Source organism: Mytilus edulis, chromosome 12, assembly GCF_963676685.1.
Source record: "Mytilus edulis chromosome 12, xbMytEdul2.2, whole genome shotgun sequence".
Classification (NCBI taxonomy): domain Eukaryota; kingdom Metazoa; phylum Mollusca; class Bivalvia; order Mytilida; family Mytilidae; genus Mytilus; species Mytilus edulis.
Genome location: NC_092355.1, coordinates 32,990,327 through 33,062,415, shown reverse-complemented (window position 1 = coordinate 33,062,415; position 72,089 = coordinate 32,990,327). Strand labels below are relative to the sequence as shown.

The window sequence follows — 72,089 nt, the reverse complement described above, 5'->3', positions numbered from 1 at the left end:
TGTTAAAATATACTTTTTCACTTTTTGGGTCTTTTGGAAAATGTTGTTTGTGCTGTATTTAGACCCTTCTACAACGAAATTTGTTTCACATTGCACACATATAAAAATTGTGGTTTTTATCCAAAACAATCATAGGTTTGAACGTAGTTGTCAATTAATATTTGTATATACATGTACATGTACATGTATTGTATTGTATATATATATGTCAAAATATTCACTTCAAACTATCCTGAACCAGTTATTTCAAGACAGGATTACATTTGTATATATAGTCATATAAATTACATTTGTATATATATAGTCATAATATGCATTAATTAGGGAATGATGAGTTACTGTTAAACTTCAAACCCACTGTTGTTGAACTTTTAAAGAAATATTTGATAGAGAATTGTTGACATTATCTTTTAATTTTATATTACTGTAACTAAACTTCAAAGTGAAATTAATTAACTTGCCATTTTCTTCTTTGAACTGTTTTCTTCCACTGCATGGGTTCTTCACAAAATTGCCACAAAAAACAATATTGTAATAAATTGAAGAGATATATGAGTAGCACAACTATGTGTGATTTTCAACATAAATTTATGTTGCTCTTCACATTTTATGATGTCCAGTAATGAGGTCATGACATCAATATAAATCCATATAGTAACCAATGAGATAAAAGAGAAATTTATTTAATGTCTTCCTAAAATCTTTGGATAAAAACAGGTCACATTTACTTGTACATGTTGTGTGTATTGTACTTAAATATAAAAACACAAGTAAATGTTATACATATATATATACTCTCACCACATTCAATGTCATTCATTCAATGGACTTAATTAAGTATAATGGGAATAGATCTATTAATGTGAATAAAAGTTAAATAATTAGAGAAGGATTATAATACACAGTATTGTATATGTGCACAATGATATGCATACAGGGATAGAATTTTGAAAAATTTATTGTAAGTAATAATTTCATACTTAGTGCCAATAATTGTTTATTTTTTTGTATTGTGTATGGTCTCCTTAAAGTTTTATTTTGAGGAGGATTAAGGGGGGTGGGGCTAATGGGCCTGGGCACCCCTTTTGATAAAATTTTGTTTGATTAATTTATTTAGGGATCAAATCATTAGGGATTTTTTGAGCGGGTCCTTTTTAAAAAAATTCTTGATCCGCCATAGACATACAGAAATTAAGTATGTTTAATTTTCTAAGAAATTCTATGATAGATATATAATATATATCAATTAAAAAATATTTATATTGATATAAGCATTAGTGATAAATTTAATAATCTGTCACCTAAGGATATTATGTCCTACCTTCAGGCATTATGCTTTCTGCTGAGTAATAAGTATGCGTCTGTTCCTATCTGTCTGTCCGGCTTCAAGTTTAAGTATTTTTGATGAAGTTGAAGTCCAATCAACTTGAAACTAAGACAATAATTATTGTTCCCTATATGATATGATCTTTCTTATTTTATTATCCAATTAGTTTTTTGCCCCCAATTTCATGGTCCACTTAACATACAAAAATGATAATGCTAGTGGGTCATCTGTTCACTTAAAGGACACATTATTGTTATTGATTTAAATGCAAAGTATTAAGAATAATAGTTTCTGAATTTCACCAGTTGATAATTGCCTACAATATAAAATTTAAGAATTTTGTACAAGTATGTCATTTGAAAGTATATTTGACATGGATGAGAGTTTAGATTGGGTTTACAAAATAGGGAATAAGAGGCAAAATGTACAGAATAAAGGGGGAAAAAAGGGGGAAAAGAAGAAAAACTAAAACTAAATAAATATTTAAGGAATGACTGTAATAGTTTTTCTGTCTATGAAGAAATAACATAAAAAATTTGGTGCACACTGAATAACGCGTGTAGCGGGTTATTTTGCAGTGTGCACCACTTCTTTTATGTTAATTATTTTGAATAAACAGAAAAAATATTACAGTCATTTAATTCTTATAATTTAATTCTAAATTCCATTTTAAACGGTAGAAATCCATTAAACAAGGTTGATGACATCTCAGTCACATGACTGAACTATGTCTATGGGCTGATAACAAAATAATGTCAGCCAATCAGAAGACGCGTTACATCCAAAATTAAATTATTACAGAATAACAGCTAGGGTGCTGAAATGAAATATAAAAAATAGAGATTTAAAAAAATAATTTAAAGAATAAAGATACATGTATACAGAACCCCTATCTAGACCTTAAATAAATCAAGCCATATAAACACATAAATTACAAATACATGTACTCTGATAATTGTGTTTAGGTCAGACAGGAGTTTGTCTGCAAAAGATTAGTAACTCTCCAATAAAAAAAGAAAAACTGAAAAAAACTGAGAAAGACATGATTCATACATAAATACAAAATTTAAAATCTCAAATCAAAAAATTATAACCAGTCAGGGGCGTTAAACGAGTAGTTTTTTTTCGAGTTACTTAAAAATATATTTATATATAAGTAATTTTTGTTTTTAAAAATGATAAAATTACTTAATAGAGTTCTTTTAAATTCTACAAGAATCATAGATTAAATGTAGTTTGAATGAGTTTTTTTTTATCATTTTATATCATGAAATAAAGATTTTATTAGATAAATTTGAGAAGAGTTTGGAGATAAAGGTTTAAGTTAAAAATCATGACAAAAATATTACTTGAATTTAAGTTATTTTATATATTTCTGAAAAAAATAGTAATAACACTTATTGAAGGAACACATGTAGTTGATTTGGGTTAGCAGTTATAAATAACTTGAAATCTTAATTAATTCACAAGTATGTTTCTATTTATATCAGTCTATCTTCAAGATTTAGGAGGAAAATGATAATTTTATAGTCCCTAGAGACCAATCTTTAACCCAGAAGCATCCTATGAAAGATAAGGGATAATTAAGTGCATCAGTAAGTTGATTAGTGTTACATTTCATGGGGAAAATAACCAGATGACTGTGAAAACTTGTTAAAGCTAGTAAAATCTGCATTATTTAGAATGATATTTAGAAAAGTAACCTATATAACATGTATAAGACTATTAAGATAATATTTAAAATAGCCTTGTTTTCAACATATCTTATATAGGATTAGGTAATTTCAAATGTGACTTGTTTAAATAATGCCCCTGACTTATGATTTTTTTTCTGTTTGTCAAAAGTTTTATTTTCTATTTAGCTCAGCTGACCTTAAAGGCCATGTGAGCTTTTGCCATCCCTTGGAACATCCATTGTCTGGTGTACACTTTTTCATAGATCTTCTCTTTTAAAACTACTGAATTAATTAATTTTAACCAAACTTAGGCTAAATGATCCTTAGGGTATCTAGTATATGTTTTGTAATTTTTATACGACTGCAAACATTTTTTGGTCGTATATTGGTATCCCGTTGGCGTCGTCGTGGGAAGACATTTGGTGTTCGCACTATAACTTTAGTAAAAGTAAATAGCAATCTATGAATTTAAACACAAGGTTTATGACCATAAAAGGAAGGTTGGGATTGATTTTGGGTGTTTTGGTTCCAATTGACAGTTAAGAATTAGGGGCCTAAAAGGCACAAATAAGCATTTTTCTTGGTTTTCGCACAATAACTTATAAGTAAACAGAAATCTATGAAATTTCAACATAAGGTCTATGACCACAAAAGGAAAATTAGGATTGATTTTGGGAGTTTAGGTCCCAACAGTTTAGAAATAAGGGGCAAAAAACAGGTCCCAAATAAGCATTTTTCTTGGTTTTTGCACAATAACTTTAGTATAAGTTAATAGAAGTCTATGAAATTTTAACACAAGGTTAATGACCACAAAAGGAAGGTTTGGATTGATTTTGGGAGTCTTGGTCCCAACGAATTAGGGGCCAAAAGGGTCCAAATTAAACTTTGTTTGATTTCATGAACATCAAAAAATGAATTATTGGGGTTCTTTGATATACCAAATCTAACCGTGTATTCAGATTCTTAATTTTAGGTCCTGTTTTCAAATTGGTCTACATTAAGGTTCAAAGGATACAAAATTAAACTTTGCTTGATTTTAACAAAAATTGAATTCTTGGGGTTCTTTGGTCTGCTGAATCTAAACATGTACTTACATTTTTGATTATGGGCCCAGTTTTTAAGTTGGTCCAAATTGCAATAGCAAGAAATTTTCAATTGCACAGTATTCAGCAATAGCAAGAAATTAATCTTCAATTGCACAGTATTGTGCAATAGCAAGAAATCTTCAATTGCACAGTATTGTGCAATAGCAAGAAATCTTCAATTGCACAGTATTGTGCAATAGCAAGAAATATCTAATTGCATAATAATGCGCAATAGCAAGAAATTTTCAATTGCACAGTTTTGCGCAATAGCAAGAAATATTTAATTGCACAGTATTGTCCGGTTTTCAAATTGGTCTTCATTAAGGTCCAAATTAAAGGGTCCAAAGTTTAATTTCAACAAAAATTGAATATATGGGGTTCTTCAATATGCTGAATCTAACCATGTATTTAGATTTTTAATATTTGAGCCCAGTTATCAAATTGGTCCACATTGAGGTCTAAAGGTTCTAAAATTGAACTTTATGTGATTTCATCAAAAATTGAATTCTTGGGGTTCTATGATATGCTGAATCTAACCATGTATTTAGATTTTTGATATATATTCATGATATTGGACCATAATAGGTAAATGTCCAATTTAATTTTTTTAAAGTTTTTAAGTTTAAGTTCTTATAGACCACATTCATTCTGTGTCAGAAACCTATGTTGTGTCAACTATTTAATCACAATCCAAATTCAGAGCTGTATCAAGCTTAAATGTTGTGTCCATACTTGCCCCAACTGTTCAGGGTTCGACCTCTGTGGTCATATAAAGCTGTGCCCTGCGGAGCATCTGGTTAGCTCATGGCGGCCCTAAAGGCCCTATGTGATCTTACGCCATCACATCGTAAACTATTTTTAAAATCTTCTCCTCTGAAACGACTGGGCCAAATACCTTCAAACTTTAACTAAATGTTCCTTAGGGTATCTTGTTTTTTGTTATTATTATAGATAGATATAAACTGTTACAAAATAAATAAAGCAGCAATAATGTTCGGCAAAGTAAGATCTACAAAAAAGTTAATGTGACCAAAATTGTTAATTGACATCTTAACGAGTTCTTGCCCTTTTAAGTCAATTTTACACAACATGCACAATGTGTTGATCAAGTTTGCTATAACATTTAAAAATCTTTTCCTCTAAAATACAGGTGAGCGATTCAGGCTCTTGAGAGCATCTTGTTATCTTGTCCTTTAATTAAGAAACACTGCATAGTTTGGTAAACAAACTTTAATATTTTAAGATTAATCTGCCTTAATTATTAAGACTAATCTTGACAACCCTTGGCTATTTGAAGTTATTGCCCCTGAAAAAGCAAGTTCCCACAAATTTTACATGCTATATATGTTTTTGTTAACAATGATTGTCATATTGAAAACAATTATAGATATCTTAAAGATAAATTTAAAACAGCAAAACGATAAAACAGTAGTGTGGATCCTTATATGAGTTATTGCCCTTGAAAGACGAAATTTTAGCAGAATTTCAAGTTTCATGCAGAAAATATGATAGATGTAGAGACACTTTATTTATGTTCAACTAAGTTAAAGATCTGCGAATAAGCTTACATTATGACCAAAATAGTTAATTGATCCTTTATAGTACATTGTAGTATTGGTTTGTCCTTTAGAAATTATTTTACCAAAAAATGTCTGTAATGATCACGATAGATAGAAAGAAATTTATTTTTAGCTCACCTGGCCCTAAGGGCCAAGTGAGCTTTTTCATCACTTGGCGTCCGGCGTCGGCGTTAGTGTCATTTGTCATCGTTAGCTTTTACAAAAATCTTTTCTCTGAAACTACTGGGCCAAATTAAACCAAACTTGGTTACAATCATCATTGGGGTATCTAGTTTCAAATATGTGTGGCGTGACCCAGCCAACCAACCAAGATGGTCGCCACAGCTAAAAATAGAACATAGGGGTAAAATGCAGTTTTTGGCTTATAACTCAAAACCAAAAGCATTTAGATCAAATCTGACAGAGTAAAATTGTTTATCAGGTCAAGATCTATCTGCCCTGAAATTTTCAGATGAATCAGACAACCTGTTGTTGGTTTGCTGCCCCGGAATCGGTAATTTTAGGGAAATTTTGCTGTTTTTGGTTATTTAATATCTTGAATATTATTATAGATAGAGAGAAACTGTAAACAGCAATAAATGTTCAGCACAGTAAGGTTTACAAATAAGTCAACAAGGCTGAAATGGTCAGTTGACCCCTTTAGGAGTTAATGCCCTTTATAGTCAATTTTTAACCATTTTTCCTAAATCTTAGTAATCTTTTACAAAAATCTTCTCCTCTGAAACTACTGGGCCAAATTAAGCCAAACTTAGCCACAATCATCTAGTTTTCTAACCAAGATGGCCGCCCCGGCTAAAAATAGAACATAGGGGTAAAATGCAGTTTTTGGCTTATAACTCAAAAACCAAAGCCTTTAGAGCAAATCTGACAAAAAGGGGGGGGGTAAATTGTTTATCAGGTCAAAATCTATCTGCCCTGAAATTTTCAGATTGATCGGACAACCGGTTGTTAGGTTTGCTGTCCCTAAATTGGTAATTTTAAGGAAATTGTGCCGCTTTTTGTTATTATTTTGAATATTATTATAGATAGAGATAAACTGTAAACAGCAATAGTGTACAGCAAAGTAAGACCTTAAAATAAGTCAACATGACCAAAATGATCAATTGGCCCCCTAAGGCGTTATTGTCTTCTAAAGTCAATTTTTATAATAATTTTCATAAAATTTGTAAATTTTTACTAACATTTGTAGAATCTATTTTGATATACGATTCCAGTATTTGCTGAATACTGTTTGAATTTTTCTGCTTAAGAATTCGATTGATTACTCGTAATGAATGATATATTATATATCTATTTTCAACTGTGTTCTTTTTCTAGACACAAATTCATAGAAATTGATCCAAGATCCACCTATGTAGGTGAAAATCATAACTCTATCCTAATTTCATAGACAGAATTTCATAGAAATTAATCTATTACTATCTATATCCATTAGTGCAAATCACAATTTTAATGATGTGCCTTCAAGCAGTTCATGTGTAAAAAAAATATACTAAGGATGATACTGTGGATTCATTTATTTTCGAGGGTATCAATTTTCGTAGATTAAAGAGATTTTATATATTTCACGGATATTTGTTTTATGGTTTTGTCAAAGTCTGTATACAACCTGATGGCACATTTGTAAATGGTTTAACATTTAAAATTATGGTTCATCTGTTTCAATGAAAACCAAGAAAATTGGTATCCCATGAATAATGATTCCACAGTAAACATTTTCAGCATGAATGATGAAGTTTTATGACATTCTGTTCTTTTTTCAGATTGACATATCCATAGAACATGCAGTTAGTCTAGACAGACAGGAAGAGAAAGGTCTCTGATTCAGTTCTCTTTGAAGTTCAAGGTCTTTTTTAATCTAAATTATAATGGGAAGATGTGAAAGGTAAGTTTTAAAGTTTGTAAGTGTTCAAAAATATGTTATTTCTAACAAAATGTGCTGTTTCACAAATAAAATACTCTGTCTCTTAGACACTTATGTAGCAATATGGCCACTATATTGGTGTATTAAATGATTGTAAGCTGTATTTGCCTGACCGGTTAAACTGACCATGCGGTCATTTTCATGGATCTTTTATGGATCTAGTTTATGTATTATTATTGAAAAAAGCATCAAACTTTCAATCATAAGTAAAGCAGGCTTGGTAGTTGTTAATTTCTGTGTCATTTTGGTTCTTGTGGAGAGTTGTCTCATTGGCAATTATACCACATCTTCTTTTTTATATGACATTTGAATGTTGCATTTTATATATATATATATATACGTATTTCAATCACACATTAGCTGGACAATTGTTTATTAGCATCCATGTTCACAAATAACTACATTTGTGCAATTAAGGGACATGCTAAGGACGACCTTTTAATGCCCCCGCAGTAGTTTTACCCTTGACCTTCTGTATGACTGTACATCCTTCCATACCTCCCAAAGTTGGTTACTGTTCTCAAACCTCAGTTTGCCTCAACCAAATGTTATGATACTGATACATAATGCTTATACCAAAAAACACAGATCAAGTTTGAATTTTGGTGGTGTCATGTACATTTGTACTTTAACCGTTCTAGAGTTATGGCCCTTTACAAACAAACAAAAATGCTGAAACTTTATTTCAATGTTCTCACTTTAGTTTGCCTTTAAACCAAATGCTGTGAAACTAATACACAGCAATGCTTATTACCACAAAATACAGATCAAGTATGAATTAAGGGGGTGGTGTCACTTAACTATTCTGCAGTTATGTCCCTTAACAAATGAAAAAGATGCTTATATTTATAGTTTCTGTTCTCTAACTTTAGTCTGCCTCAACTAAATGCAATGAAACTTATACACAATGCTTGTTACCACATAATACAGATCAAGTTTGAATTTTAAGGGCGTCACTTTAACTGTTCTAGAATTATGCCCCTTCACAAATTGAATGATTGCTGGAATTTTCATTTCAATTCACTAACTTTAGCTTGCCTCAACCAAATGCTATGATATTGTACACAATACTTATCACCACAAAATACAGATCAAGTTTGACTTTAAAGATTGTCACTAAATTTTCTAGAGTTATGCGCCTTTGAAAATGGAAAAATTACTGAATTTTTGTTTCCGTTCTCTAAATTAAGTTTGCATAAACCACATTTTATGGAACTTGTACACAATACCTATTACCACTAAATCAGATTAAGTGTTTTTGGTGGAGTCACTTGTACCGTTCTTCAGTTATGTCCTTTTATAATTTTATATGATATACAAGCAGGGGCATCATCTGTGATCCATTGATACATTCCCTATTTAATTTTTTGTTATTATTTTGATTTTTTTGGTGTCGGAGCCAATAAGTGCCCATTTGTTTGTAGGTAAAAACATGAAGAATCGGTAAAGTAACACACACATATATATATATATCAAAAAATTAAAACACCAGATTAGAAAAAAAAGATTCAGTATGATTGCTTTAAGGAAACAACCGCCATAATAAGAAACAAAATTTAAATATCATTAGTGTGGTAAGTCTTCAATTATTGAACAAAACAAATGACATACAGTAAGCCATGAAAGACATGTGTTAACAAATTCATTTATTATCATGATTATAAGACAGAACAAAATATGCTGGAAAAAAATCATGAATAATATGCCTGAAGGACTTTAAAATATTGAACTTGAATTGACTTTTCTTTGTAGGATGCATAGAATTCTTTGGAGGACAAATTGGCGTGAGTCTAAAAAGACACAGATTTAAAGATAGGCGAGAGAGAAAGAATGACAAACATAGTTTAAAGGACTGAAGACTTCCTGATATCTTTCAAACTGTTCTTTTGGTATAAATGTAATAATGCAATATCATCTTATTTGTATAGGCATACATCCTGTAAATCTTGTTGATGCATTTTAGCTCCTTAAATGCAACCACTATTTAGTAACATTGTTGTGATTGTAGTTCTATATGTGAGCATATTAGTTAACTAGACTGTCATTGACTGTAGTAATTGCATATATACATGCATTATTATATACCATACTTATCATCAATCTTAGTCTTTTTAATTCAGAAGAAATTTTTAAAACAAGTTATTCTAATCAGACTAACCTATTATATGCACTTTGTCAAATATAGCAAATATGTTGCAAATGTGGTGCAATAGAGAGCAACCTTTATATTTCTTAGAAAATACTTTTTTGAACTGTAATGAAAAGTATGGTTATAAAGTTAAAATACTTTTTTTGTAAGTGAGACTTATTTTCTATGAATCATAATATTTTAACAAATATTAGAAACAAATTTACATAAAAACTTTCTTTTGTATCAAAATTCTGTGTTGTATAAAAATCTTAAAGATTTTGTTTTTTCAGGATATTTCCCAATATGTTTAAGAAATCAAAATTCTAAACATGCTAAATTTTGGCTTGTAGATTTTATTTCGGGATTTTTCCCGAAATGGGAAAAACAAATCTATGCACCAAAATAAATAAAGTGTGTGCCTGATATTAGATTTATATTTTCGGGATTTTTCCCGAAATGTGAAAAGAAATTATTAGTCATGAGATCTAGCATATACATTGAATTTTTCGGGATAAATCCCGAAAATATTTGCAGACATCTGTATTATACATTTTGTACTTAGTTTATATTTTCGGGATTTTTCCCGGGATTTTTCCCAAAATGTGAAAAGAAATTATTAGTCATGAGATCGAGCATATACAATTATCTTTTCGGGATAAATCCCAAAAATATTTGCAGACATCTGTGTTATACATTTTGTACTTAGTTTATTTTTGTCGGGATATTTCCCGAAAATTGTTTCAGATTTTTTTTTAAAACGCTTTGCCAACATATATGTCCTAAAATTTAATGTTGAAAATGAGTTCGGGACATTTCCCGAATAAATAGTTGTCATATACATTTTTTTACCACAAATATTTCATTACTTTCATATATTTTGGGAAATTTCCCGAACATTTAATGTAAGTTTTATCAAATATAAGAATAAAAACATGGAATATTGTAAAATTTGTGTATTTCTTTATGAAATCTGCATTCATTTATAGTAAACATTGAAAAAGATTATAAAAAGGAATAAAATGGATTTTACTCTTTTAAAATAGAGTCTGTTCATAATATTTTTTTGACTTTTGTATTTCAATCAATTGCAGATTTTAAATGTCCTTTTATGAATGTTAAATGCAAGGATGACATGCAATGTATTCATTCCAACTGGCTTTGCAATGGAAAATAAGAATGTAACGATAAATCAGATGAAGATTCAGATTTCTGCGAAGGTAATGACTAAAAAGTAAAATCACAAAAATACTGAACTTAGAGGAAAATCTAATCGGAATGTCCATAATCACATTGCAAAAGGAAATAACAAAACACATCAAAAACGAATGGACAATAACTGTCATATTCCTCACTTGGTACAGGCATTTTCAAATTAGAAAATGGTGGATTAAACCTGGTTTTTTTTTAGCGCTAACCCTCTCACTTTGATGACAGTCTCATTTCAATTCTCTTAGAATCTAACTACTAATATAAATGTCAAAGCACAAAGCTTGCCCTTAAACTATATTTTCTAAATATAGTAAAACTGTTAATGTAATTTTAACATGCAAGAAATGTGGTAGATACCGAATGGACATACAAACTCATAAGTTAAAGACAAACAGAAACCCCAAAGCATTAAACGAAAGAAGAAAAATACAAATACAGTCTTAAACACAACATAAGAAACTTATGAACCTAACCAAAAGAGAGACGAAAGATATTAAAGGGACATTGAAACTCATCAGCCGAAAATAAACTGACAACGTTAAAAAAGAAAATTACCCATAACCACAACTCATAACACAACATAAAAAAATAAAGACTGAGCAACACTAAAAACTGAGGGTGATCTCAGGTGCTCCGGAAAGTTAAGTACATCCTGCTCCACATGTGACACCCGTCATATTGCTCATGTAAGTACAAACCCGGTAATAAGTCTAATTCGGGAAAAGGGAGTTGGATTATAGTTTCGACATATGAACATATCCGCTATTATCTGTGAAACGAATGTTTCATAATTGTCAACCACCTCGTGATGGCGTTTGTAATATTTACGAACGGAAATTCGGGGAGAACTCAGGTGGTCAACATCAGAAATTATTCAAAAGGGTCAATAAAGCCTGCCTCGAGTTTGCCATCCGTTAGAGTGGTCATTGCTAAATTTTAATGAGGATTCAGTATTGACAAAGTATTAAATACTAGATATTGTTGTAATATATTGGTGAATAATACTGAAATTCTATAGGACGACTCACCCATTTAATATTTTCCCAATGAGAATACTATTTTTTTTTTATATTAATTTTATCATGTTAAAACAGGAAAACCTCAGAAATATAATGGACTCAAGCTCTTTGCTAAATTATTAAGCCGATATGTGCAACGCACAAATAATCTACTTGATTTATCTGTTCATATGAAACTGTCCTATATAGCTTATGAACGTAATGAGTATTTTTATTTTTAATATTATTCAAAATAAATTACAAATTTGATATAAATGGAATAATGCAATAATATATTCTTAAATATACTCGCTATATTCCAAAATATAGTAATTACAATTACGCGTGAATGATGTGAGCCGATTACATTAAACAAAAAGTTCATATATGCTATGCTACTTCACTTACATTCGGCATGTTTTAATCAACTACTAGAAACAAGAAAAAATTCTGATCTGCATGATTTAATGTAATTGTCATATAGTAATGTTTATGGTATGAATGACTAATTTAATTTTTGATTAATACCTGCTGTTAGTTTTAGCTGCATCTTTTTTTTTAAATATAATGCACGCATTAATACAGACCTTTGCGAATTATCTTAACTTTATTCAGCGAGTCAAAACCCATGTAGTTAATATGTTAATACTAACAATGACCACTGCCCTTTTCTCGATCTTGATATCTATATCACTAATGGAAAGCTGAATACTAAAATTTATGATAAAAGGGATGATTTTTCATTTCCTATCGTTAATTATCCGTTTTTAGATGGTGACGTTCCCTTGTCACCATCTTACGGTGTTCATATATCTCAACTTGTACGATTCGCTCGTGTATGTAACAATGTTTTAGATTTTAACGTGAGAAATTTATGTATTACTGAAAAATTATTACACCAGGGTTTTCGATATCACAAACTAGTCAAAACATTTACTAAATTTTATCATCGGTATAAAGACATCATTCGTAAATATAGCTCAACATGCAGACTTCTAATACGTTCAGGTATTTCACATCCAATTTTTTATGGAAATATTCTTTATAAAGCACAAAGGTGTCAGTATTCACCTCAGAAACTTACAAAACCTTTGAATAGACTTATTAAGAAGGGATATAATTACGATACTGTTGTCAAGTCATTAAAGATTGCATATTTTGACGTTAATATTGAGTCACTGATAAGGTCTTTGCATCGGAACTAAACACATTTATTCTAAAAACAGTTGTTGGCATGACACGGGTTATGTTCTTCTCATATATGTTATGATGGTATGATACTAAACCCCTAACGGGAAGGATTGTGCCTGATGTTCATATGATGAAATCATAATCTTTCAGTCAGTTTAATTGACGTCTGGAGCTGGCATGTCAGTTAACTGCTAGTAGTCTGTTGTTATTTATGTATTATTGTCATTTTGTTTATTTTCTTTGGTTACATCTTCTGACATCAGACTCGGACTTCTCTTGAACTGAATTTTAATGTGCGTATTGTTATGCGTTTACTTTTCTACATTGGTTAGAGGTATAGGGGGAGGGTTGAGATCTCACAAACATGTTTAACCCCGCCGCATTTTTGCGCCTGTCCCAAGTCAGGAGCCTCTGGCCTTTGTTAGTCTTGTATTATTTTAATTTTAGTTTCTTGTGTACAATTTGGAAATTAGTATGGCGTTCATTATCACTGTACTAGTATATATTTGTTTAGGGGCAAGCTGAAGGACGCCTCCGGGTGCGGGAATTTGTCGCTACGTTGAAGACCTGTTGGTGACCTTCTGCTGTTGTTTTTTATTTGGTCGGGTTGTTGTCTTTTTGACACATTCCCCATTTCCATTCTGAATTTTAGTATAGACATTTTCAGTTTAACTTTTGCAATGACAGGACTTTTATTTATTATGACTACTTAAATTATACCAATGGCCAATCTTACAGCGACCATATGTAAATAGAACCAAGTAAAATGTCGGAATAGTATCCAATGTGTGACTCGTGGGTTCCTCTGTGGAGAAGGCTATGATTGTCCTGATCACTCTGACGAAGATCCAGAATTTTGCAAAGGTAAATCATAATTGTGCATAAGATATTCACGTTTTTGATCTTTTATACGTCCGGTTAGTTTTTTTGTTATGTCTTATGTTTGCTGTTGGAGACCACATGGTTCGGTATTTATTTTTCCCGGTTTCGGGCATTTTTTTTTACTTTCTTATACGTGTGAGTCGGATGAGTCATTGTGTCCTGAGTTGTCTGTTTATTTCGTTTGTGGTTTGAATTCTGTATTTTCGGTATATTTCACACATATCATTGTTATAAGTATAGTCGAGTTACTAGTGGTTCGTCTTCAGACTTTTTGTATGTAAGTTATACGTTTTATGTGTGTTTACTGTATGGTCTTTTATTACAGACATTTCATTTTTATTTTCTATATGTACGTACAAGTTAAGATAAAAAATCAGCTACTTCATTCATATGATTTTAAGTTTAAAGCAACTACATGAGCAGTATATGTTTTGTTTATACACTGTTTTAATTTAGATGGAAAACTGACATGGCTTAAAAAATACAGGTTATAGCATTATTACAAACACAATTTCATTTTTATATGTTTGTCATGGGTAGAAAAACATAAAATAACACCTTTACAAACTAAATTCCAATTAGATATTCTTGTACGTGTCTATAAATAAAACAAATCTATCTTATTTTTAGAAATTCGCCTTTGACAACATAACCGTCACAAAGATACGTCACTTTTTGTGACCAATTCCTTTGACGCGCGTTTGAGGTTTCCGGATGTGCTGTCAAAAATTCATTGGAGGTGTCCGTTCTATTTTACGGTTTGCATGTTGTAATGTACTTTTATTTTGTTTATCTATGTATTTTTCTCATTGTTCTTACATTTGTTTGTACTGTATTCCTGTCACAAAGTGTTGTCATTTTAATGGCATTTTTAACATTGCTATATAAGCGAGTGGTTTGGCTAACCATTAAACTATTTCAACACACAAATTTTTTGTCTAAAAATGTCCTGTACCAAGTAAGGAATATGGAAGTTGTTATTTTAATATATAAAAAAGAAGATGTGGTAAGTTGCCAATGAGACAACTGTCCACAAGAGACCAAAATGACACATACATTAACACTTATAGGTCCCTTTCCATGGATGTTGGCGTTTGCTTTTGTTTTAGTTCAACGTTTCTGTTGTTCCGTTGACTTCCTCTTATAGATGCATGGTGTGTTTTTATCGGATTTAGTTTGTTTTATTTTTTTCGCCTTATCGAATTATGACTATTTAACAGCGGTATACTACTGTTGTCTCTATTTGCAGACATGCAGTCCCAGATTATTAAGATATATTTGACATGTTTGATGCATCGTAACCGCATTGTAACAATCTGTATCAAATACGAAAGAACAAAAGCCAAAAACAACGTCAATACCAGCTAAACACTTGTTGATCTAATAAATTATCTAAGAGGCTGTATATTTGTATGGTTTTCAACAAACTGATTTTCCAAAGTATACGTATCAAAAAATAACAAGCCACGAAACGGATTAGCTGCAAGTCTACAAACCTGTTATTTGTTTTACAGAGATATTTCAAATATTGTGCCTGGTCTAAAATCTGTGTTCTTGAATTTCTCTGTACAAAACACCTTATAATCTACTAACACTAAGCAGTGAAAATAAAAACAAAATGAATAAGCATCTAGTCTGGTAATACTGTGGATTCATTATCATTTGTTGGATACCAATGTTCGTGGGATTGGTGGTTTCAGGTTAACCACGAAAATAAATGTTCAACGAATTGCATATTTGCCATTGGTTTGTATGCAGATTTTGGCAAAACCATGATTTGAATATCCATGAAAGTGAAGGTTTTTAGCAATCCACGAAAATTGGTACCAATGAAAATTAATGAAATCTCAGTAGTACAGATTATGTGACCATACTTTGTTTACAAGGATCTGAACACATTCCATTATATTTTATGTTCTTGTAATTATAACTTCAACCAATGAAATAAATGCCGTTATAAAACAAAGGAATCCCGAAAAGACTTTTAAACAAACATTAGAAAAAGGCGTGTGTCTGTCCTCGTAAGCGACCAGTGAAAACAGGATATGTCTTTCAATCAAATCGTTATAAAATCGGGTACATTTCCCTGATGAATGAACAGTGTGTCTCTCTAGGTTATAATAATTCAAATTTCCTTTCGCTGGACATTCACCAGTGAAAACGAATTAGGACCAAGATACACACTTTGTGTTTTGTATTGACATATTAAACATGCAATGTATTTTTTATTGACGTCCAAAATCAAATAGATGATCATTCCTTTAAAAAAATTTGTTTTCGTACAGCGACCAAATGTTTGATAGGATTCGTAACAAGTAGGGATCAGCTTGAGTGTGAGCCGACCACTGACCTGTACGATGAACAATTACAACTGGAACGATGAACAATTACAACTGGAACTGGGACGACATTGACTGGCTATACAGCCCTCGCACGGTCGGTTTGGTGCCCGAAGTCGTTTGGTGAGCATTTAAATATAATTTCTGCAGTGGGTCAGGAACAGGTGGAAGACGCCATTTTGGTAGGTCGCCATCTTGGTTTTGCTGAGTAGTTTTTGTTTGTCATGATATATCTGATGAAGATCAGTACTTTTGTTTTGGTAATCCACACTCATATATATTTGTGTACAATTTCAACTTTAGGTCAATTACAATATACATTTGTTTTATCCTTAATTATTATACATTTGTGTTGCACACAAAGTTACAGAATATCAACATTTGTTTAATGTGCCATGTTTACATTATTTACAAAATAGTGAAAAAGACATTAACAGAAGGGTCGATGAATAACCTAAGAGTATAATTTGTATATTTTGATGTTGTCGTAAGCTGAAAATTCTTCAAGTATCAGCATTAAGATATATTACGTCATTTAAAGAGGAAGACTTAAAGACTTATGTTTTTCGTTTAGTGCGAGTAGGAACGTTGATTTTGTCTAAATAATTGACCGCCTCGATGGTCTCATGGTAGCCTGTTCGCCTCCAGTGCAGGAGGTCGTGGGTTCGAACCCCGGCCGGCTCAAACGAAAAATTGTATTTGGTATTTGCTGCTTCTCCGTTAAGCACTCGGTATTAAGGAGTAAGGGCAAAGACTGGTCGGCTCGGAGTCAGAATAATGACTGTGTCCGGGTACGCTGACTGTCTTCCTGTAGGCTGTTATCTTGTACACTAGCATGTACAAAAAATCCGGCTCGCCGTGTCGGTCTAGTACAAAGTCTGGTTAATATTCATATTACATTAAAATGTTCTCGTCCTGAATATGCATATCAATTTGCCACTGGACGTTAATCATCATCAGCATCATCTAAATAATTGTTTCATACGTTGTCACTAATAGATCTTTTATAAATAACTATACTGTATCCGTTTTAATCTTTGTAGAAGAAAGCGATAGCGATTAAAATTGAATATTGAAATAGTAAAATTAATCTCTTCGAAAAGTAATATTCCTTAAATGCGATTCAACTAATCAATGTGATCTGTATTTTTGCAAGCCTATATTTTCTTTCATTTCATCATTTATCAAAAACGCAAATATCAAGATAACAAGTGTAGAACCCTTGCTTTATTACTCATCATAGAGAAATGGCAATGCTTCTCTCCTAAATCTTTGTCCATAAATGGCATTTGATCTTATTCTACGCATTTTGATCACGCAAAAGTTTAATGATCATAGTTTTTTTTCAGGGTGGCGAGTGTTGTGAAGAATTAACCCTAAAACAAAACCATTCTTCTTACAGGAAACGTGAAGTACCGTATGTAAAATGCAAAGATGGATATCAATGTGTGCATGACCGGTTCTTTTGTGATGAAAAAAGTGATTGTCGTGATGGATCTGATGAAGCTTGGGATGCTTGCCAATGTAATTGTTGAACCACTATAATGTTTTAATTGTTTATCATTGTATTATCATGATCATACCTTTTTGGCTCACCTGGCCTAAAAGTTCAAGTGAGCTTTTCTCATCACTTGGTGTCCGTCGTCCATCGTCTATCGTCCTCCGTAGTCCGTCTCTTCCGTCGTCGTCGTCGGTCAAGTTTTATAAAAAAAAATCTGCTCCTCTGAAACTACTGGGTCAAATTTAACCAAACTTGGCCACAATCACCATTGGAGTATCTAGTTTAATAAATGTGTCTAATGACCTGGCCCACCAACAGTTTTTGGTTATTATCTTGAATATTATTGTAGATAAAGATAAACTGTAAACAGCAATAATGTTCACCACATAACAGATCTACAAATAAGTCAACATGACCAAAATGGTCAGTTGAACCTTAAGGAGTTATTACCCTTTATATAGTCATTTTTTAATAATTTTTTGTAATTTTTTGTAATCTTTTACAAAAGTCTTCTCCTCTGAAGCTACTTAGACAAATTTAACAAAACTTGGCCACAATGACAGGGTATTTAGTTTAACAAATGTGTCCGATGACCCCGCCTGCCAATCAACATGGCCAGTATGGCTAAAAAAAGAACATAGGGGTAAAATTCAAGTTTTGTCTATTATTTTTTTTAACCGTTATAAATACAGAAAATCTGAAAGGAGCAAAAATGTTAAGAATAATGACTCTACCAATTGTCCACATACGTCAAAACTGTAAGACAAATTTTTATAGGAGTTATTGCCCATAAATGACAAATTTTACCTTTTTTTCATTTTTACTTATTATCATGAAAATTATGATATTTGGAGAGAAACATTTTTTTTCCTTTATGCCTTGTATGATTTAAATTATAATAGATAAATAAACACTTTTAATCACAAAAATTATTAGCAAGGCAAGATCTATTAAAAAGTAAGATTTTACCAATAGTATAGTTAAGATAGGAGTGATTGCCCTTAATTGAGGATTTTTTTTACCCTCTTTTGTGTTTTGGGCAAAACCTGAAGAAGATAGAGAGAAACTAAACAGACTAAAATATCAGTAATAGAAGATCAACAAAATAGAGATTTTTGTCATGATGTCTATTCTCAATGTTGGAGAGTATCCTTTGTTTGATATGCACATAAACCAAGGTGAGCGACACAGGCTCTTTATAACCTCTAGTTTAATTACACAAGACAGCACAATTCAAAAATGTGTTTCATTGACCGTAACTGCATAAGGACAATCTGTATAACAAATTGATTACTAAAATCCAAGAATAACGTCCAATACAGCTTTCACTGGTGGATCGGGTATACATAGAATCACTTGTTGCCACTTAATAGATCTGACACTTGTATATGATCAATTATACTCCTTGAACATTAAAACAAAACTATTCTCGAGGAATTATATTTCATGGGCAGAAGTTGTATTATCCGCCTAGTGTTAGTAATTAAGATTACAAGACACTGTTAGCTTGAATTAAAAAAATAATCGAAAAAAAAACATATTTCATTTCTATTTACTTCTCAGTACTTGTACGTCATTGGTTTCCATTTGTTATTATCGGTTTTGAAGTCTCTATATATTGAAGATAAATACAGAAAAATCTCCACGTACGTGCACCAAACTAAGTAGGTGTCATTTTTTTTTTTCATATAATGACTTAAGGTCATATGAAACTTCAAATTTAAAAAAAAAATTATGCATATGGTTTTTTTTAACTAAATGGTTAGCTGTTATTATAAAACATATTTACATTGCCGATATGATTCTTGTCCCAGCCACTTTTAAAAAATGTGTTTGATCTTTACAAGTAATTTTTTTTGCAGTCAGTACATTGAATTAGATTTTACATTTTTAAGCATAGAAACAGTCTATTTTTAGAGGGATTGATAAGATATTGATTCCTGAATGGTCCAAAACAACCAAAATGGCATGTCCCTAGATCGCCTGTTCAATATTCATACTCTAAAATATCGTAAAAAAAATGTAGAAACAAATGTTATTTTTACTTAATATAAGTTCTTTAATAAATCAAATGTATGTTTAGAGCCAACATAGTTTAATAAACAGTTTTTAACATAGGATTTTTAATTTCAGAAGGTGTGTCCCTGACAAAATGTCCACTACGAAACGAAGTCATTAAATTTGCTAATAAACAGTTTAATTAAATGAATGTAATTTTGTTTGCAAGAGATATAAACATTAGGGTCTTACAAAAGAAGTGATGCTTTTGTAACGGCAGTTAAATTGTTGGTAAGAAAAATTGAGCACATCAAATGGACCATAGTGATACCGTTTTTTTGTTAATGTCCACTACGAAACGGGTCAAATCTCCTACAGTATCTGGTTTAAAAATTACGAAAAAATATCAGTGTACAGCTGAATACATGCTTTGATGAATACAATCAGTCTTGTTACTATTTTAATATATGGATTGTGGGGAAAAAATAAAACATGTGAATATGTCCCCTACGAAACGGTCACCTACGAAACAAGTTTAGGAGAAAAACGTTTCGTAGTGGACACTACCACTACCATGCAGTCTTATTTTTACTCTTTTTTCAATTACATTCGTGCAAAACAAATAACAAGGATTAGTTTCATGTAATTTTTAGTATGTTTTTATTAACATAGAATAGGGTTGATGTCAACTACAAAACTTTTGTCCACTACGAAACGGTTTTGTCAATTACGGAACATGAGTTGTACCTTCATATGTGAAGTACTGTCTAATCTTAATCGATAAAAAAATGGTTCTCCAATTCAGAAAAAAATTAGATCTTTCTAGTATATAAAGTAAACAAACTGGAATGTCTATAGGAGACATTTAGAATTGCAATACGATGTGTGTTTAGAAGCAGTTTCCTACGAAATAGTACACAAATTATGAAAATAATATCATTTTAAAGAGTATTTAAGATTGCACTTTTTGTTTACAAACAGGTCTAAAATATCTCTTGAAATAAAATTTTAGACAATATAAAAAAGAAGATGTGGTATGATTGCCAATGAGACAACTATCCACAAAAACCAAAATGACACAGACATTAACAACTATAGGTCACCGTACGGCCTTCAACAATGAGCAAAGCCCATACCGCATAGATAGCTATAATAGGCCCCGAGAAGAAAATGTAAAACAATTCAAACGAAAAAACTAACGGCCTTATTTATGTAAAAAAATGAAGTTGATTTTCCATTTTTTTTAGGTCTGAAAGTAACGCTTTTATTGAAAAACGCCCATATACATGCATTGGTTCAAGAATTTAATAAATATTATTTTTCACCAGTCAGTGTTGCTTTCCATTTCAGATCGTAGAAGATCTATTTCTAATTGCAAGGATTATCACCAATCAGAGCGAAGATAACAAAAATAAAGGGCTGCGCTTTAGCGCATGATACACCCGTTGTTTGAAAGACAACGGGCGTATAAAAATGGCAAAAAAGACTACAATGACAATGAGGAGCAGCAAGAAGATAACAGGGAAAGTGAAGGTGATGAAAGTGACTCTTCTGAAAGTTATGATCTAAATGAGGAAGTAGGTGATGAAAGTAAGGATTTCATTGATGATGAAGATAAAGATTTCATTGATGATGGAGATGAGGATTTCATTGATGATGAAGATGAGGATTTCCTTGATGATGAGGAGGCTTCTTCTGAGAATGAAAATGAGGATTTTTCTGATTTTGAGGACAGTGATTACAGTGAAGAAGACACTGATGATTAAACCTAGTTCAGCTTTTCAATATTTAGCATAAACAAATATCATTAACATTGGCATATAACATAGAAGTCTTCAATGCAATATAAGGAAAGTGATATATGATTATGGGTTTTAGTAATAATATGGCTGATTTCCAAATTTTATAGTAGTTTGAAAGAAGGTAATTTTCTTGGGGTATATTGCTCATAGTTAGATTCTGTTGAACACAGTAAGGAATCCATACTAAATTATACAAAGATGTATGCAAAAGTTGTTCAAATGGTGCTTAATATGGTGGATAATGATTATTACCTTTTTATTGTTTAGAATATTCACAAGATGATCATATTGATAAATGTTTAGGAGACTCAATTTCCTTATTTTTTTCATAAAATGACACCCTTTAACATTTAAGGAATATTTAGTCACATGTTAGGATTTTCATGTTGTCACTTGTTCACTTATTATGTGCTATTGTAGACTAGTTATGTTTTATAACATTTTTTATTGCGCTCAACCCTTCCACCGAAACCGAACTCTATAAAAAAGCTGCAATGATAGGAATATTTAGTCACATGTTAGGATTTTCATGTTATCACTTGTTCACTTATTATGTGCTATTGAAGACTAGTTATGTTTTATAACATTTTTTATTGCGCCCAACCCTTCCACCGAAACCGAACTCTATAAAAAAAAAGCTGCAATGCTAAGGTATCATTTGTGATTTCAATTGCAACCAATTTTAACAAGAGTAAAACATCCTATTTGATTTTTATCCATAGCTTAGATAGTAAAAATGTTATCATAAAATGATATATGCCTCAGGGAACAGTTAGTATCTCGAGGGACTGCTAATGTGCTTTCATCCTTGCAACCATTCAATAATAGTACAAACGTATGACATTCATGGAACCTATTTTTTACAAGAAATTTAATGTTTTAAATTGAACTAAAGATTTTACAAATTCTATGTTTTCATCAGATTTTATTAAGTATTATTTGTTACATCAATAGATATAAACAATTCACCAAAGTTTCATGGACATTGGTGAAAGCCTTTTTGAGTTATTGTCCGAAGTGTTAAAAATCCCCCTTTTTTATGAATAAAGCCCCATCAATCCAAAACTTAAAATCTGAAATTTATAAAAATTGAAAGGGAGCTTACATCAATAGATATAAACAATTCACCAAAGTTTCATGGACATTGGTGAAAGCCTTTTTGAGTTATTGTCCGAAGTGTTGAAAATCCCCCCTTTTTTATGAATAAAGCCCCATAAATCCAAAACTTAAAATCTGAAATTAAAAAAAACGAAAGGGAGCTTACGTCAATAGATATAAACAATTCACCAAAGTTTCATGGACATTGGTGAAAGCCTTTTTGAGTTATTGTCCGAAGTGTTGAAAATCCCCCCTTTTTTATGAATAAAGCCCCATAAATCCAAAACTTAAAATCTGAAATAAAAAAAAAACAAAAGGGAGCTTACGTCAATAGATATAAACAATTCACCAAAGTTTCATGGACATTGGTGAAAGCCTTTTTGAGTTATTGTCCGAAGTGTTGAAAATCCCCCCTTTTTTATGAATAAAGCCCCATAAATCCAAAACTTAAAATCTGAAATTAAAAAAAACAAAAGGGAGCTTACGTCAATAGATATAAACAATTCACCAAAGTTTCATGGACATTGGTGAAAGCCTTTTTGAGTTATTGTCCGAAGTGTTGAATATCCCCCCTTTTTTATGAATGAAGCCCCATAAATCCAAAACTTAAAATCTGAAATTAAAAAAAACGAAAGGGAGCTTACGTCAATAGATATAAACAATTCACCAAAGTTTCATGGACATTGGTGAAAGCCTTTTTGAGTTATTGTCCGAAGTGTTGAAAATCCCCCCTTTTTTATGAATAAAGCCCCATAAATCCAAAACTTAAAATCTGAAATTAAAAAAAAACAAAAGGGAGCTTACGTCAATAGATATAAACAATTCACCAAAGTTTCATGGACATTGGTGAAAGCCTTTTTGAGTTATTGTTGGAAGTGTTGAAAATCCCCCCTTTTTTATGAATAAAGCCCCATAAATCCAAAACTTAAAATCTGAAATTAAAAAAAAACGAAAGGGAGCTTACGTCAATAGATATAAACAATTCACTTAAGTTTCACGGAAATTGGTGAAAGTGTTTTTGAGTTATTGTCCGAAGTGTAGACGACGGACGGACGGACAGACAACGGTATACCATAATACGTCCCGTCTAAAAGACGGGCGTATAAAAACGAAGACATTTTTATTATACTACTTGAATTTACGCATTGTTTCTCTTTTATTTCAATTGCTAATGACATACTATAGATGCAATATCACTTAATAAAATAGTTACACATACAATATAACATAAAGTTTTGTATTGGAATAGAATGTTTTGTCTGATTTGTACATTTCAATGACACTTCAGAACAAAGTTTTACTGATGCATGTAAGACTGGTTCCCATTTCTAGTCATTGAATATGTCGCCTATATTTATTTCTATATTACAATAACAGTTCCATTGTCGTCTGTTGGTAACGTCGATAAACAACATCAGCTGATCGTATCATGGCTCGCATATGGAACAGAGGATGGTTTATCAAAAAGGATAATTGTATGCGTTCTTTAAAAACAAAGAATATAAATAGCTTCAGCCTGGAAGTTCATACTTATAACATAGTCTCAAATGTTTCTCAAAATATAAGTTTTTGTGAGTTGGACGTTAGAGAATCGGTGTCCGTTCACAGTGACCTTTCTTTGGACGAAACCTATATATAAAAATAAGAAAAAATTATTTTGATTTGGCATAAGTTAAATATACAACACAAGCTGTAAGGAGCTTTTGGTCGGATATAAAAACATACATATTAACATAAAAACAGATATAAAACAACCTGTAATACAAAGTTGAATCTCACACATAACATGCATTAAAAAAATAAGAACAAATTTGGAATGAAGTAAAACATTGTTAACCTATATAAAAGTTTTAAATTTAGATTAAAATATATGGTAACTATTTGAATAAATAGATTACTTTTATATAAATCAAATAAAAGAGTTTATAACAGTTACTATTATAGTATATGCTTTGAGATTTAGATATTTTAAAAAACAGAATATTTTCAACACGCATTGATTACCAATCTCTGGAAATATGTGTCAGAAATTAAAATTTGAGTAAATACAAATTTGAAGAAATACATCAATACTAATCCAAAGCAACATAAATAATAAACAGCTCAGGAGTTATCTGAAAGCAGGACAGCGACTTTCCAAACCGTTCCAGGATTGAACAAGACCTTTAAAATGTGAAAAAACTATTTCCGTTCTAAAATGGCTTGAAATAAAATTGAGAATGGAAATGGGGAATATGTCACAGAGACAACAACCCGACCAAATAAAAAACAACAGCAGAGGGTCACCAACAGGTCTTCAATGTAGCGAGAAATTCCCGCATCCGGAGGCTATTCCAAAAAGTTTCGGCTGCAAATTTGAAAGATTTGTTTACCGAAACGGGTTGACTTTACCTTTGAAACATGCCTGAAGGAATACTTAAGATGTTTTGACACTTACCAACTGATTTGTATAGTGAGTTCTTATGTTGTACCGTTACACCATTGTCCCCGGCTAATGAGAATGGTTGGAGCCAGCAAAACCTTTTAACCACTCCTCAGTTTTTGTGCCTGCACCACGTCACAAGCCTGTAATTCAGTGGTTGTCGTTTGTTGCATATAAATTTTGTTTTTCCTTTATAGTTTTCTGGGTAAATCAGGCGTTAGTTTTCTCATTCGAGTTGTTTGCATTTGTCATTTCGATGTCTTTTATAGCTGAATGTGTGGAATAGGTTTAGCATATTGTTGGAGACAGAACCGTGACCTATAGCTATTATCTTCTATGTCATTTGGTCTCTGATGAAGAATTGTCTCAATGGCAATCATACCATATATTTTCATTTTTATGAGGTCGAAAGTGACCAGATTTTGGTATTGGACCTATTCTGATCCTGTGATGCTTCTGCATACAAAGTGTAAGCACTATAAGTTCTACTGTTCAAAAATTATACACCGATCACAAGTCAAACAATGTTTTACGGTCATAGAGGAGGGGGGGCAAGGGGTTTAACTGTTATGCTGTTATGGGGCAATTTAATTCTTTGTTATCTGTTATTTTGAAAATATATTTGCTGTTAGCTGTTATTGTCTTATTCTTTGTTAGCTGTTATTGGGCTTTTAGTTTTTTTGTTATCTGTTATTGTGATAATGTATTTGCTGTTAACTGTTATTGAAAATTGGAATTTTAGCATTTTTTTTTGACAGTCAATATTCGGTATAAATTGAAGATCATAGGCCATTGGGGTTTACCACTACTAATATGTTTGTCCCGTATTCAGAGAAGGATTCCATTAACATATACCCATCACAGAAGTGAGGTCCAGGACAATTCAAGTATATCTTATGATTATCCTTTGTAATAAATTCCATTTTTTTTATGAATGTGTATTTAGAATTATCTTAATTTTTTGTATGAGAATAATGTTCCTTGTTTTCCGTACGAACATATTAAATTAAAACAATTCTTAATATGACAAAAAGGAAAACATATGGCCAGGAATATCTGACAAGGATCTCAATTAAGGACTAGGTACTAACAACCACTTAACCTTTTATATAATATGGTACATAGACTCAGCTCTGTGATTCTTTTAAAAGCAGAACCAAATGCATTGTACAATGAAAGTTCCAACCATGTACTTGGGTCCGAAGCTGCACATAACTCGTTACAAACAAAGATTTATTTCGTTTCAAGCCATTGTTTCCCTACTAAACTATGTATTCTACTTACTAGTACACTTGGTACAATCAAAAACCTCAGCTGATAAAAAAATTGTTCAAATAAGGCCTTTGAAAATAGTGGAATAAATTGCTTTTAGAGTGTCAAAATTCGTTCGAAGTACTTGATAAATTGCATGCTTATAATTGGTGCTTTTGATTTTTCTACCCTATATACCACTTTGCCTCAAAGTTTTATTAAGAAAAATTCACACACCTCATTAAATGGTCATTTAGAAAAAGTCAGAATATTCAAACTTAGGTCACTTTTTTTATTAGCAACAAAGCTTCAGAGCTTCAGTCAATATATATAAACACTGATACACCAACGTTTCATGAGAACTGCTGAAAACATTTTTGTGTTAATGTCTGAAAACTGGAAAATCACGCCTTTTTAATTAATTCGTTAACTCGGAAACGTAAAATCTAAAATTTATAAAAATTGAAAGTTGCCTTATGTTAATAGATATAAACAATTCACCAAAATTCCTTGCTTTGTGAAGGCATTTTTGAGATATTATCAGAAAACTGAAAAAAAAACACCAATTTTATTGAATAAAAACGCATTACCCAGGGGCCGGTTTCACGAAGCTATCCTAAGACATGTCATAAGACATATCTTAGGACATGTCTGATGATCCTCTTATGACTATCCTAGGACATATCTCAGACCTCGTCTCGAAGCTGTCTTAGGATCATCTTAGCTAAGACATCCTAAACCTGTCGCAAGTTCTTTAAATTTTCAAATATAAATATGATCTACGGAAAAAATCATGTAAATGTAGTATGTCTTACCATAAATTATTCTAAATGTATTGAGTAATATAATGACATAATTTGCAAAATAAATATAGAAAAGTAAAAGTAATTTATATATAAATTATCTTTAAACAATACATCAATATAAATATGAAATTTTCAATGCAAAATTAAGAAAAAAGAATATAAAATTATGACATTGTTTTGGTACAAGTGAGTTGAATTCAATTTCGGCTTTATTGTTTATAAAAGGTTAAGAGATAAAATCGTGCAATTTTTATATCAATACATCGAATTTTCATTGTTGACAAATCCTGATGATCCGTCAATGTATATATGTTTTAAGCAGGAGCAGGAGAATAGATATTAATTAGATAATAATAAGATATTTTTTTTCAAAATTAATATAAAAAATGAGTGTAATTTATATAAAAAAACGTATAACTATCCTAAGACCATCTTAAAACACCTCTCGCGTTGTCCTAACTTTATGACCAACTTTAAGAGATGTCCTAATTTAGGACCGCTTTGTGAAACCCACTTAGGACTAAGATATGTCGTAAGACCATCCTAAGACATGTCTTAGTCCTAATACAGCTTCGTGAAACTGGGCACAGAAACTTAAAATCTAAAATTTATAAAAAAAAAAAAAAAAAAAAAAAAAAAAGGGAGCTCACGTCAATAGATAAAACCAAAAGTTTCATGCAAATGTTTTTTTTTTTTTTTTTTTTTTTTTAATAATTATTCAGTTTATTGCACTATTGGTTGTTAACAAATACCCTAAAAGGTACAACTATCCCAGATAGGTTTATCCCTGTGTGTGAATTATCAAATGAACCAGGGGATTCACAAGATAAACTTATTATAAGTGGTTAATATATTATTACAATCTATATAGTTTACAAAAACTGCATAGCAATAAAATCCGGAAAACATACGTTCTCTCTGTTTACGTTTTTCTACTTATTTTAATTGTATATCACGTGGTATAGATGTTTATTATGTATCTTGAACACGTGCGTTTTATTCATTCTTGTATGTTGGAATATTCTTAATTAATTTGGTAAGTTTTAAATTTAATGAAATAACTGTTTTGTATTCTTTAACGATTACTTGAATGCGCTACAGAATACCGAGAAACTTGATGCATTAGCCTATTATGAGTATCAAACATTGATGACATTCTGATGGTATAAAGTTAACATGGTCAAAACATGGACATGATGTTAAAGAGTTTTTGAGTTAATGTCCGACATGTTGACAACAGACGGACAACAGTATACCATAATACGTTCCGTAAACGAGCGTATAAAAAATATTATAATATATTCAGTAGTAATTTAAACACATTCTAGATACATAAATTAATACTAAAAACATAGTCATAAAAAATGGAATGCATTACAAAGGATTATATCCGTAATAACAAGGACGTATAACTAACAATATACGTCCTTGGTAATAAGAAATACTGATTTGTCAAAGACCGAATTATTTTAATATTTCATTTATTGTTATCTGTTTTTGTCCATTTTAATTCCTTGTTATCTGTTATGAGCCAAATCAATTTGCTGTTATTGGGACCCCCCTTGCCCCCCCTCATAGAGGTCAAAGTCAAGGTCAGTATGTTGCTTCTCTGTACAAAGTTCTATCAAACTATGTACTACCGTACAAAAGTTATGCCCCAAACACAAATCACGCGCTGTTTAACTATCATCATAGGGTCAAAGACAAAGTTAGAGTCAACAAGAAAACAATTATTTAATAAATGAGTAAATCAAAAGATTCAAGAAAGTCTAATAACTAGAGGCTCTAAAGAGCCTGTGTCGCTCACCTTGGTCTATGTGCATATTAAACAAAGGACACAAATGGATTCATGACAAAATTGTATTTTGGTGATGGTGATGTGTTTGAAGTTCTTACTTTACTGAACGATTTTGCTTCTTACAATTATATCTATAATGAACTTTGCCCATTAGTAACAGAGAACTATATTTGGTAAAAATTTACATAAATTTACCAAATTAATGAAAATTGTTAAAAATTGACTATAAAGGGCAATAACTCCTTAAGGGGTCAATTGACCATTTAGGTCATTTGACTTATTTGTAGATCTTACTTTGCTGAACATTATTGCTGTTTACAGTTTATCGCTATCTATAATAGTATTCAAGATAACCAAAAACGGCAAAATTTCTTTAAAAATTACCAATTGGAGGGCAGCAACCCAACAACCAGTTGTCCAATTCATCTGAAAAATTCAGGGCAGATAGATATTGACTTGATTAACAATTTAACTTCTTGTCAGATTTGCTCTAGATGCTTTGGTTTCATAGTTATAAGCCAAAAACTGCATTTTACCCCTATGTTCTATTTTTAGCCGTGGCGGCCATCTTGGTTGAATGGCCAGGTCATCGGACACATTTTTCAAACTAGATACCCCAAAGATGATTGTGGCCTAGTAGTTTCAGTGGAGATTTTGTAAAAGATTACTTAGATTTATGAAAAATGGTTAAAGATTGACTATAAAGGGCAATAACTCCTAAAGGGGTCAACTGACCATTTTGGTCATGTTGACTTATTTGTAGATCTTACTTTGCTGAACATTATTGCTGTTTACAGTTTATCTCTATCTATAATAATATTCAAGATAATAACCAAAAACAGCAAAATTTCCTCAAAATTACCAATTCAGGGGCAGCAACCCAACAACCGATTGACCGATTCATCTGAAAATTTCAGGGCAGATAGATCTTGACCTGATAAACATTTTTATCCCATGTCAGATTTCCTCAAAATGCTTTGGTTTTTGAGTTATAAGCCAAAAACTGCATTTTACCCCTATGTTCTATTTGTAGCGGTGGCGACCATCTTGGTTGGTTGACCAGGTCACAACACACATTTTTTAAACTAGATACCCCAAAGATGATTGTGGCCAAGTTTGGATTAATTTGGCCCAGTAGTTTCAGAGGAGAAGATTTTTGTAAAAGATAACTTTAATTTACGAAAAATGGTTAAAAATTGACTATAAAGGGCAATAACTCCTAAACGGGTCAACTGACCATTTTGGTCATGTTGACTTATTTGTAGATCTTACTTTGTTGAACATTATTGCTGTTTACAGTTTATCTCTATCTATAATAATATTCAAGATAATAACCAAAAACAGCAAAATTTCCTCAAAATTACCAATTCAGGGGCAGCAACCCAACAACCGATTGACCGATTCATCTGAAAATTTCAGGGCAGATAGATCTTGACCTGATAAACATTTTTATCCCATGTCAGATTTCCTCAAAATGCTTTGGTTTTTGAGTTATAAGCCAAAAACTGCATTTTACCCCTTTGTTCTATTTTTAGCCGTGGCGGCCATCTTGGTTGGTTGACCAGGTCACGCCACACATTTTTTAAACTAGATACCCCAAAGATGATTGTGGCCAAGTTTGGATTAATTTGGCCCAGTAGTTTCAGAGGAGAAGATTTTTGTAAAAGATTACTTTAATTAACGAAAAATGGTTAAAAATTGACTATAAAGGGCAATAACTCCTAAACGGGTCAACTGACCATTTTGGTCATGTTGACTTATTTGTAGATCTTACTTTGCTGAACATTATTGCTGTTTACAATTTATCTCTATCTACAATAATATTCAAGATAATAACCAAAAACAGCAAAATTTCCTCAAAATTACCAATTCAGGGGCAGCAACCCAACAACCGATTGACCGATTCATCTGAAAATTTCAGGGCAGATAGATCTTGACCTGATAAACATTTTTACCCCATGTCAGATTTGCTCTAAATGCTTTGGTTTTTGAGTTATAAGCCAAAAACTGCATTTTACCCCTATGTTCTATTTTTAGCCGTGGCGGCCATCTTGGTTGGTTGACCGGGTCACGCCACACATTTTTTAAACTAGATACCCCAAAGATGATTGTGGCCAAGTTTGGTTTGATTTGGCCCAGTAGTTTCAGAGGAGAAGATTTTTGTAAAAGTTAACGACGACGGACGACGACGGACGACGGACGACGACGACGACGACGGACGCCGGACGCCAAGTGATGAGAAAAGCTCACTTGGCCCTTCGGGCCAGGTGAGCTAAAAAGTAAAATAACAAACAAAAAAACGACTCCGAGGAAATATATAAACGGAAAGTCCTTAATCTAACTGCAAAATCAAACAAATGGATAACCCCCCATGTCCAGCCCCTCACTGAGGCATCAGCATATCAAGTTTTGTCAACATTAGTATTCTGGTATAAAAGTAATGCGCAAGATACGAATCAGACGAGTTTTTTTACTATTATATGGGTAAAAGATCAAAGTCAAGGTCAGAGTGACCTGACTTAAGTATGATCAACCTACGTTCTATGGTACATGAATAATGCCCAGAACAAAAGTCAGACCAGGTTTAACTATCATAGGAGTCAAAGGTCATGCGCAGGACACAAAGATTTTACATAAAAAACATCTATTTCATGAAAGGAATTGCATGGAAAGCAAACATTGTTTTTACTCAATGTTCAAGGGTTGTTCAGCTTAAAGAATAAAGAACAGAAATTAAATCACTGATCCTTAAAGTTTCCTTTTTTCATGTGCGAGTAGTTATTAAGTGTCCTATGCCATTACTTCTAGGTACGCACATAAATCCAGCACAGACTGTAGACTCCAGACCAAGACTTTGGTCAGAAACCCGGAAACATAAGGAAACTTCAAATATCCTGCAAATCATTTAGCACTTAAAACAAATTCATATGTCTTCAAAAGTTGGTCATAACTAAAAAGATCAGAATCTACCTCAAATGGATTAACAGTATTCTTTATGTGTTTGTCCAAAGTTGGTAGCCTGTAATTGGTTGTTTTTTGTATTTTTTTATAATTCAACATTTTGTCTTCTTGGGCCCCTTAAAACTGACTATAGGGTATGGGGTTTGCTCATTGTTGAGGACCATATTGCTTACATTCACATTATATGGACTCTGTTGGATGGTTTTCTCATTTGGCAACCATACCAAAGCTCCTTATGTTAGTTATACTGTTTACTTCAAATTTCCAATTCCTGAAACAACATATATATATACAATTCATAAATATGTGACTTAATTGTGACATTTTAAAGCGTGTGGTACTATATAGATATAGATGTAGGTTTTATGTTGATAGTGGAATAGTTATGTTCAAATGTTAGTTTTGATAAATTCATCGTGTAGAACGCCACATGCGGGGTGTCTGCTATGTTTGACACGGGGTGGCAATTTCGAAGCGGACATAAACTATCAAAGTAAGTTCAAGTATCAAAATTTGTTTTTTTTTTGGAATTCTAAGTACCATATAATGTATTGCACTGAAGGAACTGAAACATAATCTATTGCCTGCAAGCAGTCGTTTTCAGTGCTCTGTTTCCTCAAACACCTCTCCCTAGTTTTCCCTGTTGCAGTTTTTTAGGCTTCATATGCAAATTTCTGGATAAAAAATTACTTTAGACGACTTCCTCCCATATCATTTCTATAGAATTGTATTCCTATCATGAAATTTTACCAAGTACCAGCTTCTTACTTAAAATTAATTGGTTTGAAACTAGTTTTTCATCAAAATATAAAGTGTGGCTCGGGATGTCAGATTTTGCGTCTCAAGGGGAAGAGGCTTTTAATAAAAAAAAAAATAGAATAAATTTGCATATAAATCGGTTTTTATCTGATACTTTTAAGTTCAAACACATCTACTATATTGTGATAGCACATTATAAACTAAAGGTACTTCATTTTGCCTGTTATTTAGTCTTGAAACATGTATAAGGCATGTGCTATTTCATAAAAAGTAAAAATATTTTGTTTTAAAGCTGAACCAGGTGCTCCGCAGGGCGCAGCTTTATACGACCCCAGTGGTTTAACCCTGAACAGTTAGGGCAAATTTGGTCACAATATTCAAGCTTGATTCTGTCTGAATTTGGATTGTGATCAAATTTTTGACATAATATAGGTTTTTGTCACAAAATTAATGTGGTCAAGATCAAACAAATCTATTGCACAATACTGTGCAATTGAAGATTTCTTCTTGAAACTTTTCAAAATTCGAAATTTGAAAAATTTTGAAAAAAAAAGGAAGCCCTTCAAAAAATGGTAAACAAAAAATCCCCCCCACTTTTTGAAACCCCCTTGGAGCAATAACCCTTAAACCCAATCCTATGCTTTCCATTGCAGTATTGAACCTTGTAGTACAATTTCAGAGAGATCCATACACTTAAACACAAGTTATTGTCATGATTGTTTGTAAACTAGAAACATGCTTCTTTTTGGCCCTTTTTTGGCCCCTAATTCCTACATATTTTGGGCAATTAACCCAAAACTTAATCCCAGCCTCCCCTTTGTTATATGGTACATTGTGGTACAATTTCAGAGTGATCCATACAATTACACATAAGTTATTGTCTTGAAACTAGAAAAATGCTTGTTTTTACCCCTTTTTGGCCCTTAATTCCTAAACTTTGGCCCCATAACCCCTAAAATGAATCCAAACCTTCTACTTGTGGTTTTAAACATTGCGGTAGGATTTCAGAGCAATTGAAATACTTCTACACAAGTTATTATCCTGAAACTAGAAAAATGCTTGTTTTGGGCCCCTTTTGGGTCCCTTATTCCTAATCGGTTGGGACCATCATCCCAAAAATCAATCCCAACCTTCCTTTTGTGGTTTTGAACCTTCCGAAAAAATTTCATGAAGATCTATTCACTTAAATTAAAGTTATTATCCGGAAACCAATGTGTCTTCAGACGACGACGCAGACAACGACATCATACCATTATACGATCCCAAAATTTTTTTAGGGTCGTATAAAAATGATTTATTTTCCTTTTCAGTTACCATCATGGTCGGGAAAAGTCACGGCTGTGGCTCAATGCACCTAAACATGGGGAAAACATCATAGAGAATACCTCCATTAAAGATTTTCCCCGAAGCCGCCAACTGTCAAACTGCATCAAAGTTTATCACCAAGTTCCTTTCAAAAGCACCCATTTATGGAGGTATTATCTGTGATTTGCCTCCATATTTCGGTGCATTAAACCACAGCCGTGAATATTATCTGACCATGATGGTAACAACTGAAATTAGGAAAAGAAATCATTTTGCAGCTTTAAAACAAAATATTTTGAGTCGTCATTTTTTACTTTTTATGAAATCAAAAGCAGTCTTATCAGACTAAAAAACAGGCAAAAGTACCTTCAGTTTGTTATATGTTATCACAATATAAAAGATGTGTTTGAACTAAAAAGTAACAGATACAGACCGATTTATATGCAAATTTATTCTATTTTTTATTAAAATATAAAAAAGATGTGGTATGATTGCCAATGAGACAACTATCCACAAAAGACCAAAATGACACAGAAATTAACAACTATAGGTCACCGTACGGCCTTCAACAATGAGCAAAGCCCATACCGCATAGTCAGCTATAATAGGCCTCGATAAGACAATGTAAAACAATTCAAACGAGAAAACTAACGGCCTTATTTATGTAAAAATATAAAAGCCTATACCCCTGGAGGCAAAGTCTGACACCCCGAACCACACTTTATATATTTGAGGAAAAACTAGTTTAAAACCAATTGATTTTTAGTAAGAAGTTGGTACTTGGTAAAATTCCATGATAGGAATTCAATTCTATATAAATGATATGGGAGGAAGTCGTCTAAAGTAATTTTTTATCCAGAAATTTGCATATGAAGCCTAAAAAACTGCAACAGGGAAAACTAGGGAGAGGTGTTTGAGGAAACAGAGCACTGAAAACGACTGCTTGCAGGCAATAGATTATGTTTCAGTTCCTTCAGTGCAATACATTATATGGTACTTAGAATTCTAAAAAAAAACAAATTTTGATACTTGAACTCACTTTGATAGTTTTTCTCCGCTTCGAAACTGCCACCCTGTGTCAAACAAAGCAGACACACCGCATGTGGCGTTCTACACGGTGAAATTGCTATTGATAGGTTAATGTGTAAGGTATGTTGAAAAAATTAGAAACAGGTTTGAATATTCTTTATAGTGTTCTTAAGATTTTTAAGCACTACCTGAAAATCGTAAACAAAATATAAAATACTTATATACATGTATATAATATTTATTCATACACTCAAAAGTGTAGAAAAATAGTTTGCTAAGCAAAAAATTCAAATTCAAAAAATTATCAATAAACCATCATATCTCTAATCATCGAACACAACATCCATTACACCAATTTAAAATATTTTACTAAGTTTTAAAATACCATTTAATTCGAACCCTGAACAGTTGGGGCAATTTGACACAATATTCAAGCTTGATACTATCTGAATTTGGCTTGTGATCAAATTTTTGACATGATATAGGTTTCTGACACAAAATAAATGTAGTCAAAGATCCTACAAACATAATGTGCAATACTGTGCAATTGAATATTTCTTCTTGAAACTTTTCAAAAATTAGAAATTCGAAATATTTGTAAAAAAAATATGTACCCCTTAAAAAAATTTGGAACCCCCCCCCCCCAAACTTTTCAAAATCCCCTTGGAGTATTAACCATCAAACTCAATCCCAGTCTTTCCTAGTATAGAACTACTGTAAGGGAGGTAACTCTAATGCTAAAAACCAGATGCTCCGTAGGGCCCATCTTTATACGACCACAGAGTTCGAACCCTAGTATGGACACAACATTCAAGCTTGATACAGCTCTGAATTTGGATTGTGATTAAATGGTTGATACAACACAGGTTTCTGACACATAATGAATGCGGTCTAAGAACTTAAACTTAAAAACTTTAAATTTTAAATTGGACATTACCTATTATGGTCCAATATCCAAAATCTAAATACATGGTTAGATTCAGCATATATAAAAGAACCCCATATATACAATTGTGTTGAAATCAAACAAAGTTTAATTTTGGACCCCAATTTGGACCAATTTGAAAACTGGGCCAATAATCAAAAATCTAAGTACATGTTTAGATTCAGCATATCAAAGAACCCCAAGAATTCAATTTTTGTTGAAATCAAACTAAGTTTAATTTTTGACCCTTTGGACCTTAATGTAGACCAATTTGAAAATGGGACCAAAAATTAAGAATCTACATAAACAGTTAGATTCAGCATATCAAAGATTCCAAATTATTCAATTGTTGATGAATTCAAACAAAGTTTAATTTTGGACCCTTTTGGCCCCTTATTCCTAAACTGTTGGGACCAAAACTCCCAAAATCAATCCCAACCTTCCTTTTATGGTCATAAACCTTGTGTTTAAATTTCATAGATTTCTATTTACTTAAACTTCAGTTATGGTGCGAAAACCAAGAAAAATACTTATTTGGGCCCCTTTTTGGCCCCTAATTCCTAAACTGTTGGGACCTCAACTTTCAAAATCAATCCCAACCTTCCTTTTGTGTTCATAAACCTTGTGTTTAAATTTCATTGATTTCTATTTACTTATACTAAAGTTATTGTGCGAAAACCAAGAATAATGCTTATTTGGGCCCTTTTTTGGCCCCTCATTCCTAAACTGTTGGAACAAAAACTCCCAAAATCAATCCCAACCTTTCTCTAGTGGTCATAAACCTTGTGTCAAAATTTCATAGATTTCTATTTACTTAAACTAAAGTTATAGTGCGAAAACCAAGAAAATGCTTATTTGGGCCCTTTTTGGCCCCTAATTCCAAAACTGTTGGGACCAAAACTTATAAAATTAATCCCAACCTTCCTTTAATGGTCATAAACCTTGTGTTTAAATTTCGTGGATTTGTATTCACTTATACTAAAGTTATTGTGCGAAAAACCAAGTCTTCGGAAGCCGACGACGACGCCAACGTGATACCAATATATGACCAAAAAATTTTCAATTTTTGCAGTGGTATAAAAAACCCAAACAAATAATAATCAATTCTTGAGTATAAAAATTTATTACACTGAACCCTTTGATATACACTATCATAATATTATATGTATATAATTACATTAGAGGTTTTTTTTCATTATAATACGTTATTCTGATTGGCTAACTGCACATTATGTGTTATTCCTTAAGCAGTTGTATCACACAATGAAACTTATCATTCATGATGACACGAGGTCCCATAATAAAGTGCACAGGTAAATTAAATAAATACTTGATGTAAATCGTGTTTTCATGATCCTAGCTAAAAAATGTAATTATAAGTATTGAATGCTTCTTTTTGTAACTTCATAGGGTTGTAAAAGCGTTGACCGTGCGCACATTTTTAGAATGAAGCGCTTCCGCGCTTCATACAAAATGTACTTCGGTCAACGCTTTTACACCCCAATAAAGTTACAAAAAGAAGCATTCATTAAATCACAGTATTTGATGTTTCTAGAAACAGCTAAAAAATATTACATATTAGAACTAGCAAACAAATAGCAAAAAGTACCAACATATAGAAACAAAGCTAAAGTAATTGTTTATTAACCAGGAAACCCTTCTTTTTCCCTCTTTTTGTCCCTAATTTCTAAACAGATTGAGCCATAAACAACCCCCCACCCCCCCATCCTAATCATCCTTACGTGGTGTGGAAACTTGTGGTACAATTTCAAACAATTCAATACACTGTTCCCCAATTTATTGTCTGGACACTAGAAAAATGCTTATCTGGGCCCCTTTTTGACCCCTAATTCCTAAACAATAGGGACCATAACCCCCAAAATCAATCCCAACCTTTCTTTTGTGGTTTCAGTCCTTGTGTTTAAATTTCATAGATCTATATTTACTTATACTAAAGTTATTGACAAATTTCAGATGGAGTTGTATTATACTTAAGTTATTGGCAAATTTCCAATGGAGTTTATTAATACTAATTTAAAGTTATTGGCAAAGGAGTAGGGGTAATAAGGCCCTTATTTGGCCCAAAAATTACTGCAAATTTAAAAGTTATTACACATAATTTTTAATTACTGAAAACTTGACTAAGGTATAAGGTACTAAGAAAAACAAAACAAATTTGACATCGAACAAGTTACCATGGCAACAAATCATGACCTAATTTGCATATTTTGTAAAATTTCGTGATTTTCCTTGTTTTTTCATCAAATTTTGAGTATATTTCAGATGGAAAAAGTAAGTGCGCACCCAAGAAACAACTTTATATTTGGGTAGATTATGCCAACAGATATAATAAAGCTTCTGTTAAATTATTTTGTTGTTTCACGGGTGCGCAGGATGTTTCCACAACGGAAATAAAGACAGAAAACTGCATAAATTCTGTATTTTTCATCGTTTTTGTGAAAACAGTACATATCATGACGTAATTGTGACGTCATCAGATAAAATCTTTATGTTTTTCATTTATATTTCTTGACCCTATGCATTTCTAAACATTATGTGCCAATTTGAAATGGTTATCAAACATTTTATTTTCTTTGGCCAAAACTAGGCCTTAATGCCCCTACTCCTTTCCAATATACATAATTTAAAAGCAGTGTAAGTGAGACACATTTGATTTACCTCCCTTACACTGCTTTTAAATTATGTTTTGTACTTAAGTAATTGTCCATTAACCTGGAAACCCTTGTTTTTTCCCCTTATTTGCCCCCTTTTCCTTAACGGTTTGAGCCATAACCCCCCATCGCCAATCCCAACCTTTCTTTTGTGGTATTGAACCTTATGGTAAAATTTCATAGAGATCCATTCACTTAACTAAAGTCATTGTCTGGAAACCAATGTGTCTTCGGATGAGGACGACGATGACAAAAAATGATACCAATATACAACCACAAAAAAAAATTTGGCGGTCGTATTACAATAGGACTTTTTCTTGTAATATCATATTTTGTCATCTGTTATCCCTGCTTATGTATTACCCCAAAACTATTTTAATTCATAGAACATTTTAATCTTCAAAACAAGTGAAACAAGAATGTGTCCCAAGTATACAGATGCCCCACTTGCATTATCATTTTCTATGTTCAATAGACCGTGAAATTGGGGTAAAATCTCTAATTTGGCATAAAAATTAGAAAGATCATATCATAAGGAACATGTGTACTAAGTTTCAAGTGGATTGGACTTCAACTTCATCAAAAACTACCTTGACCAAAAACTTTAAACTGAAGCGGGACGAACGGACGAACGGACAGACGAACGAACGGACAGACAGATGAACGAACAGACCCAAAGACCAGAAAACATAATGACCCTCTACTATCGTAGGTGGGTCATAAAAACTACAACCATACATGATACTCTGTTATCAGATACATCAATATGAATTCATAATGGAAAATAAAATGGAAACAGGGAACTTTTAAAAAAATACAACAACACAACCAAAGAGCAGAAAACAGTCCAAGGCCACCAATGGTTCTTATTGTCAATTGTATTTTTAAAGATGGAGTATCAGTACTTTTGAATCATATCAACAGTTTAGATATAATTGATGACTGTTAGACACGCATTCATACCCATACTATCAAATCACATTAACAAACAATAATATTAGCCTGAAGGTCATTTATAATATTGTAAATTTAGAAATAATTGGGTACATTTATTATAGCAATTTTTGAAAAATGGACAATAATGTGAGATTGATTATTGCGATTTCAGAAAATTCTGTGTACATATACATGTATCAGATATCAGAATGTGAGTTCTTATTATTGTGATTTTCACAGCTGCATTATGTGCATTTTAAAGTGCCAGTCTTTGTAAGAATCAGGCAATTTTGAAAAAAATCAAAACATGGCTGTAATAAAAAACCCATCTACCTAGCCATCCTATTTTGAAGTAACACTCATCCTGAGTTAGAAATGGTAGGTCTTTAGTGTATGCGTGTCTGGTAACTTGAGAAATCTTTAGACAAACTATGGTTAGAATGATAGAAAATAACAGAGTTATCTCTCCTTAATTGTTAATTTCTAGTGCATTGTAACCAAATTTTATCTCCAATTACCAGAACAGGACAATGAAACGAATGGTAGATTTTTGCATCATTATACATTTTGAACATAAATTAATGTCAACCTGAGTGGGGTTTTGTTTGTCATGTGTTCACCACTACCTGATTCTTAGGTAGACTAGCACTTAATTAAAACCTCAATAATTTCTAAATTTACAGTATATTGCATCAACAAAAGTAGAACAATTTAAATAATTGAGCAAAAATCAAAAACCATCAGACAATCTTATTTTGTTAAAAACAGAATATAAATATGATAAATGAACACATTATTATATAAAAGGCTGTGCAGAGATTGAAATAAGTAACACAGTACTTACCAAACTTTTAAATAAACATGCTTAAGGACCTTTAACATTTTACAATAAATTGCCATAATTTAAGTTATTTAGTACAAGCATCCTCAGGTCTTTCACTTGTTTTGGCTTATGTTCTCTCTGCATACTAAACCCCTAAAGAGAAAGGGGTATTAAACACCAGCAATTAATCAATCTATGATGATGATTTGACTTAAAGGGAGATAACTTGTACAAATTAAAACAAGGCAGTTTGAGACCTTCATAAAAATTGAACACAAGCTGTGCACCATCATATGAAATATAATATCAAATAAATAAAATGTTTGCTGCATTGTTAGCTGGTACATGATCAGTAGTAATTTACATTAATATCATGTCCCTTCTGTATCTTTCTCATGATACTGTGCTCTAGTCTCTTCTAATTCCTTCACCCATTCTTGAACTTGTGGAGTCTTAAATTTACCTTAAACAAAAAATAAATTCATTATACACATTATCAGCTTTTTAATATGTTTATATACAAGATTTACAGTAGTGTCAATGTTGTAGTAAACTTTGAAATCTTCCACATCAAACTAAAGGTTCTTCTGAAATAGACTCTCTCTAACATTGTGGGCTACATATATCTAGAGACTGAGTGTTGATAGATCACAAAATCTGTTTTAAACCCAGTCTCATTTTTCTGCCTGTACAAAGTCAGGAACCTCTGGCTATTTCTTAGCCTTGTATGATTTTTAATTTTAGTTCATTTATTTTTTGGAGTCTAGTATGACGTCCAATTTTACTGACCTAGTACAACATTTTTATTAGCTCATCTGGCACGGACCGATGGGCCAAGTGAGCTTTTCTCATCACTTGGCATCCGTCTTCATTGTCATCGTCTGTCGTTGTTAACTTTTACAAAAATCCTCTCCTCTGATACTACTGGGCCAAATTACACCAACTTAGCCACAATTATCATTGGGGTATCTAGTTTAAAATATGTCTGGTGACCCAGCCAACCAACCAGTAGGATGCCATGGCTTAAAATAGAACATAGGGGTAAAATGCAGTTTTTGGCTTATATCTCAAAAAACAAAGCATTTAGAGCAAATCTGACAGGGGTAAAATCGTTATCATGTCAAGATCTATCTGCCCTGGAATTTTCAGATGAATTGGACAACCCATTGTTAGGTTGCTGCCCCTGAATTGGTATAAGCCAAAAACTGCATTTTAACCCTATGTTCTATTTTCAGCCGTGGCGGCCATCTTGGTTGGTTGAACGGGTCACCAGACACATTTTTTAAACTAAATACCCCAAAGATAATTGTGGCCAAGTTTGGATAAATTTGGCCCAGTAGTTTCAGAGGAGAAGATTTTTGTAAAAGATTACTAAGATTTACGAAAAATGGTTAAAAATTTACTATAAAGGGCAATAACTCCTATATGGGTCAACTGACCATTTCGGTCATGTTGACTTATTTGTAGATCTTACTTTGCTGAACATTATTGCTGTTTACAGTTTATTTTTATCTATAATAATTTTCAAGATAATAACCAAAAACAGTAAAATTTCCTTAAAATTACCAATTCAGGGGCAGGAACCCATCAACAAGTTATCCGATTCATCTGAAAAATTTCAGGGCAGATAGATCTTGACCTGATAAACAATTTTACCACATGTCAGATTTGCTCTAAATGCTTTGGTTTTTGAGTTATAAGCCAAAAACTGCATTTTACCCCTATGTTCTATTTTTAGCCATGGCGGCCATTTTGGTTGGTTGGTCGGTTCACTGGACATATTTTTTAAACTAGATACCCCAATGATGATTGTGGCCAAGTTTGGTTTAATTTGGCCCAGTAGTTTCAGAGTAGAAGATTTTTGTAAAAGTTAACGCAGGACGACGACGGACAACGACAACGGACGACGGAGGCCGGACGCCAAGTGATGGGAAAAGCTCACTCGGCCCTTTGAGCCCGGTGAGCTAAAAAGCAATAATGTTCAGCAAGGTAAGATTTACAAATAATTCAACATGACCAAAATGGTCAGTTGACCCCTTAAGGAGTTATTGACCTTTATATTTGATTTTTAACCATTTTTCTAAATCTTAGTAATCTTTTACAAAATCTTCTCCTCTGAAACTGCCGGGCAATATTAAACCAAACTTGGCCACAATCATTATTGGGGTATATAGTTTTAAAAATGTGTCCAGTGACCCTGCCAACCAACCAAGATTGCCACCATGTCTAAAAATAGAACATAGGGGTAAAATGCAGTTTTTGGCTAATATCTAAAAAAAAAACCAAAGCATTTAGAGCAAATCTGACATGGTTTAAATTGTTTATCAGGTGAAAATCTATCTGCCCTGATATTGTCAGATAAATCGGACAACTCGTTGTTAGGTTACTGCCCCTGAATTGGTAATTTTAAGGAAATTTTGTCATTTTTGGTTATTATCTCGAATATCATTATAGATAGAGATAAACTGTAAACAGCAATAATGTTCAGCAAAGTAATACCTAACTAGAGGCTCTCAAGAGCCTGTGTCGCTCACCTTGGTCTATGTGCATAGTAAACAATGGGCCCAGTAATTACAGTGGAAAATATATTCTAAAAATTTACAAAAATTAACAAAAATTTATGAAAATTGTTAAAAAATGACTATAAAGGGCAATTACTCCTTAAGGGGTAAACTGACAATTTTGGTCATGTTGACTTATTTGTAGATCTTACTTTGCTGAACATTATTGCTGTTTAGTTTATCTCTATCTATTATAATATTCAAGATAATAACCAAAAACTGCAAAATTTCCTTCGGGCCAGGTGAGCTAAAAATAAATCAACATGACCAAAATGGTCAATTGACCCCCTAAGGAGTTGTTGCCCTTTATAGTCAATTTTTAACAATTTTCATAAAATTTGTTAATTTTTACTAACATTTTCCACTGTAACTACTGGGGCAAGTTCATTATAGATAGAGACAATTGTAAGCAGCAAGAATGTTCAGTAAAGTAAGATCTACAAACACATCACCATCACCAAAACACAATTTTGTCTTGAATCCATCTGTGTCCTTTGTTTAATTTGCACATAGACCAAGGTGAGTGGCACCGGCTCTTTAGAGCCTCTAGTTTAGTGGCCAGCTGAAGCCGACCTCTAGATGCTGGAATTTCTTGCTGCGTTGACAACCCATTGGTGGCCTTCGGCTGTTATCTGCTCTTTTGGCGGGTTGTTGTCTTTTTGACATATTCCCCATTGCCATTCTCAATTTGATAGAATATTTATATATCTCATGACAAAAATCTCTTTTTGTGATTATCCTTTTTTTATTTATGGCAAAATTCACATTTTTCATATATTTTATTAAGTAGAAATTCTGAAAACAGTATTCCAAATTCAGCAATCAATTATTTTTCATCAAACCAAGTACATTAGATGCCTTCTTACTATGGATTCATTATTACTTGTTTGGATAAAATTGAGAATGGAAATCAGGAATGTGTCTGATACTGAAACCAATTTTCATGGATTTCAACGGTAAACATGATCCGCGAAATTAACTGTTCAACGAATGACAAATTTTCTATAAGATTGTATGCAAAACTTCGGTAAAACCACAAAATTAAATATCCACCAACATGCAAGTTTCCTTAATCCATGAAAAATGGGAATCCACGAAAATAAGTGAATCCACAGTAACTATATACATACCTTTTGTACTATCAAAAAATTCTTGTAAAGATCCTGGTTTCTTGGCTAATTGTTCATACTCATGTGCTTGGAATATCATCTCAAACTTGTCTAGATCCTTCACGAACACTGCTTCTGGTGTAGTCTGGTGCTCATATTCCTATAAAAATAAACAGTCAAACTTTCATTTTAAGATGGTACCTAACACTACAGGGAGATAACTCTGTAAAATCAACTAAACAAATAATCACATTGTATTGTTAAAGGGGCACTAGCTGTCAAATTCATTGTAACCGATTTGACTCAAATTCTCATATTTGGTTTATAACAATGTAAAACATTTATCCAAACTATCAAAAGTCTAAAATAAACAGTTTACAGAGCTTGGGGTAGATAATATATAGGTTCGTTTCGTGTGTATTTTAGTCCAGACGCCATCTAATTAACTATCGATTTGACCTCAGATGACCATATAAGCCATGTAAACAAAAATAAAGATACGAATAGATTAAACCAACACGTGCAATTGGATTTTTATAGGTCTGTTTGATTTTATTTATAGATTAAAAATAGATGTTTCTCATTGTTTTTAACCATATAAGAATGATTTTATGTGCATCGAATTAGTAATCAAATGATTTACCGTAGTTTCACTTTCATTGTTGACATTCTTTTTCTTTAAATAACCAGTACACGTACAATGCATGCGTTGTCAATCTCTAGCTAGGGGTTAACTTGAAGTTCACATGAATACCGGTTAGAATGATGATGACGTTTTCACTTGCAAGTGAATCAGTCAAAAATTATGTTTAATCGCTTATTTCAACAAAATTAAAGGAAATTGATCGCTAAAATCAAATTATTATTTCATTATTCCAATTTGATTAATGATTGATCTAAAAAAAAATCATACTTTATTTTTTTTTATATATCGTAGCTAGTGCCCCTTTAAGGAAATATTAAGCTTCTCAATGATTAAAATTAGTTTTTGTCAAACTGCTATCTATTCAACCATTTTTATTCCGAGAAAGTGATTGGTTCAGGTTTTCTGAAATTTTTATATCTTTTTCAAAAGGTCAAAGCAAGGAGGTTATATTAGTAGGAGAGTGAACACTCTGCTTAATACAAAATTAGCATCCCCAGGATAGCAGTTCGATCAGAGAAAAATGATAAAATTATAAAGAAACCGACATGTTTATCACCCACTTGACATGGCCCTCTGATGTACTGGGCTGTTAACGCAAGCAGTTCGGGCTATTAGATAAATCGCACGTGTCACATGATTGTTATCAGTGACTGGGTTATTAAGGTTCAGGTGTATTTTTGGTAACAATGCAGTGTATAGATGTTTATGATATGGAAAAAGATTTGACGCGCAATTTCAAAATCAATCGTCTGTCTACGGTGAAAAAAGATAAAGAAATGACAAAGTTATGTGGGTTTAAAGGAAAGTTAGTGTGCTATTTTTATTCAACACTTCATGGGCTTTAAACAAAGATTTTCGCTTCACCTTTCAATTTCTGTTTATGAGAATTGGCAGGTAATAATCATAGAAAATATACGAATATGCAAAGTACTTTAGTTAGGTGACCGGTAACAACTGAAAGGAATATTTCCAATTGAAACATAGAAAAATTTATCGGGAACAACGTAAAAGTGACTTCAACCATGTCAACTTCGTACTTTATTTGGCCTTTTTAACTTTTTTGGATTCAAGTGTCACTGATGAGTCTTTTGTAGACAAAACGCACATCTGGCGTATAGAAAAAATTTAGTCCTGGTATCTATGATCGAGTTTATTGATATTAACATTGACAGCAATTAGACGGATATTTGTTTCATTTCTATTGGTAATAAGTTTACTTTTAACATAAAATTTTATTTTTAATTACTTAATAAAAAAATATCACAAAAAATCTTTTTAACATGTCAATAATTGTATATCCAGTCAGTTTATGACACCTCAGGTGTTTCCGTTCTTACTCGGGTATGTAATTATGACAAAATCTCCCTCTGTTACAAGAGTCGATCTCAACTAATTAACACCCACTTACAGAAAAGTCGGTAACATTTTATGTGTAATTATTGTCTTTTGTCCTCTCTCCTTCTCATATAACCTCCTTGGTCAAAGTAAATATTTTGTCAAAATTTTATGAAAATTAAACGAGCCATATTAATTTTAGTCAAGGTGTTGAGTACCACCTTAACAATGTTTGATGATTCTTTGTCATTTTTAATACATTTCTGTACTTAATATCTGTCGAAATATCTATATCATTTAGGGGCCATTTGATGAAGATGAGAAGTACAACATATTTGCCAGCTTGGGGTGTATGGTCATCATAATAGGACAGTTGCATTTTTTCTAAATGGACATTTGTACTCTAAAAAAAGAAAGTTTGCACTTTTTTTATGACATAGAGCAGGGCTCACACTACTTCAGAATTATAGGGAGAAGTGACTTCTCTTTTTGAAACTGATAGGGAGAAGTGGTGAGATTTGAAAGAGAAGTGCTCATTGGCGCGGTGCGATACAATGTTTGGATTTTACGTACAATAGTATAAAGGGCCATATGTAAATAATGTTCTTTTTATATTGTTCAATTCATATCTGAGTAAAAAAAATACAATTAAAGTAACATTTGAAATTAAAAGTTGTTTAAGTTTTACTAAGGTTCTTGTGAGAAACTACCAACTAAATATCTAGCAATAAAAAAATAAAATTATTTTAAAAAATGTAAAGAAATTATAATATATCAATTACAATTTAATTAAAAATTATCTTGTGTATGACATTCAGTGTTTCTCATAAAAAAAATATAAAAGTTATTAAGCTGGGCCATAATATATTGATATTAGTATAATAGTCTCAGAGTTGAGCAACTTTAATCAATAGTTTGAAACAATCCATAAAAAATATAGGGAATTATATACACCGATCAATTAGATGTCACCAAAAGTCTCTTAATGCGTGTGGAATGCGTAATTTTTCCCTTTGGGATCAATATTCTTCTGTCAGCTGTTCCATCCGTGCATCCGTAGTAATTATTGTAAAAGTACGGATTTCGGTCATAGCTGGTCCAGTTCAGATCCAGAGTTTAGAAATCGGTCAATGGCGGACGAATGCAAGAAAATTTACAAAAATAAACGATGTTTGACAAGTTATTTGGAAAGGAACATGACGTTTTTAATGCAATAAATGGATAAAAAATTTACTGGAGGCAACTTTTATCACGTTTAAATGAAGTAACAAACTTATTTTGCCGCCGAAATTGAGGTTGATGTATGTTTTCGAGTAACACTAACAAGCACCGAAACTGACTTGCGGAAAAATTATGCACGAAGTGATAAAAAGTTGTATTTTTATCAAATAACCTGCTACACACTGCGAAGACAATGCTTCAACCTTTTTTCTAAAGATTATGAATCGTTTATGTCTGAATTTCTTTAATTTTCAATAAAAAAATTGATGTTTCATCAACTTGGTAAAAATTGAAAATGTCCGATGACGGAAGTGACTGGTAGCGTGAGCCCTGATTGAGCTTAGTTAACATCACATTTAATTTATCAAAAAAATTAATAAATATCCAACACACAGCATAAATTTATGTAAAATTGAGAATGGAAAGGAAAAGAATCAAAGAGACAACAACCCAACTGATGTACGGTAGATGTATTTATATACAGGTACAAGACTGAATCTTTTGTCAGATAAACTAGAGGCTCTTTAGAGCCTGTGTCGCTCACCTTGGTCTATGTGAATATTAAACAATGGACACAGATGGATTCATGACAAAATTGTGTTTTGGTGATGGTGATGTGTTTGTAGATCTTACTTTACTAAACATTCTTGCTGCTTACAATTATCTCTATCTATAACAGTACTTTCTGTGGAAAATGTTATTGAAAATCTTCAAATTTTAAGAAAATTGTTAAAAATTGACTATGAAGGGCAATAACTCCTTAGGGGGTCAATTGACTATTTTGGTCATACTGACTTATTTTTAGTTCTTACTTTGCTGTTCATTATTGCTGTTTACAGTTTATCTCTATCTATAATAATATTCAAGATAATAACAAAAAAAACAGCAAAATTTCCTCAAAATTACCAATTCAGGGGCAGCAACCTAACAACCAATTATCTGATTCATCTGAAAATTCCAGGGCAGATAGATCGTGACCTGATCAACAATTTTACTTCCTGTCAGATTTGCTCTTAATGCTTTGGTTTTTGAGTTATAAGCAAAAAACTGCATTTTACCCCCATGTTCTATTTTTAGCCATGGTGGCCATCTTGGTTTGTTGGCCGAGTTACCAGACACATTTTTTTAACTAGATACCCCAATGATGATTATGGCTAAGTTTGGTTAAATTTGGCCCAGTAGTTTCAGAGGAGAAGATTTTTCTAAAAGATTACTAAGATTTACTAAAAATAGTTAAAAATTGACTATAAAGGGCAATAACTCCTAAAGTGGTCAACTGACCATTTTGGTAATGTTGACTTATTTGTAGATCTTACTTTGCTGAACATTATTGCTGTTTCCAGTTTATCTCTATCTATAATAATATTCAAGATAATAACCAAAAACAGCAATATTTCCTTAAAATTACCATTTCAGGGGCACCAACCCAACAACGGAATGTCCGATTCATCTGAACTTTTCAGGGCAGATAGATGTTGACCTGATGAACAATTTTTCCCCGTGTCAGATTTGCTCTAAATGCTTTGGTTTTTGAGTTATAAGCCAAAAACTGCATTTTACCCCTATGTTCTATTTTTAGCCATGGCAGCCATCTTGGTTGGTTGGGCGGGTCACCGGACACATTTTTTAAAATGCCTTTCGGCCAGGTGAGCTAAAAAGACAATTATACTTTATCTTCAAGAGGGCAGATGGAAGTTTACTCCTTATACCAAGCATAATTATTCCTTAAAAGTAGACATATGCACGAAAACATAACCAGCTGGTGTTTAATAACAGAAGAATGTGTCTGAGATCACTAATGACACTGCTCAAGCTTCAAACAAACAAATATTGGATAGAAGGATAGAAAGATGGAAAATCAAGGGTGACACAAAATGCCCCTGTCACCTACACAAATTCAAACAAGCTTAGATAAACTATAATGGTTAGATTTCCTGCATATTTCATGCAATTGATGAACACAAGAGAAACAAGTGAAAGTGTGAGCTACTGCTCACTGATGATACCCTTGCCTAAATGTTTTGGTAAACAGGAAGTTGTTAAGCGATGAATCTGAAAAGGCATCACACTGTGTAGCTGACTTATGTAAAACCTGAAACCAAATTTCAGAATCCATGTATTGTAGTTACTGAGAAAGATCCGAGGAAAATTTTTAACTTGGCTAAAATGATACCAATGTTCTGTAAACAGGAAGTTGTTGAGTGATCAATCTGAAAACACATCACACGGTAAAACTGACTTATAAAAAAACTGAAACCAAATTTCAAAGTTCCTGATAAAAGTTGTCAAGGGGCAGATGGAAGGATGGATAGACATACAGAGGAAAACAGCATACCCCAACTTTTTTTAAAGCGGGTGTATAAAAATATAGTATCAACAAGCTGCATAAAGAATCAAGAGCAATATCTAAGTTTCATCCAAAAACTATTTGTTTTCTTTAATAGAAAAAATTCAGAAGACTTTTAATATGCAACTTTTTTGGATAGAGTTATCACCCCTTGTCTCCATTTAATAAGTCAATTTGCACAAATTCCTTCAGAAATTAACTTTTCAAACTGTCCTCAAAACTTATGAAAATGTAGTGTTCTGAAAAGTTTTCTTCTGTTAAAGCCTTATATAATGCAGCACATTGATCTACTAAAGATTACTTTTTAGACACCCTCCATTGTTTATATTAAAAAACAGGGGCTAATCCAGCAATTTTAAAAGGGGGTTCCTAACCAAGGACAAAAGGGGGGGTTCCAACTACATGTCCCCATTCAAATGCATTGATCGTCCAAAAAAAAGAAGGGTTCCAAACCCCAGACCCCCCCCCCCCCCCCCCCCACCCCCCCCTTCCCTAGATCCGCCAATGAAAAACTTAGTAAGTCAAATATAAGAATTAAACCAGATGGTCTGACAAAATGGCAGCCAAATGGAAAAATCTAACTATAATTCAATTTGTTTATGAAAGACTTACCTCCCATAGAGAAAACAGTTCTTTACTTAAATCTTCACTAACTAAATCTGATATATGCTTCATAGCCATCTACAAAAATAAAGCCAAGCATAAAAAAAATACCAAATTATTAAGGCTTTATAATTACCATTGAATTGTATGTGGGAGGGAAGAAAGGGACTTTCAAATTTCCTTACAACCAAGAACCATTTTTTAGATAATTTCGTATTATGGTAATAGACCTGTACTAAAGACAGACCCATGACCCACATTTAACAATTATACTTCCCTTCCTTCCCCACATACATTTTATGGAATAGCCCAAATAATCTGTTGACACAGAGATATGAAGAGCCAACTATTAAGACAATACAGTTAAAACTTTTATCATTATTGAAAGCTGTATGGTTGTTTTAATTATCAATTAAAATTGAGAATGGAAATGGGGAATGTGTCAAAGAGACAACAACCCGACCAAATAAAAAACAACAGCAGAGGGTCACCAACAGGTCTTCAATGTAGCGAGAAATTCCCGCACCCGGAGGCGTCCTTCAGCTGGCCCCTAAACAAATATATACTAGTCCAGTGATAATGAACGCCATACTAATTTCCAAATTGTACACAAGAAACTAAAATTAAAATAATACAAGACTAACAAAGGCCAGAGGCTCCTGACTTGGGACAGGCGCAAAAATGCGGCGGGGTTAAACATGTTTGTGAGATCTCAACCCTCCCCCTATACCTCTAACCAATGTAGAAAAGTAAACGCATAACAATACGCACATTTAAATTCAGTTCAAGAGAAGTCCCGAGTCTGAAGTCAGAAGATGTAACCAAAGAAAATAAACAAAATGACAATAATACATAAATAACAACAGACTACTAGCAGTTAACTGACATGCCAGCTCCAGACTTCAATTAAACTGACTGAAAGATTATGATTTCATCATATGAACATCAGGCACAATCCTTCCCGTTAGGGGTTAAGTATCATACCATCATAACATATATGAGAAGAACATAACCCGTGTCATGCCAACAACTGTTTTTAGAATAAATGTGTTTAGTTCCGATGCAAAGACCTTATCAGTGACTCAATATTAACGCCGAAATATTCAATCTTTAATGACTTGACAACAGTATCGTAATTATATCCCTTGCTTGTATTGCTTGTATTAAATACATTTAACAGACTTCTGGTGGATAGTTGTTTTATTGACAATCATATCGCATCTCCTAGTTTGTATACAGAGTGTGTTGTAAGGGTAACTTCATTCTTCTAATTTTTACAGTGTGTTTTAAGAGTCCCAAGTCAGAGCCTGTAATTCAGTGGTTGTTGTTTGTTTATGTGCTACATATTTGTTTTTCGTCCATTTTTTTATATAAATAAGGCTGTTAGTTTTTTCGTTTGAATTGTTTTACATTGTCTTATCGGGGCCTATTATAGCTGACTATGTGGTATGGGCTTTGCTCATTGTTTAAGTCCGTACTGTGACCTATAGTTGTTTATTTCTGTTTCATTTTGGTCTCTTGTGGAGAGTTGTCTCATTGACAATCATACTACATCTTCTTCTCTATATAAGTTCATTCTTCTAATTTTTATACAGAGTGTGTTCTAAGGAAGATAAATTTATACTCCTAATTTTTATATATATATATTATATATAGAGTGTGTTTTAATGTAGACAACTTCATTCAATGTTCACTCTTTGCCATACAGAGGAATTACTTCAATGATTTAGTTCTTAAATCGCTTTTAAAAGTAACAATTTGACCAGATATGTTGTAAGTAATAGTGGAGGGCCAAACAAAAAAGTATGTGTGTTTACTGTTTCATACTGATCAAAAATAGAGTAGGGATTTTTGTTTAATTTTATTATTAGTTTTACATTGAGTCTATTATATCTATGGGAGCAACATTGTGACTTAAGCAGTGCTTAATTTAGGAATGACTGTAATATTATTTCTGTCTATGAAGAAATAACATAAAAAATTTGGTGCACACTGAATAATGCGCGTAGCCGGTTATTTAACAGTGTGCACCACATTTTTTATGTTATTTCGAATAGACAGAAAAAATCTTACAGTCATTTCTTATAATTTAATTCTAAATTCCATTTTAAACTGTAGAAAACCATGAAAAACCGTTGATGATGTCAAGGTCACATGACTAAATTATGTCTATGAGCTGATAACAAAATTACGTCAGCCAATCAGAAGACGTGTTACATCCAAAATTAAATTATTCAAAAATGGTAAAAAAAACTTAAAGGTAGGGGGTAAAAATAAGAATATGTTTATGTAGGAGTACAGTAAACACACATACATTTTGTTGTGCCTAGTCTTTCTTTAATAGTCACCTTTGTAAGAAGTACAAATCAATCACTAAACTTAGCCATTTTATTTTATTGTAGATTAAAAATATAATGCTGATAGAGAGGGGCGCTCATATTCGCTGTGGACACAATTTCGCCGTTTTATGATTTTGAGGTGTAAAAACTTCAAAGAATGGCTGAAATGGCAGAAATATGCCGATAAATTATATTTTTATAACAAATATGATTAGTTTTGAAAATGAGACCAAATTTCTGCACTTACCGCAAAGGACCGAAAAACGGACTACGATTTTCAGCCAATTTCCTGAATGAAAAAAAGGATTTCAGAGAAGTATGTCTTAGTAATTCTTTAACTGATTGCCCTAACTTTCAGTTTTTTACACTTTTCAAATGTCTACTATTCATCTATAATGAAATTTATTTGATAAATATTGTTTAAAGCTGCAGTTATTTGGTTTCAAATAGATGTGTAAAAACTGCGAATATGTGTCCCCCGTTGACAAAAAGTCAGGAAATTTTAAACACCCTTTAATCCAACTTTTCAGATGATTTTTCTCAAAACAAACACGTTTTCAAGCTAAGAATATTTTGCATTTGAAGTTATCGTCATATAGAAATATCAGTATACTTCAAAAACATAAAGACCTGAACATAAACTGAAGAAAACATGGAAAGATATGGCGAAAATGAGCACCCCACTCCAACTGATTCTGGAACTAATTATAATGCTCAAATTATCAAATAAAATTGAGAATGGAAATGGGGAATGTTTCAAAGAGACAACAACCCAACCAAAGAGCAGAAAACAACTGAAAGCCAACAATGGGTCTTCAACACAGCAAGTTTATACTGCACCATGAGGCGTGCTTCAGCTGGCAATCTCTGTATACATATGATAACCCTTCATAAGTGTTTCTAGATTCTTGTTTTTTTATATAGATTAGACCGTTGGTTTACCAGTTTGAATGGTTTTTCACTAGTCATGTTTGGGGCCATTTATAGCTTGTTGTTTGGAGTAAGTAAAGGCTCCATGTTGAAGGCCTTACTTTGACCTAGAATGGTTTACTTTCACAAAGTCACTAAAGTGTGATTTAATTTGGATGGAGAGTTGACTCATTGGAAATGATACCACATCTTCTTAGATCTGTATGTTTAAAATTTTGATAAAATACACATTATTTCTAATAACACCCATTTATTTTTTCATATACGATATATTAGCTCATGAAAGGTCATTTACCAAAATTTTAGAAGATTCTTGATTTTCTTTCTTTGGTTTTGAGACCGAAATAATATCAATGCAAATAAAAGGTAAAAGTCCGAGTCAGTCTTTTCCCGCCATATTTTAAATCTCAAATATCTCGAAAAGGAGGTCCAAGATCTATCAATATTTTTAACTTATTTTTTATCCTTAAAGAGTGCTCTACCTGCTTATAGTATCAATTTTAACTTCTTAATTTATTAATTTTCACCTAACCTCACCTAAGAAAATCCTTAACTGAATGATTTAAAATCACTAATTACAGTCATTCCTCTGACTATTGAATGTATTGGTAAGTATTAAAGTGTCCATTCAAGAGAGGTGACTTTTCAAACAAGCTTCTTAAATATTCAGTTTCCTACATTGACTGTTGCCAATCACATCCAGCAGGGTCTGAAAGTGACCCTTAGTGACGCCATAACTAGTTGTTTAACCATTATGGAATATAAGTTTCACAGATGATAGTGGATATGTTCCTTTTGTCTGAACTACAATCCTGTTCCATTTGTTCCCTTATCACGACTGTGATCCACTGAATTAGACCTACATGTATTACTTGGTTTGTATTAACATGAGCTAACCGGTAGTCCTTATTTTTTAATGTTGTATTTATGTACTTATGTTTGTCTGTCTTTTTCTCTTTTACCCATGCAGTGTTCTCCCCAAGCCGTTTTAGTGCTATTGTAATTTACCGCTGTAGTATTTGGGCAGACTGAAGCGCTATCCAATCAAAAATCAGGGTATTGTTTTTAAATTTTCAAACTTCCGGTATTATTTTGTACACATTCCGATCATGTGATGGACTGGTTGATTTATCTGAAAGATTGTTAATTTACCCATGGCATGGCATTGTCAATTTATTTTTGATTTATGAGTTTGACTGTCCCTCTGGTGTCTTTTAGAGGCAGGTTTTATTGTACATCATGTATCGTATTCTATATATAGACTTACTTCTTCTCTTATATGTTTCTCTGATTTGTCAACACGATCAGCTGGTGTCAGATCTCCAACTATGCTCTCTGCCATATCATGTACTAATGACAACTTTATACATCTGAAATATATCAGTATACAAGTAGTGAATCTAGAACTGAATAAGAGCATGGTTAACATGGTTAATGTTTTCAAAAAGGGCACTTGGTTGTCGAATATATATACCTAATAGGGCACATAAATAATATAGTAATTTACATATTCAGGGCTCACACTACTTCAAAATCATAGGGAGAAGTGACTTCTCTTTTTCAAACTGAGAGGGATAAGTGGAGAGATTTTTACAGTACCGGTTTAGTTAATTGCTGAACATGCTGAAGATCTATTGTTGTTGTTCTTTATCTGTGTGATCTGTTTGATTTATGCATAATTGTTTCATTGGCTATTAACCATGTTAACATGATTAAGCCACATCCCCTTAATTAAAACCAATAAGTAATTGGGATCCATCAAACCACTTTACATTTTGTTTTGCTCAAGTTTTGAAAACTAAATAATTACATCTGACACATGTATGTTTCAGAAGAATACATTATTTTGATTGGATAACAACGCTTGTGTGCCATACTAAAATTCACCTTCATATTCTAATTAAGTTTAATATTCATGATGACACATGCTATCACAAAAAGGGCACAGGTAATGCGGTAAATAAATAAATAATAAAAATCGATTTTTCATGATCATAGCGGGAAAAAAAAGAGTAATTACCGGTATACATGTATAAGTAATGAATGCTTCTTTTAGTAATTTCATAGGGTTATAAAAGCGTTGACCGTGCGCACATACAAAATGTACTTCGGTCAACGCTTTACAACCCAATGATTTTACAAAAAGAAGCATTCAATTCTGAAATAAATACTTTTCTTTGTTCAACCCTGTACTGGGATCTACCAAGAAAGATAAAGTAGCCATTCTGTACATGTGGTCAGATACACTCTCTGGTTCGTCTACATGTTTCAACACCCAACCAGTTCTCTTTACTCTCTGAAAAACATATATAAATTACCAATGTATAAAATGTCATAATATTTGATATAATTATGCTGTGGTGCAGTTGTCCAACAACATTTTTTTTTCATAATTTCATCAATGCAGATAAATGAACATGATGAAGTCATGAAAGTCATGAAAGTTATAAGATTTTTAAGGATAAGATACTAAGAATCATAATCCATGTCAAGATCTAAATTTTACTGTTTGTATATAGAAAATTTTGCAATCTGAATTAAAATACATATATTCTTTTTTCCAGAATTCAGGTACACTGTCCCATACAAGGATGTGACAAAGCTCAAATTTCTGGTTGCTCCAAGTCATTAAAAGTGTGTGTACCTTTTCCACAAAGTTTGATGGTCCCAACAAGAAGTCAAACAGAACTTTGCAGGGGTGGATCCAGCCATTTTAAAAAGGGGGGGTTCCTAACCCAGGACAAATAGGGGGTTCCAACTACATGTCACCATTCAAATACATTGATCGTCCAAAAAAAGGGGGGGTTCCAACCCCCGGAACCCCCCTCTGGATCCGCGCCTGCTTTGTTGTTCATTTTGTTAGTTTCTTGTACGACATAGAAATTTCTTCTATTGTAATTTCACTGACTTATTTGTACTTGCCACTGGTGAAGAAGAAACTATTATGTCCTCTCCAGAATGTCTTAATACAAAAAATACAAGGAGATTAAATTACTTAAATAGACAAATTTCCATCAGAGACCAAATTTTTTTCATGTTAGCAACCATAGGACATGACAGGCCTCTTTATTAATTACTAAACATGTATTACAAATGTAGGGTATAGGTTTTGCTCATTGTCAAAGGCCATAGGGAAAAAGAGGGTTATCATTGTTAATGTGGAAACCTCTACCTCATTTTTGTATCTTTTAAATAGTTGTTTCAATGGCAATTATACCACATCCTCAAGGCTGTAACTACCCTTGAGGCAAGTGAGGCAACTGCCTCACTAAAATTTCCACACTGATTAAATTTTTGTATACATATATATAAATATAATAGTCATTTGTTGTTCTGTCTCAACCTTGATTTCTATAACTTGTCATCATTCCTTTAAAACTATTTGTAAACTATTCTTCCTGGATATAACCCAGCATCTCAACGGGTGATGTTTCTCGATTACATTAACCTAGTAACGATAATCATCATGGATCTCTAGTTAAAAACAGCGCTCTTGCAGAAAAAGGAAAAGCGACACTGAAGGTAAAGAAGGAATAATTCTAGTAAACTAATTTTTTTGTGAACAGAGTCTGAGTAAATGGAGTATTGCATATAACTTCATTAGTACAATCCAAAAACGATAAGTAGACTGACAAATCAAGTACTGGTCTTCAGCAAAAATGTTCAGAAGGGGCAGTCCTGTCTGCGTATTAATTTCTCCGTTTCACCAACTTTTGACAAATCAAGTACTGGGCATCGCAAGGGGGCAGTCCTGTCTGCATATTCAATTCACGAACTTTAATCTTTCTCTTTACAAACAAATAATATATAAATAATATGAAACATGCATGGATTAGTTTTTATCCATGTTTCTTTAACCTTAAAAATTGAAAGAATATCCCATATTCCAATTTGATATTATTGAGGAATGGAAGAACCTTTAACACAGGATTTTGTCTTTACTTATTTGGGACTACGGAATTTCGTTTCTTTATATACATGATATAGGGGTTTCGGGATCGGACACCCCAACCCCTAACCCCTGAATTTATAGATTCTGGAACTAAAATACCACCAACTATTTCCAGAAATAATTGGAAATTACCGGGTACGGACCTACATGTACTCCATTCCAATTTCCCCTGTACCCATATCATATATACTTACTCTATAGATATAATCATATACCTGTATCTTATCTCATTTTATCCCTAGTTTGTCTACTCTTTGTCAGCATAAAAGCGAGTTTAATATTTTGTAACCGCGACTGTATGATGGTGCTTACAGGAAAGCTTAATTCCCTTTTGCAAACAAAACTGTTACTACCGACGCTGCTACCAAATTGCTGATGGAGAAGGAATTGGAAGAAGACATTGATCGTTGTGTTGATGATAATGTGCTACCTTTAGAAACACAGACTGCCCTGAAACGACTGAAAACTTGGAAAAGAGCATGCATGAGTGGCGAGAGATTGTGCGGTCATGCCATGCTCCATGTTCATCGTGATAAGGATATCAGCAGACCAAATTATGATTCTGAAACGATTTGACTGAACCGGCAATAGAAAAATTTGGCAAACTCTACTGAATCGATGTTTGTTCTATGTTCTGGCAGCAGACTCAAATCAGTGATATTTGGATGATTATCTTACATATAAATTTCAGATTTAAATAAAGTTGTTAAAAATTTGGTGTTAGTAAAAGTCTTATATAATATGAAAAATTTATATAAAAAGTGTCCAAATTCAAAACATTATCAAACTCTCTTAAAATGCCTAGAATGCAGGATTTTGCACCATGCATTTCAAACCTTCCAAAAAAAAAAATTTCGCCTTGCTTCGCTCGGCTCAATTATTTTGCCTCACTAAAATAAGATGCCTAGTTAAGGCCTTGATCCTATTTTATAAATACCAACATATTTTACTCTCTTTCAATAGTCAATACATGTATAGGACTGGGTATGTAACACGAGTATACCTGTCATATAGAAGGATCCTATCCTTTTTAGCCCACCAAATTTTGGTACACTTTCAAAACTGATACAATCATTAATCCTACATGATTTGGTGCAATATTTCACACAATTAAAAAGTTATATAGAAAACTATTTGTGTCCTCATCAATTTCTTAACTGATACATAACTTACTCCCAATGACGGTCTATACTAATTTTAAAGGCTTCCACAGTTTTTGATAAAATAACTTCAACTGGTAGGTTATTCCAATCATTAATAATTCGTTGTGAGAAATGTCTTAATGGAAAAGAAGTGTTACATCTAGGTTTTGCTAATTTCCAATTATGCCCACGGGTATTTGTACTGATGACAGTAAAAAATCTTTCATAAGATATATACCAACACTTCTGACCATGCTGACAGTGTGATCTCATACCGGGACTTTCTATAGTATGACTATATCATACAAATACAAAAATTTTATTGGCACAAACACAATCACAATAATTGGCAAAGGCCCATATTCATAAGAAAACTAGAAAAAAATGAAGTTAATATTGTGTGAGCTAAAAAAAAATAGTTGAATGGGAGGGTGGATTTTTTGGTGAGGTAAGTAATTTTATTTAAGGCAGTGTCTGCTCGTACCCACATGCAGGTACGAATAGTCAAATTGCCATTCTAGGCTGCGCGTACCCACATCGGGTTTTCTATTAAAATGCCATCGGATCGGGAATGAAACGTGAAATATATATGGAATTTGTTGTAATTAGTGAGTAAATTGATTAAAACTACTCAGAATTTTTATAAATATACACATATATATATGGGTACCACGATTTCCCGAGAAATACGAGAAAAACGTAATATCCCAAAAACAAATTGATATATCCCGAGAAAAAGATTTTTAATGGTGTTATATAGGTGTTGTACTGCTTAAATTAGTGTAACAGCATACAATAATAAGGTTTAAGGCGTTCATATTTAATAAAAGTACACGCAATCTTCATAAAATCGATTTTTATATCTTGTATCGTGTTATATCCATCGAATGGCAGGACCGAATAACAGGACTAAATAAAAAATGCTAATAACTTTTTCATTTCTCAAAGGATTTATCTAAAATTTGAAATATAATAAGATTTTATCATTTTATATGTCGATGTAAGAAGAAATAAATAGATTTCTTTTTTTTAAAACGTCAGAAAACATGACCTAACCAACGACAACGATAATGACAGGCGGGCCAACATCGACAATGACAGGACCAAATAAAAATGCTAATAACTTTTTTATTTCGCAAAGGAATTAAATATAAAATAAGAAGTCATCTTTCAATACATGAATTTTATTGAAAAAAAAATAAAAATTCAAAAACTTGCGAAAATGTGACATTCTTAAACTTGCGAAAAACGTGAATTCTTAAATTTTGATCCATAATTAATAAGATATTTCTAAAAATAAACCTCAAGAAAAACACTTTTTAGTGGGTAAAAACTTGACCTAGCTGACAAATGTACGTTGGCGGACAGAAAGTCAAAGGACAAAAAGACACAAAGGATCAGTATACAATTGTTTGAATATTTAAGAGAGAGATGTTAAATATTTACTTGTTAATGCATATATATTCATTTTACAATTTAGGAAATATAGCTCATTAAACTAGATAAATTGAGATTTATTGAATTATAATCATTATATTTTTGACATCCTGACATCATGCAGTCGCTTAAGTCAGGGACTTTCTACTTTAATGTTCTGAAAATATTTAAAAAAAAAAAAAACTATATGTGATTTAATTACTGTCATCACAAACTTAACTTATTTATGGCTTATTTCACACCTTATGTTTGTTACCTTATAATTTTGATTAAACGTGTCAGATTATGACCGGTGATTAAACTATAAAAAAACTTTTTCTCGGGAAATATCAGTTGTTTTGGGGATATCACGTTTTTCTTGTATTTCTCGGGAAATTGTGGTACCGTATATATATAGGTAAGTGAACAGTTTTTTCTCAGTTAGTTAATCTTCTTAAAATGGAAGAGAGTGATATTATAACTGTGGGGAAGACATTTCAGACTTATCATGAATTAGAAAAATTTGTACAGAACTAGAGGGCGTTAAATTTCATACAATTGTATAAAAAAAATTCACACTGAATGACATTATATCCGAAAAAAACAAAGGCTGATGTCAATAACCTTCTTGATGTTTCTCTTATAAACAATAAAATTTTTGATGAAAACGTAAACCTCCAGCGCATTAAAAAAATGTTTACCACTGAAGCTTGGAAGCAACTAAAAAGTAAGATCACGGAAAGAAGGGAAACATGAAACTGGATATGTATAAAGTGTAAAAAAAACCTACACGATCAGGACTCTTTGGCATGTGATTGCTGTTTAGACTGGCAACATTTGAAATGTGCAGGGTTGAAATCTGTGCCAAAACAATCATATTGGATATGTAAAATTTGTTCCAAATCTTAATTAGTTACATGAATCTTTTATAATTGGTTTAAATTGATATTATTACTTGCTTCTACATTGTTCTATAATTTGTTTAATTTTATTAATTTTATAATATGGGGACGAATTTTTTTTATGTCATGTTTTGAAATCCCGGACCTGCGCAGAAATGTACAATATACTTCCTTTTTCCGGTCTCGTTTGTATGAAACTTTGAGTAAAATATATATTTATCAGTCTAGTATAAAATAGGAAGAAACACGCAATACCAATTTCATTTTTAATAATTCCTTGATATGAAAAAACGTTACCTAATGATAGCGTTTCTTTGTTTACATTGCATATGACGTCATAATTTAAATAACGTCACAACTAAAATCCCTAACAACAGAACCAAACTCGGAAACGTTACGGTATTTCCGTTTCTTTTTTTTTTTGACAAATAATTAAGTTACAAAAAAATAATTCATACAGACTTCGTCCCCATTTACAGGTAATGCCTGCCTCATATTAGTATTAATTACTATCATGTTTTTCTTTTACAGGGACTGTACAGTTTCATTTTCCTTCATTGTGCATTTAATTTTGCAATGTATATTATGTATCATTATTTAATAAATACAATTTGAAAATATTATTTTTCATACTCTTCGATCACTCGTTCTACGCGAAATCCCATATTATCGATAATTTCCGTATATATTTCACGTTTCATTCCCGATCCGATGGCATTTTAATAGAAACCCGGATGTGGGTACGCGCAGCCAAGACCGGCAATTTGACTATTCGTACCCGCATGCGGGTACGCGCAGACACTGCCTTTATTTAATTTTCACCAACTGTAAAAAATGGAATTTCCAAGTTTTCAAACAATGTCCATTTTTTTATTTCGCTGTCAGTTTCAGCAAGTTAATACTTTTCATGATTTTCATTTCAAAAGACTTTTAAAAGCGATTAACAACCTTAAGTTGTCCCATCAAAGACATAAATTCAAACAGCTTTCCAATATTCGATTTGGCCATATTTTGTGTATTTTGTCAACAAACTGGTATTTTCAACAAGCTTTCAGCGAAGAAAGAAAGACTATAAATCGGATCCAGTCATTAAACAATGTGCTTCCGGTTTTGATAGGCCAATCACGGTACTCGTTACATAAAAATCTAGCTACAAACCGTACTAAGAGTTACATAAAGCAATATGTGCTAATTTTATACTAAATTATTTTGACTACATGACATTAATTAAGCGAGGGTTTGTGAAATTCTAAAAATCAAGAATTTAAAATTGATACTATGATTCATAATTAGGGAACAAAATAAGCTAAAAATATTTATAGGTCATGGAGCTCCTTTTCGAGATATATGATTTTTTTAAATAAGGCGGGAAAAAGCCGACTCGGAATTAATCTTATATATTTGCATTGGTATTATTTGGGTTTTAAATTAAAAGAAACAAAAATCAAAAATCTTCTTAAATTTTGGCAAATGACCCTTTATGAGCTATTGAATCTTATTTGAAAAGATAAACTGGTGTTATTGGGCAAAATATTTTACGGAAAAAAACAAGGAGTCCGAACAGAAATTCCAAAACCTCACCAAAGTACATCCTTAACAATATAATTCATAATATATATGTGCAATATAAAAAAAAAGGATTATAACAAAAATACTGAACTCCAAGGAGAATCCATTACAACTCTTCTCACTATATATGAAATCGCCCACACCAAATTCAACGGCCCAGTTTTCACCAACTCGACCCTCAAGTTTTCACCCATTCGCCCCACCTTTAAAAAAATCGCCCCACTCTTGTTTTCCAACTCGCCCCGCTTATGAAAACAGGGTAACTTGAATCCGGTTGAATCATAGGTCTGACAATTCGTCCTACGTATGATAAGGGTTAAGTCGGGCGTGAGACAGTCGTACGTACGACAGTCTAAGTTGTTTCGCTATTTTCCAGGTTTTGATGTCATGGGATGCGCGTGTTACTGTCGTGTCACTGTCGTGTCACTGTCGTACGAATGTCGTGCCACTGTCTTGAAACATGCCAGGCTCCATCCTCATCAATCTAACGAAATCATCGGTATATATACTTTTCACGGGCTCGAATTAACGCTAACAGGACCATGTTTTGCTCTTGTTGGAGTCCGGCAAGGCGCCTATTTAGCAGAACCAAGCGTAATCGTTCTGGTGGAATAGTCATCCTCTTTAAACGACAGACGGTATGTTTTTCCAAACAGTCATTCCCGCCGAATTGTATTCTTCTGAATAAAACAAAAATGTGTTGCACGACGAACGTACCAATGTCGTACGACAGACAATCAATGTTGTGCGAACATCGTACGAAATTTGGTATTCGTGAGACAATCGTGCGACCGTATCACGAGTGTCTTGCGACAGTTTTACGATTTTTCTTGATTAAAATGGTTTATGTTGGTATCCACGACAGTCGCACGACAGTGGTAGGACACTATCACGAGTGACACGATAAAAAAAATCGTAGAGCAAAAGAGGTGCATGTCCAATTTTCGTCACACGACAGCGCCACGATGCTCAAAATATCGTGCGACTGTCGTACGCTGATCACAAATGACCCACGATCTGACCAATTTTCATGTCGTGGCGCTGCATAGATGTGTCGTGGGTTCGTTGTGACCAGGGCTTTAGTCGCCCCACTTATGAAAAACTATGTAATTTTTATGCCAACTGCATGATGGACATTTGTAAATGAACGAGTAGACATTTTTCGTTTTTATACGCTACGTTCTTTTATAGGACGTATTATGTTATTCCGTCCGTACGTCCGTCCGTCTGTCCGTCCGTCTGTCCGTCCATCAACATGTTAGACAATAACTTATAAAAGCCGTAACCAATATGCATGAAACTTAGGTGAATTGTTAAGATCTATTGACGTGAGCTCCATTAATTTTCATGAACCTAAGATTTTACGTTTCCGATTAATTTTGTTTTATTCATAAACAAGGGATGATTTCCAGTTTTCGGACAATAGCTCAAAAGTGCTTTGAGCAGTTTCATGAAACTTTGATGTCTGTTGTATATCTGTAAAAATAATCTCATTTCAGTGTATTTATATTATTTTTGACATGACATTGAGGAGTTACATGTATCGATCCTATCAGTAATCTTTTTCAACTGATTGCTGATTAGTATACTCTATTTTACAAAAGAGGTAGAGCCAATTTGCCGGGGATTTGTTTCATTCGATAAGATAGGTAAATCATGTTTTAAAAAGCCCGATATATATATATGTTAATTATAGTACATGCAGTCAGGATTCTACTTCGTCAAAATTATCTCCCCATTACGCCAGTTCATTTTCACAATCCTAGAAATGGAAGCCACATTGTAGGGATGACGCGCTGCCAATTTTGCTCTCGGAAACGATAAATTTATCCACATTGCACCATTACGATCCTTATATGTCAGTTGTATTTTAAAAGACAAATGTATCAACTAGCTATAATGAGCATCATTTAATGATCTTGTGTGCATTGATTCAACTTAAAACTATTGTCTGATCGGTTGTCAGGTGGAATTTTCGAAAATTCATAAACATTTAAAAAAATTCTAATTAATAGGTAACGAATAGGGAATAGGGAATAGGTAACGAATAGGTAACGAATAGGGAATAGGGAATAGGGAATATGTAACGAATAGGGAATAGGGAATAGGTAACGAATAGGTAACGGATAGGGAATAGGGAATTAGTAACGAATAGGTAACGAATAAGGAATAGGGAATTAGTAACGAATAGGTAACGAATAGGGAATAGGGAGTTAGTAACGAATAGGTAACGAATAGGGAATAGGGAAAAGGTAACGAATAGGTAACGAATAGGTAACGAACAGGTAACGGATAGGGAATTGGTAATTAGTAACGAATAGGTGACGAATAGGGAATAGGGAGTTAGTAACGAATAGGTAACGAATAGGGAATAGGGAATAGGTAACGAATAGGGAATAGGGAATATGTAACGAATAGGGAATAGGGAATAGGTAACGAATAGGAAATAGGGAATAAGTAACGAATAGGGAATAGGGAATAGGTAACAAATAGGTAACGAATAGGGAATAGGTAACGAATAGGTAACGAATAGGTAACGGATAGGGAATTGGGAATTAGTAACGAATAGGTAACAAATAAGGAATAGGGAATTAGTAATGAATAGGTGGCGAATAGGGAATAAGAAGTTAGTAATGAATAGGTAACGAATAGGGAATAGGGAATAGGGAATAGGTAACGAATAGGGAATAGGAAATTAGTAACGAATAGGGAATAGGTAATTAGTAACGAATAGGTAACGAATAGGGAATAGGGAATTAGTAACGAATAGGTAACGAATAGGTAACGAATAGGTAACGAATAGGGAATAGAGAATAGGTAACGAATAGGAAATAGAGAATAGGTAACGAATAGGGAATAGGGCATAGGTAACGAATAAGGAATAGGAAATAGGTAACGAATAGGGAATAAGGAATAGGTAACGAATAGGGAATAAGGAATAGGTAACGAAAAGGGAATAGGGAATAGGTTACGAATAGGGAATAGGTAATAGGTAACGAATAGGGAATAGTGAATAGGGATTAGGTAACGAATAGGGAATAACGAATAGGTAACGAATAGGGAATATGTAACGAATAAGTAACGAATAGGGAATAGGAAATTAGTAACGAATAGGTAACGAATAGGGAATAGGGAATTAGTAACGAATAGGTAACGAATAGGGAATAGGGAATTAGTAACGAATAGGGAATAGGGAATTAGTAACGAATAGGTAACGAATAGTGAATAGGGAATAGGTAACGAATAGGGAATAGGAAATAGGTAACGAATAGGGAATAGGAAATTAGTACCGAATAGGTAACGAATAGGGTATAGGGAATTAGTAACGAATAGGTAACGAATAGGGAATAGGGAATTAGTAACGAATAGGTAGCGAATAGGGAATAGGGAATAGGTAACGAATATGTAACGAATAGGGAATAGTGAATAGGTAACGAATAGGGAATAGGTAACGAATAGGGAATAGGTAACAAATAGGTAACAAATAGGTAACGAATAGGTAACGAATATAGGGAATAGGTAACGAATAGGTAACGAATAGGGAATAGGGAATAAGTAACCAACTTGACGTCCATGATATAGTAAGAGATTTTTGTTAAATATATCTAGGGAGAAGAAAGCTCCGAATTTTGCGTTATTGTCGAGGTATTGGAAATAATAACTTTGAAGGAGAATGTTTTTGGTTTAGTTCATTCTAGGAGTTTAAGAGCACATTTATTTTATTGAATGTTCATGAGTTAATTTAGAAAAAGATATTTGTATCTTCAATTTATGACGAAGACAGTCTGCATTGCACGATTTTTAATGGCGGATTTGTAATGGGGTTACTAAATTTATTCTTTTTAATTTCAGCTATGGCTCAGGTATTGAAGCCAAATTTACCTGGCGGGTAAAAGTTTAATTCCGATCATTTTGAGGGTAAAAAACGCAGATGCAGAAGCGGTTTTAGAGCTGTCAAGACTGAAAAAAGATGAACCTTTAGAGAGTTTAACAAAAGTCGAATTAATTGCTCAGTTTGAGAAGCTGAAGGGTAATTTATAATTTATTACAACGTTTTCTTAAGACTTTCAGAGAACCTTGTATTCAAAGTAAATATGGCTTTAATTTTTGTTTTTGATAATTTAATTATAGCTTCATTGATAATGCTCTTTTGAACAGACATTTTTGTTAGAAATGTAGATCTGCATCTGGTGCGATGAATTTAGCCTTTGGTTTTTATGTTAATTCTTGTCATTTAGTGTCATCAGAAGTTATGATTTTATTGACGGTAACTTGGCAAGTTACCTCCGAGTTTTTCGCTTTTCACGGTTCGTGATTTTTTTTATACATTATACATGAAATTGTATCTGTTCCGTTTGATTGATTAGTGCCTTATTTAATTCCAGGTGAATCCGTTAAAGATGTATTAATTCTTCTGTGTGGGAAGGATGACAATATTGAGAATGTGAGACTTCTAGTGCATGAAAGCATATTGTTGGATAATTCTGTTAGTGCTAGAGGTCAGAGGTTAAGTACTAGTAATCCGAGTACAGATACACCAGCGGCGAAAGATATGAATGTTTCTTTTTACCTTTTTTCTTTGGATAAGTTTGCTTGTCCGTCTGTTCTAATTTAGCCCCTTTTAAATGCTTATCGAAGATAATCTCTCCTTATTTGTAACTTGATGTTTATGGACCTTTATGTAGGCTTTTGTTTATTTAAGTGATATATTATTCACGGCAACACATATCATTCACGGCAACAGATCTAGTCTTGTTTTGTTGCATTGTCAAGAAATCTGGATTTATTTGCTAAGTAAACTTCATTTTTTACAGAAAACAAGACTTGATAATTTTATATAGTTTTTCTTTATTTCGTTTTACACTTAATTTTGTTTTAATGTTGGCACTACTTTCATGGTTTCCTAAATTTACAGCTTACGAATGTTATTTAGAGCAAGACATTGTCCTGTATTTGTATTGCTAGTATGTTTTGATATTCTTGATTTTTCTTTTGATATATATTTAAAAACTGTTGCAAGGAAGTTTAGTTATTTTTCGTTTTGTTTGTTGTAGGAAGCGGCTCAGGGAGACCCATCCACAACAAACCAGCAGCTGCAAGCAATGAGACAAGACCTGGATGAGTTAAAGAAAAATTCAAAGGTTTTACAGGTAGATGAAGCACTATCTTACGTTAGAACTTTGGCAGCAAGACCAAAACTTACAACACCGGGAGTATTACTTCCAGCCATCGAAATGTTGGTTGATGCAGCTAACAAAGCGAATCATAAGAACTGTTCTTTATTTTCAAAATCTTTTTCAATGTGTAAAAAATACGAAGATAATGTTGATTTTTGAGGGCTCGTCTTAAAGTTATTTGGTTCCCAGGAGGACAAGAAGATTTCCTCCTTAATTTCAGACTGGGCAAAATCTAAAAAAATACGAGGAACCATCCGGGTCAAAGGAGAGGCAGGATATATTAGATGCTCCACCTACTTCAGCTCCTGCATTTCCTTTTCCTGGATATGGATATCAGAATCCAGGTTTTGGTTTCCCGTATCCTAATTTTTATCCAGGGCCAAACTATAATTCAGGTGGTTTTAGGCCTCCAAGAATGCAAGGAGGTAGAGGCAGGAGAGTGTCAAACGGTGTATGTTATTTTTGCAAGGAGTCGGGGCATTTTATTACAAATTGTCCAAAGATGAAAAAAGACAATTTATTATGTATTTTGTATATTTTTTTATTTTAATCTTTTAGATGCCTTTCCCTTTCCCAGGAGCTTCGATCTCCAGTGAAAAATTTTCCATGCGGGCAAGGGTTGAGTGTCTCTTTCCTTTATTTTATTTTATAAATCTCAAACAATTTTTCAGAGTTGAAAAGATTTTCTTTTTTGTTAATTTCAGAATATCAGGGATCATGAACCTTTGGCTAAGAAAGAAAAGTTTGAGCCAGAAATTCCAGATTGGGAGTTAAAATCGGGTTTCGATCCACTTAGCGTTAAATTAAGAAAGCAAAGTGACATACTTTTAGTAAATTATAAAGGAGAGATCACCCAACCCTCTGATTGCTTACCAAGTGCTGAAGAGGTTGTAAATGGTAGCGACTATGATTTTGAGGATCTGTCTTTTTTAGATCCTATTTTTTTCAAAGCAGAAAATTTAATGTATTGTTCAGATCAATGGGAGAAAATAGGTTGTCCTGGTGAAATTTTGGACTGGATTAAACAGGGGGTAGATACCATATTAGGCCCATGTTTAAACATTTTAAGGGAAATTTTAGGGGTCGTTGTTACGATTCAAGTCTTCCCCAACCTGCTTATTTTCAAAATTCTGCTAGTTGCAAAGGATTTGAGAAATTTTTGTCTGACACTTTATTAGAAAGAATAGCCAATGGATCATTAACTGTAATTGGCCGAGTTGGGGAATGTGATCCGCCGTTACTTGTTTTACCTATCACCATTGAGCCATTAAAACCACGTATGTGCCATGATGAAAGATACTTGAATTTATGGATTAAAGGGAAATTCCGCGATTTTTTACTTATCATCTAATTATGTTCATCTTAACATAAAAAACACATTTGCAAAGTTTTAAATTTATATTCCTTCTAATAACGGAGAAAATCAAGTATTTGTAACTTTTTTGGTTGAATTCTCGAGTGGGTCGTGACGTATTAGCCCGATTTATTGAATTCTGGGAAAAAATAAAATCTGTTTAACTCTTATAGCTTATCGACAATATACGTAATTAAAAGCGCACAGCTGACGAATGGTCGTAGTTATTAACCACAATATAATAATGAACGAAAATGAATATGCATATACCGTTTTGTATTCATTGAATTAAACTCCTATAAAATTATATGTCTCTGTCTCTAGTAAATGTTTTTGAATAAATTTAATTAATTATTGTTGAGATTTTATTCATAAAATATTTATTGAACATTTTTACTATTTACTTGTCTATTTACCGTTATTGTTTTGATAATCATTTCAATGCAACTAATGTGTGAGCAGAGTGTGTATATTATTTTGTAAAGGTCACTGTATATTTCTCGGCTTGAGCTCAATTCGTTTACCTTGTAGCTATTTAGCCGCAGGTGTGAGTTCAAGCGTACACAGGTATAAATGTTGTTATTTGGAAAGGATATACAGAAAGGATTAGAAAGAGTATGATGTCACGATGTTAATACACTAAGATTTAATACACGATGAGAATAAAGATTCAATAATTAAATTGTGTAAATTAATTGAAAATAAAATTCAGATTCGTAAATCCGAAAATGTATAAAAATAAAAGGAAACAATTTTTGATTACTTTCTTAGCGGCAATTGGCGTAAAGATTCAAATATGAAGTAAAAAATAGTAGTTTTAATCTTTAATAAAAACTAAATGCAATATTACCCAATTTGATATACCATTGTACATCTGTTTGATATCATTGACTTTACCGGAATTTCTTAACTTGTATTCAAATCTGGCTGTGTTTAAATGCTAATGAAACTATTGCAATTTTAAAGTTTTTAATTGACAAAAAAATACAACATACATGGTTTTTTTTTTAGTTTCTTTTTAACATTTTATTCTTACATAATTAAATTCATTTGACAATCATTTACACGAACTTTTTGTGAAAAAATACCAATTATCTAAGCTAAGGCATTATTTTTTTTTAAGGATTTTTGAGGATTTTTTTTTTAATTCTATGATAATAGTTGTGCAATGTTGAACATGATAGCCGTCATTAATCCAAATAAGTAATACAGTAGTTGTAATAAAAGTTATATTTTAGTCATGCATAACTGATATTGACGAATTTAGAATAGTTCATCCATACATCGTTGTTCTTAAAACAATCATTATTAGTATACATGTAAGTTTCCTGACGTATAAGAGCCATTGAGGATGAGCTCCAGAGAAAGCAGACTAGTAGCGTTTCGTTCGTTTGTTTGTTGGGAAAGGAGAGGAAATGCAACCGCTTGTACAGATAAACAACAGAATTACCATACAAGCATTTATAGTCAACACAATCAGAAACAGTTCCCATCGTTAGACGGGGAATATGAAGGCTTTCAAGAATGAACAAGTGACATGTCTAACTCGAACAGTTAGAAAACGGACTATCGACATCGACCGCTTGTTCTTGATAGTTGAAATTGTATGCATATATACGTATACGTTTATGATAGTGATGAGTTCTTGTGTCTGACAAAAACTAAATTCCTTCATGGTTATATCTTGCCATACGTTTATATTGGTTTGTAAGGTGATTACTCAAAATCGTTATTTGAAAATCCTGTTTGTGAGATGTATATTCATTTCAATACAGAAATTTCGTCTATATATTTCACAAGTGTATAACACGGAGAAGCTCTGAAGGTCCATTACTCCCATTTTGTTTGGGTGTGAACCATCGATGTTGACAGCAATATCAAAGAATAAGATGATGATGGTAGAAAGAACTATGGGCGTCATGTGGCAAATATTACATGCATATCGGACAATGAGTTGTCAATCTGTATGAAAAGATTTCCAATACAACCATATTATTGAGAAGGAATGTTTACATGCTATACTCTCGTACTAGTATTACAGGGTTCTTGTGGCGTTCACCTTAGACACACATCTTTTTAACTATGTTTAAAAAAAAGACAGAACCAATTTAATGTCATATTTCCCTATTTTTTTTTAAATATAACTAAAAGTCTTTCATCTGACAAGAATACCCCTATTTAGCGGACAAGTAATTTTTTCTTTTTTCTGTTATTGAATACCAAGAAAAAAAATAAATCCCGAAATTATTAATTTGAAACTTTGATACTCAAAAGTTTCCCAGCAAAATATTCACATCCCTTCGGGATAATTAGTGTTCGTCCAGTGGCATATATAACAATTGTGATGACGAATTCCTTCCTTTGTTCGAGAACAATCTTATTGAAATATAAATCTGTGATTTTACTATGTCCACAACTTCAATGTACCAAAGCAAAAGTTATACATCGACCTGTATTTAAATCAAATTGGTTCTCTTCTTGTTCTTCTGGTATACAATAGTCTATCGACATTCGATGATTACATACTGTTGGCATACGTGGACTAGTCTATTTACAAAACTTTTACCCCTATTTATTCAAAATATATGTTTTTTTCTTATGTTCAATGTATACATGTATATATTTTAAATTGCGCTATAGTTCCGTAACTTTATATCCAGTCGTATAAACGAATCGTCGGCAAGTGCGTACATATTTTTAAATCAATATTTCTGGTATGTTCCAATCTGTCCTTCACTTTTGACAATGAGTATATATTACATTTTCCCAAATTCACCCTGGGAATAAATATTTAAATAGATTTTAATTTCATCAAATCTTATTTTTTGGGTATTATTTATATTTTTATGAATAATATTCTTTACACCAGAAATGTTATTTATAAACAAGCGTATGAGTTTGGTAATGACAAGTAAGACAGAGTTGTATATTATACATCTGATAGTTCAAAATGGAAAGTTAAATGTTATCAGCCGTGTACACTGATCAATACCTGCAGAAGTGAAACGATGCGTGAACTTGCAAGCCCGACAGGAAATCGCTTGAATACCTGGACGTG

General features: G+C 32.5%; 1 protein-coding gene and 1 long non-coding RNA gene across 2 annotated transcripts in view; one reads left to right on the top strand and one right to left on the bottom strand.

Annotated features, from left to right (window-relative positions):
• Positions 1–10,763, top strand: part of LOC139498295 (uncharacterized) — a 14,642-nt gene extending 3,879 nt beyond the window's left edge. Inside the window, exons 2-3 of the long non-coding RNA XR_011657877.1 lie at positions 7,432–7,553; positions 9,345–10,763. This is a non-coding gene — a long non-coding RNA (uncharacterized lncRNA). The remainder of the gene's footprint in view (positions 1–7,431; positions 7,554–9,344) is intronic.
• Positions 10,764–38,756: 27,993 nt separating this feature from the next.
• Positions 38,757–61,999, bottom strand: LOC139498291 (5'-deoxynucleotidase HDDC2-like). Its single transcript, XM_071286654.1, has 7 exons — positions 61,880–61,999; positions 55,691–55,815; positions 54,787–54,889; positions 50,260–50,328; positions 44,120–44,258; positions 40,229–40,891; positions 38,757–39,938 (listed from the first exon to the last, which is right to left on the bottom strand). Exons 1-6 carry the CDS (start codon positions 61,937–61,939, stop codon positions 40,800–40,802), a joined length of 588 nt encoding a protein of 195 aa, XP_071142755.1. The 5' UTR covers positions 61,940–61,999; the 3' UTR covers positions 38,757–39,938; positions 40,229–40,799.
• Positions 62,000–72,089: the final 10,090 nt, after the last annotated feature.

Coding starts and splice junctions, on each gene's coding strand:
- LOC139498291 (XM_071286654.1), bottom strand. CDS start 61,939: ATGGCCAAATCGAATATTGGAAAGCTGTTTGAATTTATGTCTTTGATG. Junction 50,329..54,786: donor AGAAACATATAAGAGAAGAA/GTAAGTCTATAT, acceptor TTATTTTTGTAG/ATGGCTATGAAGCATATATC. Junction 44,259..50,259: donor AACTGTTTTCTCTATGGGAG/GTAAGTCTTTCA, acceptor TTATTTTTATAG/GAATATGAGCACCAGACTAC.